Genomic DNA, 72,089 nt, shown 5'->3' with positions numbered 1-72,089 from the left:
GGACTTCCAAGAATTCAAGCATTAATAGTATAACTCTTTAAATGACTAATCACCAAAGGTTGAATCCAACAACTAAACATTAATTAAATAGATGTCATATCAAACCAAAATAAATAAAAGGTGTTTTGTGTTTGAATTTAACAATTTGAATCATTTCATACTGACTGTTTGCAATTCACTCAAAAAAAAAATGCACAAAGCTCAGTGAGAATAGTTTAAAAACTACAAGTTCAAGTGGAAAGTTCATGCTACAAAAGTAATAGGAGCACCTGTACATCTCAATTGCACAAAAGGAGTTTTAGGACTTTATTTGTTCTCAGATATGCTAGAGGACAATTTCACATCTATTTGTTTTAATAGGATAAAATAGTAATGATAAAAAGAAAGGTTTAGGTGAACCCTGGGTAGTAGAATTTGCAAATTTATCCTAGAAATTCAATTATTCAGTACTCACTAGTCTCTCTGACGAACATGACAAACATTGTGGTAATGTTTTGGAAATATTGCTGATAAGAAAATCTTGAAGTTACTGAGTAGCATCAGTGTGACAAAAGTGAGATGGTTACTCCCTTCTTCAGGAAACTGAAATAAGGTAATATGGTGCATAGGATAATAGAGACATATATCTTACTGAGGCAACTCTCTACATTTTCCATACTGATATGTTTTCAAATTCCCTGAAAAAGATCCATCTACTTCTCATGCTGTAACAGCTACATTTATTTCAAGGTCAGAAAGTTGTAAACTGTGGGGTGAAGTTTCTTTGAACTATTTTCTGTAAAAGCCTTTCCTGTGAAATTAATTAAAGAAATAATTCTTCTGCACAAATACTGTAAGATATAGCTGTGAAGGTATCTCTGTGGAATATCACAATGCTATATCTCATCAGTGTATTAAAGCAGATTATCCTCAAAATGTCAATGACAAATGGCAAAATATTTATTATTTCAATTTTTTTTTTCCTGATTTCCCAAAATGTTTAAAGCTAGGAGTTTAGGAAATTTTTTGTCATTGGTTTCAATGAATGCAGAATTTCATATATAAATCTGGAAAAGAATTTGGAACATTAAAAAAGAATGTCTTCCTTACATCTGGATAAAATGACCCTGCTAACAAGTTTACTGCCATTTTTCTTATAGGCCTCCTGTAAATATTGAAGGACTGCAATAATATTTCTCCAAAGTCTTCTCTTCTCCAGGCTGAACCCCAAACCTCTCAGACTGTCTTCTCAGGAAAAGTGTTCCATCCCTCTGATAATTTTTGGTCCTCTCCTCTGGATCTGCTCCAACAGATTTATTTTGTCCCTGTAGAGCCTGGATGCAGTCCTCTAGGTGGGGTCTCACCAGAGTGGAGTAGAGAGGCAGAAGCAGCTCTCTCGACCTCTTGGCCACTCTTGTTGCAGCCCAGGATACAGCTGGCTTTCTGGGCTGCAAGCACACTTTCAGATCATGTCCACTTTTACATCCATCCATAGCCCCAAATCCTTCTCAGTAGGGTTGCCCTCAATCCCTTCCTTCCCCAGACTGTATTGATACCAAGGATGAGTCCCACCAAGATGCAGGACCTTTTACTTGGCCTTGTTGTACCTCCTGAAATTCGCGTGGACTCACTTTTCAAGTTTGTTCAGGTCCATCTGGATGGTATCCCATTCCTTAGGTATGTCAGCTGCACCACTGAGCTTGCTGTCATCTGCAGACTTGCTCCTGAGTGTGCACTAATCCCTCCCTGCTTTGATGAAGACATTAAAATGTACTGGTCCTAGTAAATAGTCCTGAGGGACACCATTTGTCACTGATCTCCATCTGGACATTGAGCCTTTGACACCACTTACATATGTTCAGATTTTCCTCAGGTGATCATGAACACGATCATCTCCTGCAGTGGAAGGGAATTTGCTCTCCCATTCCCTACCTTGATGTCCATTCAAGCAAAGGGTGTGGGAAGGGTTGCAAGTGAAGACTGAGGCAGAAAAGTTATTGAGCACTTCAGTCTTCACCTCCATTGTTACCAGGTTGATGATGGTGTTTGTCAGAGTGTGCTTTCTCTGATCTTTGTTTTCAGTCTGACATACCTGTGGAAACTTTTTGTTGTATCCTTGTCAGGTTCAGCTCCTGTTGTACTTCGGCTTTCCTGACCCCATCTCTGCACAAGTGATCAGCATGTTATACTCTTCCCAGGAGACTTGTCCCTGTTTCCACTTCCTTCTTGCCATTTAGTCTGGCCAGTAGGTCTTGACTCAGCCATACCAGTCTCTTTATCAATTTCTTACACATGAACATCAAGAGCTCTTGCACTCGATTAAAAATATACTTAAGGTTATGTCTACTCTGCTCTGCTTCCTTGTCTCAGAGGGCAGTTACCTGGAGGGTCCTACTGTCTGGGTAGCTGGAATTATATTTTGTAAAATGTAGGATCTTTATTTTATTGTTCATCTGATCCATAAGCCTCAGGACTGAAAATTCCAACAGTGCATGGATACTGCAGCTGAGGCCACCTCTAGTTGTAACAACACTGATTAACTCACTTGTGTTGGAGACCATCAGGTCCAGTATTGTATCCCATCTGGTGGGGCTGTCTATTAGCTGGTTTAATAATTTACACTCAATGTTTTTCAGGAACCTCCTGGATTAGCTACAGCTCACCATGCTACTTTCCCAGCAGATTTTGGGGTGGTTGAAGTCCCCCTGGCAGACAAGGGCCAGTGAGTGCAATGCTTCCTGTAGCTGGAGCAAGACTAGGTTGTTGTTCAGGCAGCTTGCAGGAGACAGGAGCTATAGGATTCCCTTGGCTGCGGCTCTTTACACTGCCCATTTCTTAGTGTATAGGGCAACTCCTTCATCTCTTCTTCCCCTCCTGTCTCTTCTGAACAGCCTGTTTTTTCCAATGTATCTCCCTGCAACTGGAAGGATTGAGGAAAAAATAACCTGTGCTCCAGATTCCCTTACTAACCCTTCCAAGGCTCTGAAGTGTCTTTTGATTGTTCTTGGACTAGGGATTTAATATTGGACCATGGGTGGAATCTCCATCACCACCCACATGGAAAAGCAGTAACGATAGTAATCAAATCAACCAGATTGGGATGTTTTCTAGTCATGTCCATAACCTGAGTCCCAGTAAGTCATTCAACTTCCTTAAGAAGATGGTCTGTCAGGAATATTGGATCCTCTGTTCCCTTCTGAAGGGGGTTATCTTCATGCAGGTGGTTGTGATACTGGCAACATCTCTGGTGTAGATGCACAGTTATCCACATCAGCCATTGATGGGCCTTCCACATCCAAAGCTTCATACCTGTTGTATGGAGGTTCCTGGGAAGGTGAAAATGGTCTGCTAAAAGTCTGTCAGATGTGCCATTACATAGTTATACAAAGTGTATAATTAGGCAGAATATCTGACCTGCCACCCACAGAAATGGATGGACTGAGTGGATTCTTAACAAGAAAAAGCATAATTTCTGCTGTAATAATTGCTTGAGGAAAGGTAATATTGAATTATTTTTCTGGTGGAAATAATAGAAATAACTAAGTAAGTTGAAGATATGCCTTCAAGTTTTAATAAAAACAACAGAACATTACCTTATGTTTTATATGAATGTCATTCTGCATGGTTTTCCATACTTTTATAAAACTATATTTATCTTGATTTAAAGAAGAAATGCTATTATAGGCTAAATTCATAATATTTACTTTTAATTTCATCTGTCCCTCACAGCTCTTTTCTGCTGTACAAAATGGTTGCTATAAACAGAGTCCAGGACATGGGTCTGTTCTTTTAAGTCATTCAGTAGAAATAAATTGCACATCTAATGTCAGTTTTTAGCAAGTCAAATAAACCAGGCCACAGCTTCTATCAAGATAAGAGCAGTGAGTTACTATACATGCAGTAGCACACAAGAAGGCTATAATAAAATATGTTTTTGTAATGTATTTATTTGCATTATAATAGATGTCTTTGCTTGTAAGGGCTTCTCATCCATTTAAATGTAGATTTTTGTTGAATGATTAGTGTGCCTTCAAGATACTATTTCCTTCCGGAAAAGAATATTTACTTATGAATATTCACATTTTTATTATAATTGTCTTAAAAACACATTTCTCGGTGGTGCAATGCAGAAATATATAATAGGAACTGAATTGTTTATCAAGTTACAGGTTATCATTGTGGCTGAATAAAAAGTATATATGTGTGATCCTTCCTTCAATCTTTTTTCCTTGTGTTTTTACAGTATGGTACATAAAAGGAATTTGAATAATGAATATAATGAGGTTTTGCTATTATTTTCTTCCTATTAATATTCAAAAAAATTTTTAAAGGTTTTATTGAAAAAGTGAGAAAAATCTGCAATATTCATTTGGAGGTAGAGAAAAAAAACTCTCAAATTCTAATTAAGCAGTATAATGAAGTGTTTTTTCTATACTTATATTTGTTCTGGTGTTTAGCTTGCAGGAACATATCAGAGAGCAAGTTTTCCAATAGCCTACACATACCTTTGAAAGTCAAAAGTCAGATGATCAGTACATATATGCATATATGTATGTATGTGTGCATATACACATACCCTATTTCAGGGCTATTCCTTTAAATGCAACTCTAAGAGCAAATATATATGTGAAGATTTCCCCAGGATTTTTCTGTCCCAGAGAGAGTGTCTGTCTTCTGGGGACAAAAAGGAAAAAAAAAAAAAACCCAAGCAACAGAAAAAAGAAACAACTTCGACTTACTGGATTAATTATAATCAACAGGTCTATCTTGGAGATGTACAATGTATAAAGCAAAATTTTTAAAAAGACACTCATTGAAGACATTTGAATTTACAATACATTAGGGAAATATATGATCAGCTCAAAAATTATATAAAAAGAAAAACAAACATAATTATCTGTTATATAGCTTTCTATAGATTTTTCCTTACTTTATATTATCATCCAAGATTTTCTTCAGAATTATTTTTTATCTAATCATAATTGCTAGTCCCAAGATGTACACACTATATCGATTTTTTAAAGTGGTCTAAAATATTTGAGATATATATTTTTGCCTGTTATATTTTATCATCAAAATATTTTACTCTAAATAAAAAAACTGATCTTCCTTATTACAGATAGGTTCTACTCATATATATGCATTTATCATTTCATGCGCAGTCTTAGTACCTACTGAATGCACTTGAGTGGCACATGTTATTTTTTATCCAAAATCTGAGTCTTAGGTATATATTTTAAGTATGTTGGAAAATGTGTCTGTCTAAAAATTGAATATGTCACATTAAAAAAAAAGAAAGTGTAAAGAATCAGGCAAATAACTTTGGCTGTAATCACAGATCTTTCACAGCAAATGACAAATCAGAGTATAAAAGTTTGTGTTGGCCACTTACTGAGTAGATAGCTGGCACAAAATATTTGTATAACATCAATATTTATATAACAGTATCTTTGACCTCCTGTCATCAAATTTCAAAGGCCAAATAGATTGGATCCTGCAAAAATGATGCCCACCTCTTTTTGACAGATTAACACAGGTATTGTTCATGAAGTACAAATTAATTTTAAAATTAATTTTCGTAATGAGTCATTTTTAGGCTTCTATTTCCACTTTCAGATCTACATTGGATATGTTTTCCATTTCCTCCATGTTATGTCATCAAAATGCCATTTCTCATCATCTTTGTGACTTTTCTATTAATAAGAAGGATCCTTGAGGTCAGTTCAATTTGGAGGAGAAGGGAATATACTCTAATATAAAGAGATAATAAGCTGGCTACACAAATTTATTTCCCTGTGTAATAGCTCTAGAAATATTTACTGACCTAACTTACCTGCTGCAGAACATAATAAAGTTTCCAAAAATATTTATATTGTCTGAATCACCTAGAAAGCTTAATTAAAAGAAATCCACCAAGACCACTTTATTCTTCAAAAGTTGGTTAAACATGCTTGCAACTCTAGTAATCATGATATTTAGACATATTAACTGTTTAAAGCTCTTTCCAAAATAAATTATAATCAAGATATAGTACCCCTTGGGGGAAAAAAAGAAAACTTTCTGAAAACTGGAAAAAAATAGATTAGTTTCTATTAGTTTCTAAGTAAATGAGGTTTTGTTTTTTTTCCCCTCCAGCATTCAGGAGGATGCAAACCACAATGCTTTGCTTTAGATGTAATTTTGTGTTTAGTTTGTATCATTGCATCCCAATCTACTGTTTTTATGCATTTACCTCATATTCATGCTTAAGAGTTATAAGTAAGACCTCAAAAACCTGTTCACAAAAAAGATGACATAGAACCTGAGATTATGAATCCATTTTAGACTTTAATGAAGTCAATGAAAAGCACTTTAGTGACCACAGCACACTTTGAATCAGTCCCTAATGCAATTGTGATGTACTATCTAGGAAGCATAAAATTTTAAAATTAAAATAAAAAAGGGCACGGAACATTAAACATCAGGGTGACTTATGTCTGCCAAAAAAAAAGCCAAGGTTCACTGTGAAAAGTACCTTATTTGACATATCTGCTGACTTGTATTTAAACAGACTGTGAGAGCCTCTGTAAGTCAATAAAGGAAGGAAAATAACTGAGCTCCTGGCAGAAAGCATGTAATGAGAATGAGACTTTAACTACCAGACAGTCAAGGTCTGATCCAATTCTCATCAAAATCAATATGAAATGCAAGTGTTATCTTATAATTTCCTTCGTTGAATGATGAGGTCTGCAGAGCTACAACAATAAAATTTTGCTAATGATGTTGGAGACGAGACTGTCAGTTAATGTCTGCAAAACTGGGCACCACAGTCTGCAGCAACAGCTGACACACATTCAGAATTCCCTAGACAAGCTTACAGGGATCAAAAATTAATAGGTTAAATAGAACTTTTATACTTAATGGAAATAAATTTGAAGAAAACAAAACTTTAAATGCCAATTATTTGTTCTTTTTTTTGCTTATTAATCCCAGCTTGCCACAAGAATGCTATTTGGACGAACAGAGAAAATAGCTGTTGGTAAGAACAGTTTTTCCCACTGAAATTTGTTTTGGGCTCACAGATTACTGTTACTACCTGAATGCCATCTGAAGAAGAAAGATGATACTGCAATATGCCCAGGTGAAAAGAAACAACTTTCACAAACACTGAGATCCTGAAATGAAGGTATAATTTTTGCAAAATAAAATAATGACTTGTTGCAACTAGATGTTAAATTATTAGAAATAAGAGAAAATATGAATCTACATGGTGATCTAACTCATCACTATCACTGAATGTGTCTCAAGAAACTCCTTTATGAAATGTCTACAAATCTAAATTTACAGACCTTTGAGTATTGAGATGAAAAAATATTTTTCTATATAAAAAACTTCTGAATCTCTTTTATGTTCTCTTACTTGTAGAACAGTTCTCTGATCTACTCAAGATCTCTCAGAGCATTTGATAAAACTAAAACATTTCCACATCTGAATGTCATTTTTTAAAATATTGCATCTGAGACTCAGTTTTAGTTTACTTTTTATTTATTCTGAAAAGCTATAAATACAGATAAACCAAATAGTTACTTCCAGACCTCTGCAAAATTCAGCATTAATTTTATTTTGAACATAAAGTAATCTCCAGGTATCAACTTTTAGGACAGTGTGCAGATACTTCACCAAATCAGTTATAAGTTAAAGATGAGAAGAATAATCGTGGTTACCTTTTTTGCAGGGAGCCATATTTTTAAGAAGAATAGATATATTGAATGTAGTTTTCATTCTAGAATATCTAGTTTTGTGTGAAAACCAAGCTAATTTTATTCCCAGTGTATGAAAATATAGTTTTGGTTTTTTTTTTTAACCATTAGGTAACCATATTCTTGTCCTTGTTTCTCTTTAGTGGTAATTCTCTACTTAATTATCTATGAAAATAGATAAATAATCACAGTAACATAAAAATCTTTATTTAGTCAGAGTTGGACAATTTGAGTTATTTGGTATATTTATGTTTAAATCTGATTGTCTTTATAGTTTCAACCCTATGTGGGCACCTCATCCTTTTAGGCTTGTGTCAGTGATGACATAGCTCCTCAGAAGTCCTAATTAGAGAAGACTAATCTTGAATCCAACATAATTATTCCACTGCTTGAATGATCTGACAATTTTTGTGCAGCAATGAAATTTAACTGAAGCTGAGAAAGAGAAGGAAGTATGTTTTAGAAAATCAGATAACACTGGTTTCTGAACAAAAGAAGCAAGTAAGTGGATAAATACTAAAGCATACTTTGATATTTCTGAAGAGCTTTTTTCTGTAGTCAGGAAATTCATAGAGGATTATATTTCTACTGATTTCTACTGATCTACTAATACATTGTCGGCTTTGATATGGAGAACCTCTATTAGGTGGATCATGTATGTTGTGGTTTTGACTTCATATCACATTGAAGTAAAGAGATTGTGAAAAAATGTGGGTCACATTTGGTAGCATGCTGCCTGAATTTTCCTTAATTTTAATGGCAGTGTTGTAAAACAAAATGGCAAGGTCTCATTAAGCTTCAACAATAAAACAAACAAACAAGCAAAAAACAAAAACAAACTACTACCAGCAAAGAGTTTTCCTGGACAAAAATTAATTACAATCACCTTTTAAAGTCCTGAGGTCAGACAGACCCATTTCCAATGGCATTTCTTAAAGTTTGGGGGTTTCTGTAGTATTTATCCTGAAACTGACTTTTTTTAAAATTGATTTTTGAAGTATTTGAGATCAACTACTCATCTGTCTTTTGATTTTTTTATAGGTTGAAGGGATCATGTCTGCAATACTCTCACATTTGAATTGCATATGCAAGCGCATGAAAGTTCTCAAGGTGCTAGATTACAGTTTCTGAATATTTATTTGTCTTCAATTATCCCTCTTCTTGCTTCAGTGGTCTTCATGTTTAGAGATGCAGGCTGAGAAAAATACAGTGCCTGGATTGAATCACCAGTTACAAGAGTGTGTGGTTTTTGTGTATGTTCATCTGAATCTTGCTTGGGACAGTGTATGCACTTAGTGGGTGTGGTGGGTTGACCCTGGCTGGATGCCAGGTGACCACCAAAACCACTCTATCACATCCCTCCTCAGCTGGACAAGAAAGTGAAAATGTAACAAAAGGTTCATAGGTTGGGATAAGGGCTAGAAGGAATAATTCATTTATTGCAGTCATGGGCAAAAAAGGCAGTTTGGGAAAATTAGATTAATTTATTACCAGTTGGAATCAGACCAGCATAATGAGAAGTAAAGCAAATCTTAACATTGCCAATACCTCCACCCAGCCTCTCCCTCTTACCTCACCTGAACTTTATTCCTGATTCTGTACCCTCTCCAACTGCATGGTGCACGGAGACAGGGAGTAGGGGTTATGGTCAATCTATCACAGGTTGTTTCTACCTCTGCTTCCTCCTCAGGGAGAGGAGCCTTCACCTGCTTCACCTTGGGGTCCATCTAATGACAGACAGCCCTCCACAAACTTCTCCAATGTGAGTCCTTGCCATGGGCTGCAGTCCTTTAGTAACAACACTGTTGTGGGTCTCTTTCCGCGGGGTCTTTAAGGAACAGGCAGCTCCAGTGCTGGTCCTCAGAGGGGTCAACATTCCTACCAGGAAACGAGCTAGCTCCAGCATGGTCTTCTCTCTTCATGGTTCTGCAAGTCCTGCAAAGAGCAGTTCCAGGTTTTCCACAGTCACAGCTGTTTATTAGGCATCTAAATCCGTGCTCCAGATTGGGACTTCTCCGTGGGCTGCACATGCATCTCTGCACCACAGACTTCCATGGGCTGCAGAGGCACAGCTGCTTCACCATGGTCTTCACCACTGGCACAGGGAAATCTCAGCTCTGGCTCATGCAGCGCCTCCTCCCCCTCCTCTGCACTGACCTTGGAGTTGTTCTGAGTTGTTCTGCTCACATATTCTCACACCTTTCCTCTGGCTGCAGTTACATCTGCACAGTAACTTTCCTTCCTTCTTAAATATGTTATCCCAGAGGCTTAGCTATCATCATCTTGGCTTGGTTTTGGACATAAAAAAGGTCAGTTCCTGCAGGCATTGGCTCTGTTGGAGACAGATCAAGCTTCCAGAAATTTCTCAAAGAAGCCATCCCTGTAGCCTCCCCATCTTGCTATCAAAACCTGGCCATGCAAACCCAATATAGGGGAAAATTTTAATTTTGCAGCACAAAATCTTCCCTCCAAAGAAACAGATAATCCCTTAGCAAAGAGATGGGCATATTAGACTTTTATCTTAACTTACAGATACTAAAATATATGTTTTCTGGTACACACTGTGTACCAAGGGGCACTTGCAGAATACAAGTTGGAGAAAAGGAGGAGTGTAGAGTAGGCAGGAAAAAGGGATGAGGCATGACATTCCTTATTGTCTTTGCCTCTTCATATCTGGGCTACATTCCCTCTGCTCCTTTCTTGCTTACTGTGAGGTTCTGTGTTGATTAGTGTGGTATAGAAACCTGACACAGATATTGAGTACAATAATAGGACCAGAGATTCATAATGGCAGTAGTAGTCTTCGGTGGAAGCTGGGGACAGTAATGATGTTTTTCCAGGCTTGCTTTTGTCTGAATCATTGAGATTAGTATTGTTAACTACCAGCAGCACAATTTCAATGTAGATGATAGGGAAGTCTAATGGTCTAGAAGCACAGCCTAATGGTTGTAACATACTTTTGAAAGTGCAGAGAGGAGAGTTTCAGTTTTCCTTGGTAGTCGTCCCTGTTTTCTAAAAGGGCAGGAGATGCAGGAGAGAGACATAAAATATACTTGAAAGCAATTAAATATTTCATAAATGCTAGCAGCTAGGGGACATGACATTTGGCTTTCTAGCGCTTTCAAAATTGGCAAGATGCTCTAGCTATCAGAATCATATGCTTAAGAAACTTAGAAATATCTCCCACTGATTTAAAACATTGTCACGAATTACAGGCTTTAGTCATTCATCCCCGCCAAAACAACTCCTGCTGACAGATTTTTTTTGCCTTTGTACAGAAGACATCTTGCTTAAAATCCAGGCAAATGTGTGAGTTTCTTTAACCATATTGCTGAGCGTCAAGACTTTCATTAATGTCTTGAAAAGCCATGCTACAGAGAGTAAGTTAAACTTTTAGAAGAAACAAATCAAAAGTATAGCTGTTCTCAAATTAGTTTTTCTGCATTATGCCAGATAAAGTATATTGCTCAGCACTACATCTTGGAAGGAATTGCACATTTGTCTTTAAGCTGTTTTAAAGCATCAGTTTTTTTCCCTCTTCTCTTTCTGTCCTTTTCTGTACTTTTCCAAATATCTTTGCAATTTTCTTTGCTTTCTCAGTGCACACCAATGCAACATCAATTTGATGTTATTATCAAAGTCTTGGAAATAAAAGCTGCGGCAAGCTGTTCACTGGAGATTTGATCTTTGACAAATAAGCTTGTGTCAGTGCATCTAAAAAACCCCGAGTCCATACCTCTGTTTTCCTGCCAGTAAGGTCTTGGCAGGGATGCAATTAAAAAAAGAAAATCAATCTGTTCTTTGCTGTCTTATTTCTGAGGGATGGCATTGAGCTGCCAGGGTGTGAAGGTGTGGGATTGTAAACACAGAGACGTCCTCATGAATTCTACTTTCCTCACTGGTCTCTAAATGAGTCTGATTTATCAAAGCATTAGAATGAGAGGGAGAAAAGGCAGAGATAAAGGGCAGTGGATTCTTTTAGCTGACTTCTGATAATTTGAAGGATTCTGTATGTTGTTTCAAAATTATACCATAAAAAGGTTTACACCCACCAGGAATCACTTATTTTTTCAGAAGGGTTGAATATCTGTCACTAGGAAGAAATTCTTAGGAGTTACAGAATCTCTGACCATCACATATTTTTAATTTTTTTTTTCCTTATAAATGTGAGTTTTGGAACACAAGTGTATAAAGATGTAGGTTTGAAACTGATTTTGATGTTCATGGATTAGCTCAGTAGTGAGATTCCCAAACCTATGAAGTACTTTTGTTTCCACATCAGCAAACATTCTCATATCCACATCATATAACTTTTACCTTTTTGGTATTCTTTTTTGATGTTGCTGATACTCCTTGCCTTTGGAAATTTCAAAAACTGTTTAAGTTTCTGTAGAACTATGACTTTTGATTCCATAAGAGTCAGTTCCACATTCATCTACAAGTTTCAGTGCAGAAAACCGAAGCCAAATGTATTAAATATATATAGGTGAATTTCATACTGGACATATTTTGATTTAAAAATTGCTGTTTTCCAATTTTTTTAAAAAAATCCCAAACACACACAAGACAATTTTTAGCATCAGAAGTACACAAACAAGACAATTTTTAGCATCAGAAGCTAACAATCCATAACCCATTCTTGGGACTGTGTTTCTTCAACTCCATGAACATCTCTGGGTTCAGAATCAAGACTCTGCAGGCTGGCCCATGTGAAAGACCAAATTGCTAATGGTTAATGATTCAAACAACAGGCCATCGACCAAAAACAGCAAGTGGTCAGCTTTGCTGGGGCCAGGTTTGCACCCCCCAAACAAAGATGAGAGTTTCGGGTGTGTAGTGGCAAAAGCTCTGATATCCATAAGAACAGCCGAGGTGAAAATGCCATGCACATCCACCACTGGAGGATGACCAGGACAAATCAATCTTTATTTAGCAACAGTCAGGTTTTTTGAACCACATTGGGGAAAAGACTGGCAGATGTGAGGTGTGATAGTGCTTTTTATCATGCCAATGTTTTCCCTTCTGTTAATGCCCACCCCTCTTCCCCCAGGAGGTATTGAGACTTCACATGTAGGCCTGAGAATATTCATCTCTTCTGACAAGGCATAACTGGCTTAATTACATGAGCTTGAGGAACAGCTATCATATCTTACAAAGGGTTATAAACCATCAAAACACTCAAAGTACCCCCATACTTATATCTGTCACCTTAGAGCAAAAGACCCTGCATGATCAAGAGTGTCACATGAGACAGTGTAAAACTCCCCTCCCTCCCAGGGGAGATATCTGGAGTTTCCCACCTGAACCTGAATGTATATCAATCTACCAAACATTTTGTTTGTTGCTTCTCTCACTCTTATTCTTTCTCTCTCTTACTTTCTTTTCTTTATATATTGTCTTAAGTGTATGTATTAACAAGAACCTCACTCTGCCTCAATGGAGGTTGCAATACCCTATCACAAGTTTAAAGCAAAGCACCATTCCTCTTAAACATAGTTACTGCTTTTCAAGAGGATAATAATTTTGCTAAGTTTAGTGTTGAAAGAATCAAGAATCTGAACTAAAATTTACTATATTGTCCATGTGGTTTCTTTTCAACTGTATTGTCTATGTGGTTTCTTTTCAATCTCATTTTGTTTAACTGCCCTTTTAGTTTTTTTCTTTTATATTGCAGATCATTTGCACAGTGCTGCCTGAAAGTTGTTGAGTATCTTGGCACAGTCACTTCTGAATGAAATAACTGTAAAAGACTGAAGTTCTCCCTGAGTGTTACAGCTTGCCAAATGAGAAATGCTGTAGATCTAAATAACTTTTGTGTCCTCCCAACCTTGAGCAAACTCATGAGCTGTTACAGCTGAGGAAGCTCTTCTTCAGTATGCCGTAGGAATGCTGTGGTGGCCCAGATTTTGCATGCTGGTTCCCCATAGCATACACCTCCTTTCTGACTGTGTCCCCCACAGCAGACTGTGGCAGAGTACTATTGGCAGTGGCATGCAGCCCCTATGAGCCAGCACAGTACTTGATGCAAACATGCTGGTGCTGCAGAACTGGGTGCTAGTGGGGAAGTAGGAAGGGGGGCTGAAGGTGTTGTGAATCTCCCTACTCTTCTTGTCCCTTTTGAGAGGTGAGAAAAAACTGCTGTGGTAAAGGCATGGCTGGTCTCCCTCCTGTTTCCTTCATACCCTCACCTAGAAGCACCCACCTCACCTGCAGTGAGGATTTGAGATTCTTTCCTGCTTCACAAATACTCTGTCTGACATAAGAGGTCTCATGGGATATTTATCCTCTATATACACTGCCAACACAAGCCTTTTTAAATGTATTTCTTTATCCTTTTAGTTGTTTAGACTTTAAGTAAGTTTTTTCTATAATTTGAATTCTTATTCCAGAAAGCATTTACTAGACAGGTAGAATGAACAAAAATCTTCCCAAATTACACAAAGGTTAAGTTTGAATTTATTTATTTTTATTTTCATGACTTAGCTAGAATGCAACAGCCAGACTAAATTAAAGATATAAATAAGTAGATTATGCTAGGACAAAATTGCTTGATGTGTCTTGTTTTTTTCACTAAAACTGCAGTATCTCTGAAGCTTGTAACCTTGTCAGACATTGCCACTAATATCTAACTTATTATTGAAGGAGGCATCTGGATGTTTACTGGCAATTTTCCAAATGACATCTTCAAATATGAAATGTCCTCAGTGTATTTAGGATTGGTTATTTTTTTAAAACAGCATACTTATATATATTATATATATATTTACATAAAACTGTGTGTATAGATGGATATGTAAGTAAACATATATACAAGTATATGTTTATATGTTAGTGCTTATATATCCAAATATAGATGATCACTTATTTAAGAGGGAGTGATAAGCCTGAGAGCTCAGTTTTATTAATATTCATGAATTGTTGGCCAAAACTCTAGCTGTGCCAATTCCTAGTCTATTGCAGGAATTTGTTCCTTGAAATTAAAATGGTAAAGCCAGCCATATGCTGAAAATAATTCAAACCATGAATGAAATTACAAGGCAAATATTACCAAATTTCATTTAAATGCTGTAATTAATACAGAATAACATAACAGAATCTCCAAGGTAGACTGAAAATTAGGTAAAATAATTATGCTTACCTTTTGATACATATTAAGCGAAATTCTGCATAGCATAGAAAACAAACATTATTCTGCTCCTCAGGTGGGAAAATATATACAGACAAGGAGTATTCTGAATCATAGCCTTAGCCAGATCTTCTCATAACAATTACAGAAACTTAGAATCCTATAGCACAATCTTCAGGAAAATCATGACTTTTTAAAATGCAGGTGATCAAGGGACCTCTCAGAGCCTATAAGGCTGGACCTCATAATCTGGACAAGTGAATGTCACACTTCTCACAGACACCAAAGCTGCGCAGGTGTAGCTGCTCTGGGAGACAAGTCCACCCTCAAGAGCTGGAAACAACCATGATAAACTTTAACCAGTTTGGTGGCCTCCACATGCCACTGAGTATTTCTTCAGTGTCTGTCCCCCTAGCTGGAACATCAGCACAAGGCAAGGAGTCATTCATTCCCATATCAGTGACAGCTGTGTAATTGAGAACCTTTCATTAATGGTTTTGATATGTAAAAGGGAGCTGTAAGCTATCTGAAGAAAGTCTACAATAGTGTTTTATAGAGGCAGCTTGTACAGTGTATAATTAATCTCCTCTAGTAATATGAGCATTGGACATTTTTTTCAATAAAGATTAGCAGTCTTTTGGAGGACTTTAAATTAAATAATACTAAATAACTTTCAGGAATGTTTTTTTCTACCTACTTATCTATATTTCGTATTTCTGTTTCGGTCAGGGACTATCCTCTGCGTTTGTAGAGTGTCTACACGATAAGATACCATTCCACCAAGTTATCTAGATATATATCTTCCATTTTTGCAACAAACTGCGTGAGTTCAAGGTTGATTTTTTATACTCAAAGAGTTCTGAAGCTCAATGAAAAAAGTAGTAATCAGTTAGACTGGAGATGTCAACTAAAAGTTTCAGCCTCAGTGCCATTAATCATTATTGCTCTCTTTCCTCCATGGCAAAGTTATTGTAAATCCTGAAAATAAATATTTAATCTAAGTTCCTGTAAATAAAAATACAATGTATTTGCAAGTTAATGTTTGTAAAATTAGGCCCATAAAAATTGGCCTAATGGATCTGACCCGCAGCCAATATTCTGTCTGACAGTAGCTGGTAACAGAATAAAAAAAACCACTTAGGTAAACAGCTGTGAAATAATATGTGCACATTAAATCAGTTCCTCATACCTACCAGTTGGTAACTGACATAAGTGCAGTAGCATGATGTGTAAAATTAGTTCTGTTATTTGGGATACAATCATGCATAACAAGATATTCTAAGACTAGTGTCAATTGTTTTATGGTTTAATGACAACTTTCAATTGCTTTAATGGTTTTCTCTTCAACATTCTGACTATTGAACTACATTTCAAGGTTTCTTCAGGACATGCAGTTTTTATAGTGCTGCTGATTAGCTTCAACTAGGCCTTGAATCTATGTTACAGTTCAGGAAATATAGGCAAACACTTATCTGCCAGTGAGTTTTTGTTAAGCTGAACTTATGTTCTGTGTCTTAAGCAAGGTCTCTTTTTCTTTCCCCTCATCATGTTCACCTTCATCATGAACATGAAATGGATTAATGAACCAATGACCCTTTTGTCATTGCTAGCACAGGTACAAGGATGTGGAATGTGTGGCTTGTGAGTATGATGTAGAAGTTAAAATGGTGTATCTTGCTAACTATATCTGGAAGAAATAGTGAAAGTAAAACCAGAAATATTTGTTCTTATTTTTGCTAGCTTGCATAAGTTATTCAAGGGAATTAATGAAAACTCTTTCATATAAATCAATATTGTTCTTAAACATTTCCCTTTGGGGGGCTCCTGCTGTAACATCAGGCTTGCTTGCATCAAATTTGTACCACAAAAGACCAAATTCAATATGGAGGCATCAGAGAAGCCTACAGTAAAATAAAACTTTAAAAGGAAGGTTAATCAGAAATTTATTTGACTCAGCACAAGTCAGTGCTCCATGAAATTAGTTGGAGAAGTAAAACTTCCTCCAGAACTTTTTGTGCACAAGGAGGCTGCTAGGAAAACAGGGATTTCAGAAGACTCCTTCAGACCAACAAATGACAACTGGAAAACCAAAAGCAAAACGATGATACCTTGACCCAGTCAACCAGATAGGTAATATAAGATCCCAGATCAAAAGAGGTGAGCTAAGAGAGAGTTAATTTTGGCTCAACATATCACATCATCAAGAAGCCACTAATGAAGCCACACAGTTGAGAGTAACACTAGAATTATGACAGCCAGGAAATTATGACTCTGCACCTGAAATTCAGAGCTACCAAGAACATCTTTAACATTGAAATCAAGAATATGATTTACATTATATATGTTTAGCAGATGCACTCAGCCATATTTTGGGTTGTAAAAAATAATCCTGTGTGATATTTTATGGAGGCTGTACATCTTTTCAGCAGGTTTCATCAGCTCAGATATGGTGTGAGAAGTGATGTGATAATGCTGCCCTTTCTTCTGCTGTTCAGGACTTACTGCAGTTTGAAATAGAAATACATTTTGGAAGGTCTTTGAGCTCATGAGTTTGGGTGCTACAGATTGTTCTGAAGTGGTATGAAGTGAGCAAAGTATTAGGAATATGTCAGCAATTTAACTTGAAGGAGAAAAGTAATTATATTCAATCAATTCTTGGCAGCAGTCAGTGTGAAGCAATGGGTCATGGTGCCTTCCTAGCTACCTTCTGAGTCTGATCCAGTTGAATGGACAGGCACCTAAGGGGAAAAATTAACAATAAGGAAAATCAGGGGAAAAAAATTATATATTTACCTGCATTTGAAAATTGTGACTAAACTATTTGGAAAATAAAGAAAAGCTTTAGGATAGGTCAGGAAGATAAGATATCTAATGTAGAATTTTTTTAAATGGTCATAACATATTTTTTATTTTTGGGTAATATTTACTGAATGTCCTAACTGTGCATTTTCCCCCCTAGATACCTGTCACTGGACTAATTCTGTAAACTGGTTCAGTCTCTAAAGATGGATAGAAAGGCACCAAAAGACAGCAAGAGTCATCTCTTCAGGCCAACTGCTGCAATAATTGACTGAATATATATGCTATTATTTTTAATGTAAGTAATAATTTTACATAGTTCATAGAATTAGAGAATGCCAGGGATTGCAATGGACTTTAAAGATGACCTAGCCTCAACCTCCCCACTGTGGGCAGGGCCACTGAATCAGGTTGCTCAAGGTGTTCAACCTGGCTTTAAACTCTGACAGGGATGGGACATCTACAACCTCTTGGGCAACCTAATCCAGTGTCTCAATATCCCCACAGTAAAGATTTTTTTTTTTCTAATATCTAATATAATTTTCCCCTTTTTCTATTTATACCATTTCCTTTTCTTTTACTGTCTTGGCTTGAGCTATCTTCTCAAATGCATAGGTATCTGAAGGGAAAATCTTGTTCATACAGCCTGGCCTGCCTACTGTAGTTAAAGGAATTCTGCTTTCCAGATGAAAATAAGAACACTCTTTTGGTTTTGTAAGAAAAAAAATGTGCAATTGTACCTCCTGTTTTATTGATGGTAGTACTGTAGGTCCTCATAACTTTAAGAAAATTTCTTCACTAACAAAACAGTTTTGTGTTTTAGCTGAGTCTCTGCTAAAACAAAGCAAGCTATATAGAGCAGGACTGGAGGTATGGTGTAAGAATCACATTTTCTAATAACAAAGCAAAAAACTTAACAATAGAGTACATCAAAGAACTGGTAATATTCCCAATAAAAATGCTAAATACTGTGTTTATTCATCTGAACTTATTTCTTTGGTTACAGACAGAGAATAAAATTTTTAAGGTTAGAAGTCAGACTAGGAAGAAAGGAGATTATTTTGCCTTTAGAAATTCATGGATTCTCAAACTGTTTTAAAGTTACTGAATCTTATTAGTATCATTCATACTTCATATAATCCTTTGTAGTTACTTCAAAAGGGACCTCACTTGTTGGCTTTCCGTGCCTTTGAGAAAAGTCTGGCTGTTATGGAGAAGAGAAAACTCCTGTTTATATAAAAAGGAAAATATAAAAAGCAGGGAAGAGTATCAAAAAACAGCTTGAAGTCTGATGATGGTGATAAAATCAGAAATAAAGTTTAACTAATAAGCTGAAATAGGAAGGCAGTTGGAGAAGCAATAAAAAGCAAATGAATATTAGTTGTTGGTAGCTCTGTGTACAATGATTTCCCCCAAATAAGAAATGAACAAAAAATAAGAAATTTATAAAATTGTATATAAGATCTATTTTCTTCTTAACATCACAAAAACATTTTATTTCTTTTCTAAAGAGTTTAAAGCCACAATTTTCAAACTCAAGAAAATATGCTAACACATAGAGTTTTGCTGACTTATGAAAACATTATAATTTTTTTACTGCAGCACTGTTTGAGAACAGATCCTACTGCCCTGACACTGCAAAATCATTTGCTTTATCTCATTTGGTTGGAGAGCAGTCTGCTTTAATTTAGTTCAATGGCTGGTGGTGATATCATCATGTTTAAAATACAGTGTTAAAGTCTTTATCACATGTAGAGTTTGCATAAAGCAATACTTTTTATGATATCTGATTTTGGAAAAAAGCAGGACTACAACAATAGGAATTCTATAGAATAAAACAGTTTACGTCCAAAAATTAATCTTCCTAGAGCATTTTAACTTGAGCTTCTATCTCCCTGCTCAAAATGGTATCTTAAGAGAATTCAGAATTGCTCCAGGCTTCTCAGCCTGCATATGGAGATCCAAGTTTTCATAAAGAAATCTGTCAGATGATCTGCAACATATTCAGCAGATAAATATAAAATGCTAGCTCTCATCATTGATCTTTCTGAATGCCAGATGATGTGTAAACAGAATGATTCTTGTCTGATGGCTTATTACATATTAACATGAGGATGATCAAGAAGAAAGCTCCCTTTAATTAGATGGTGGGACCCTGTGGGGGGCTCCTGAACACCTGATTTCCCCCAGAGCAAGTAATTTAAATCCTATGAATCATTGAAGCTCAGTATGCCTGTTGGGTTTTGACAAGTGTCTCAGTGTCCCACAGAGGCTAAAGCAAATGCAGGTTGAATGTATATTTTCCCTTAAATGTGAGTACTGTGCAGCTTTTTATCTACATTTCTAAATCTTTTTCTAAAATATAAGGACCACAGATAAGTCATTCATAGAAAATAGCTAAAGTGAGGCAAATTAGGTGAAAAACAGCACTTTGATATCAATTATAGCTTCCTGACACGCTTTTTAAACATGCACTCAAAGAGCTGCACACAAAGAAATTTGAAATTCTGGAGCTTCAGGCCACAGTATTTTTTCATTTGTGGTTCTGTGAGTCATTATATCAGTTCCACCACCTCACAAGAAAGACATTGAGGTGCTGGAGCAAATCCAGAGAAGAGCAGTGAAGCTGCCCTGAAGGATGTGGAGAGCAAGTCTGATAATGAGTGTCTGAAGGAGCTGGGATTGTTTAGATTGGAGCAAAGGAGGCTCAGGAGAGATGCTATAAGTTTCTGGAAATACCTGAAAGAAGTTGTGGTGAGGTGGTAGTCAGATTCTACTGAGGTAACGAGTGACAGGACAAGAGGAAATGGTCTCAAGACATTTGGGGAGCAGCAGCAGGGGAGGTTTAGATTGGATGTTAGGGAAAAATTCTTCATGGAAGGGGTTGCATCATTGGAACAGACTGAGAAGAGAAATGGTGAAGTCACCATTACTGAAGGTGTTCAAAAATGTGGGGATATTGCACTTGAGGACATGATTTAATGGTTAACATCATGATGGTGCTAAGTTGACAGTTGGATTTGATAATCTTAAAGTTCTTTTCCAACCTTTAAAATTCCGTTATTGTATGATTGTAAACTTACAGGAGTTACTCAGGACTTTCAATGATATAACAGCTGACTCATTATTATTATTAACTTTAAAGGATACCTTTTTCCCCCAGCAGACATAATATATTCTGTAAAATCAGTAACTATGTTCTGATAAGCTAATAATTGAAATACAGAAATAGTAAGACTCTCCAACATACACCGTGCTATGTGGATGTTCACTTTAGAAAGCATTTCAGAAGTTATTCAGCATAGTTCATAAAAAGTGGAAAAGCAAGTTGTACAGTCTCTGCTGCTGAAGGTCTCTGAGAATAGATGAATTAAATTTCTCTGAGAATCATCACAGGTAAAATTAGGACAGAAAAATGAAGAAGACTTCATCTTGCTATCTCCTAAAAATATATTTTTTCATGATTTATGTAGTTAAGCATTACATCACTCATAGACCTTGTGTATGGATGGGGCTTTGAGCAACTTGGTCTTGTGGAAAGTGGCACTGCCCAGGATGGTTGGAACCACATGAACTTTAAAGTTCTTCCCAATCAAAAAAATTCTGTAATTCTGTCCTATGAGACAAAATCCATAAAGAATAATTTGTGAACCCAGGCAGAGGCCCAGACTGTGAGATTTGTTTGGAACAGCACAGGGATAATCAGTGCCATTCATCTTAAGGACAAATCACAACTCAATCGTTGTCACAGTTTCCCTTCTATTAACACAGGACTGTCTACACAAGAGCTTAATTATTAGCCTATAGCTCTCTAAAATGCCATTTTCTTAGAATCTCAAAGAGTATCTTCATTTGGAAATAATCCCAAACAGCATAAGAGACAGAAATGCCTGGAGGTGGTAAAAATTGAGAGAATGGAATGGGCAATGAAACATTAGAAAATCTAAATCTACTTCTTTCAAGGATAGTGGAACAACAAACCAATTAACATTTCAGTGGGCAAAAAGTCGAAATAAGCCAAATTTTGCATGAGCCTGTTTCTCAAAGTTGGTCTGTTATGCAGATTCTCCATTGTCAGTGATGGGTAAACTTGCACAGGGAGCTTTCCATAAAAGGGCGCACTTCTGGGACCTACTTCTCTAATAATTTATCTGTTTTCATTAAACTTGAAGGGATTTGCTTTTTCACTCAGATACTTTATTTGGCTGAAATGGGTATTATGCAACAGAAGACACACAAGATGATAATTTGATTGCTCCCTGATGATTTGATTATGAAATAAAAGAGAACAAACTAGGATTTATAGAGTGTATGATGGTACTATTAATTTAAATATGCCAGTGGCCATTTCCTGAGATGAACTGACACATTATGGCCCATGTTCCCCCCAAAACAGGTACTCATAGGTAAGAAATATCTACAAATAAAGTGTCTACAAGTATTTGATAATTCTCTAAACAGGTTTATGGAGTTTTTTGGGAGAGCTTAGGCCAAAACAATGCCAGGAACCATTTTAGCAACGTAGGTGACTGGGTTCTTGTGGATAGAAATAGCCTTTTCAGAATTTAATTCAATAATGTAAATATAGGCAATATTTAATACAATTCCAAATTTTTTTAAGTCTACAAATTTATTTGAAAAGCTTTACTTATTACATGACTATAATGTCAGGCAACTTATTTCACTGTTAGGTTTTTAGGATGCACACATGTCCACAGTTTTCCATCCTGTTTCATTAATTTTGTCAACTTGCTGATGCTGGAGCCAGAGGTGGATTCTGTATGAAGTTGTATTACATAATCTGTGATTCACTTTGTTGGTGTTCTGCCTTAGAAACATCCCTTTATATATAGGCAAACATCAGTTCAGCTGATTTTTTCCTCATTCTGGGATTACCTGGACATGGAATGGGTCATTAATAAGTGTCACATTTTAATCAGTTTTGTCAACATGATGATCATGACACAAGTGTGCTGCCATTAAAAAAAAAAAAAAAAAAAAGTGTTCAAGGAAAGTTGTGATGATTAAGAAAATTGAGGAAAAGTAAACTCAAAATTGTCCAAGCAAAAAAGGTAGAATAAACAGCTTGATCAACATTGCATCCAAAAAGCAATATATAGAAAATATAGAAAAAAAAATTAAAAATATTTTCCTGAAAGAGAGACTGGAAAAGTTGTTTTTTTTTCCTCTTTTAACATGAGCAAGCAATGGTTGTCACATTTCCTTTCCATTAGTTTTACCTAAAACCCTTTGTGAGTGGTAGTAATTATTTGAAACCAATTCAGAAGCTCTTGATAGAAACTTTTTTTCACCAATTAAGATATAGAAGGAAGTAACTTGTAACACACTGCACCAAGTTCCCAGGTAGTAGAAATTTCCACCACTCTACTGGTTTCCAGAAGCACAGATTAAACAAAACGTTATTAGTCCAGTGGCACTAAGGTTCTCAAAAAATTGTTAAAATTTGTTAATGCTGCTTTGGAGCATTATAAAAGTATTGTTTTTCCTTGTAATAACTAGAGAGAAACCAAATTCAATGAGAGTCAATGTATTTCCCTGAGACTACACAATTCAGATGACTTTTATTTTTTTTAACATTTTCTTTTTCCTGAAGGAAACAGAATTGATGGCATCTGGGCAACACTTATTTTATGCAATCATGTAGTCCAGCCCAGGTTTTTCAATAAACAACTCTGTATGCCTTAAAATGAGGGAAATTCAGATTTGAAGGCTGATTTGGGGAGGCTCTGGGAGGCAGTAAAGATGAATGGGGGAGATAGCTGAGCAGGACTCTCTGACTGTAAGTAGCTTTCTGACACATATAGGGCCCAAAGGAACAGTGATACATCATAGGAGAGTCCATGCTTTCTCTGAAATGTGCTGCTGTTGGAATGTCACTGCCCTGTTGAAAAGCCTAGAGTGTCCCAGGGACGCTAAAGGGAGATTTCAGTAAACACTTCGGTGCTCTGGTTCCTCTCTGTTACTTTCTGGTAGTCTTCAGAAAACAGGTTCGTTTGAAAACTGCCACACTACAGAGATTCTGTCCTTCTCAGATGCCCTGGGTGGAGCCTCAGCTCTTCTGGACCTAGCAGCTTCCCTGCAGGTGTCAGTGGAGTCAGAATTACATTCTCTGGTTTCTGTATCACCTGCTTTGTGTAGTGCTATTGCTCTCAATTCTTTCTATTCTTTCAATTTCTATTACAGTATAAAATGTGTTAACATACATGGATTGTCTGAAGTATAAGACACCAATAGCTTATTTTAATTTAATATGAACTTATATGAATTTTTAAATATTTATTTTTATTTTCTCCTCTATTATGGAAAAAATAACACAATTAAATGAGAATTTTAAAGTTAGTGTGCATTGCTAAGCTATGCAAGACTGGATTTTCTCTTAGTTTTGATAATGCAAATTATACATGAAATACATTTGTCTTTGAACTTAAATATTCTAAAGCTTAATCAATGCAACAGCCTTGTTCCTTGAGATAGGGTACATAAGAAGCTTTGTAAATGATATTTCATTTGACTAGGACAGGACATTCATCCTCCTAAATTATATTCTGGTGGAAAGAAAATGATTAATTTAATGGAATATATGCATATTTGCTACCTCTGTTATTAATGCATAGCAGGGATAGGCCATCATCTCCAATTTTTGTAGGCACTAAGAACGAGTGGAGACCCCCACAGCTTAATTCTGGGTTGCAAAGACAACTCAATAAGATTTTCTGACTCTTCTCTCTTACAAACCTGTTACTGAGTCAGTGCTATTGCTTATACAAGTATGTAATGAACAAGAGAAATACAGTCTAAAACATTTTGGCTGATTATTGAAGAAGACTAGCATATACATGCCCAAGTGCATTTCTCTATGAAATAAAATATATTTCACTGATTTAAAGTAAAGAGTATTTTCAGGTACTTTTACAGTATTTCTGTTTCTCCTACCAAGAGCAGATAAGGCTAATTGTAAAAAAAATAGTAGCTTTGTTAAACAGTGCTATAAAGACAAGCATCATGAGGAGTTCTAAAAAATGGCTATAGAATTACAAAGTGCATTACTCTGGGCTTTCCAAACCATGATTATAGACAAAACCCTATATTTTTAAAGTTCAAAAAGTGTTGCTATGTGATTTATGGTTAATCTTGATACAGAAAGGAGCACAGAGGCACAGTGACGAGGGAGTGGTCCCCAGTAAGAGACATATGCCCCAGCTCCTGTTAGGTTTGTCCTAGGAGAGCCTCAGCAGTAGTGTCCAGGTGTCACATTAGAAAGAATCATAGGCAAGAAAGGTACAAGCATGGGGCAAAAGGATAAGATTATGAAAGAGGCTGGTCACACATAAAGAGGGGGTTGGGCAGTATCTTGGTGCAATGTGCTCTATGCCTGATAAACACAGCCCATCCTGTTTTCTTATTAATTGCCATTTCTAGCTGTTTTCCTGAGTGAGGGAATCTCTATTGCTGTGTGTGCATGTGTATGGGTGTGTATGCCTGCTGGAAACTAGCGTGGACCAGGGATCAGAACCTTGGGGCCTGTCTGTGGTGTCAGTGGCTGGAGAGAACAGAGCACGTGTCCTTTGTGTGTGTATGTAGGACAGAGCATGACTGCCAGCCAGGATCAAACTGGGATGCTCAAAGAGAATTTATAAGAGCCTTGGGAGCCAGTTATTGGAGTGGTCATAAATCTGTGATGAATAGCAGGGAGACAGATGTGGTCTGCTGGAGGAAGCACCACTAGACAGGCTGAGTGGCTTGGGACAGCCACTGTTTTTACTAGGTAGGACATACTACATATATAATAGGGATACACCCCTGTTATATATGTATACATTTCTCACTAATGGATCTTCACATGAATTGCCATAGAAAGGGATAAGACTAGTCCATGTGTGCCATCTCTATTTGCATGAGTTTTTGGTTTTCCTCTGTCTTAATTTGTGATGAATCTGTGCATGTTTGTGCATATTTGGTACAGTGTGACTGTGTCTATCCAAGGCTGTGGTCTTCCTTACTTCTGACTTGACCTGAGGACATGAGGTACCTGAGTCCCCTCCCACCTCCTTAAGCACCCCTAGTCTACTTTCGGGTGCCATGGGGTGTGAAAAAGAAAGGTCCTTGACACTGTAAATAATCAAAATATCCCCGTGTTACCAGCAACATTTTGGTCACAAATCTAAAACACAGGCCCATACCAGCTACTAACTCTATATGAGTCAAAACCAGCACAGCAGATTGCAACTATTCTGTACTCTAACAACACTGTCCTTTGCACTCATCTAAATAATCTTCTTCCTTACTTTCATCAGGCATCTGTCTACCAGTCATGCTACAGTTTTGCCAGTGTACGTACTGTGTCTACACGTGAGGAGCATCTGCTCACCCAGACGTGTTGAACATGGATTGTATTACTGTGTACTCCTGATTGCAGAAACAAGGCTGGCAGGAGGCTCTAGACCTGGCCTGAATCTCTTCAGCCATCTGGTGCTTGCTGGCTTTGTAATCCCAGACCATGCCAAGATTTATAACAAAAGCATTGGTTTTACAGATAAAAACAATTGACAATAGCAGCTTTTTGCACAGGAATGCAAAAATCAGAGAGCATAGTTTCTTTCTGCTGACAGTTTCCACTAGTCCCATCTGGTATTCTGTGTGCTCTGATTGAACCCATATACCATTAGAGGCAGTGACACATGCTAACAGTTGCTATAGTTGGGATCCAAATGCAACTAACAACGTCTTTCCTGAATTGTAACTTTGTGCCACTTGGATGTCTTCTATTTTTATGCCTGAATCTGGAAGTTTCTTCCCCTTCTGTATTTGAAATACTTTTTTTTTACCCCCCCAAGATTTTATGATGAATTTAATTACATCACACAGATAAGTACAAGTTCCAGAAGGATTTCAATTTATAAACTTTATATGTGAGTTAATTTGAATATAGTTTAATTACATTATGGAAGGTTTTATTTCCAGTAACTACACAACTAAATTGATTGTCTTTTTAGGTAAAATAACAAAACAAAAAAACAACAAAACAAACAAAAAAAACAAACACAAACAAAACCCCCTTACCTTCTATTTTCCTTTTTTCATCCATTTAGACTACCATTCTACAGATTTTAAGAAAATGTTCTGATATTTTCACATATGCTTTTTCAGCTTAATCATTGCTGGGTACATGACCTGGGTAGCACACTAGTTTAATTTCTGTAACATTTATACAGTCCTAGATAAAAAGACAGATGTAATACAAATTCTTTGCAGAATAATCTATTATCCTGCCAACTTCCTGATATCAGTGAAAAGGATTTTTATATTGCTACTTGTATGCCACCTCCTGATGAGCCCCAGAGACACTGAAGATCCTTATGTGTAACTTCTACTTAAGATTAGCCCATTTGTTTCATATGAGAAAGAGCTGAAATTGCCTGACCTATTTTTATTAACTTTCTTTCTCACTTAGCTGTAAGAAACTTTTCTCCTTTTCTTTCTTTCCCTTACCCTTCCTATTCTCCCACATCTAGCTATCGATTTACAATCGCTGCAGGGCCAGCATTTCTCAGAATATATAACAATGGGTGATGTTTAATCAAAAAGCAAATAATATAGGGAACAAAGGCTTCAAAATCAAGCTTTTGTGTTAAAAGCCAGGTGAAAAATTCTGTCGTGGCACACTAGAAAATGCAGGTGTTTTACAGTGTGGCTGTTCAATCAACATTACATGATGTCTCTTGCAGAGAGGATGGCTTCTCCTGCAGTGGGATTGCTGACTCCAGGGCCTGGCAGCCTTGCATTCACACACCTGTTTTACCTGTCCTGCTGTGACCTATGGGAAGTCATTTGTCCATTCTGTCCCCTTGCTCTCTGTGAGTCTCCCTGAGGTTTTGTGGTCGGGCTTGGGTTTACTTTTTTATTTTTGTGGGGGTTTTTGTTTTGTTTATTTTTGGTTGGGTTTTTTTGGGTTTTTTTTTTTTTTTTTTTTTTTTTTTTTTTGGGTTTGTTTTGTTTTTTTTTTTTTTTGTTTTTTTGGGGTTTTTTTTTTTTTTTTTGGTTTTTTTTTGGTTGCTTTATTGTTTGCTTGTTTTAATGGAGAGGTACCTTGGCCCCACAGTGACAGCTATTGCTTTACTCTGCACTGTGCTGAACACAATCGTGAGGGCAAGAGATAACACTTTTCTTTGTCCTCTGACATTTTATTTCTTTAGCTAGGATGGACTTGATAGAAACCCTGCGTTTTCCAAACTCCTTTAAAGACAGCAAATTGCAGAAAATTAGGAAAACTTAGTCAAATCAAAATATTTTTAGCCAACAAAAGCAAGATATCACAGGCATATAAAAGGATTTAAACAAAAAATAGGTCTGTCTCACACTGCAATCTCTCCTGTCAAGCTTCTGTAAATGCACCTTTTCTCAATTATCTTTGTGTCTGAGTTGGAGAAGAGATTTTACCTCATACTCTTCCTTTAACATGGCCCCTCAGTGCCCCAAAAAAGAAAGGGTAAATTTTGGTGTTTTTCAGGAAACTTATTTTGGAAGAAATACAGTGAAGTGTGGCCTTGTAATATTGGCATGTGGGGGTTCTAAGTGCATGTTCATTGTCAATGAAAGTGAAATGTGTTAGCCTTTATTTCTGCAGGTGACATCTCAGGTGAATTTAATTACTTCAGCAGGGTTAGGGTTTTTTTCAGGTAAATGTCTGTACGGCCAGACAGTACCAGAATGACAAAAGTAAGTCATCTTGACATTTTATAAGGTCTCTAATGGGAAAACACAATGTGCACAAGTCTTTTAAATTATGTTTTTTTTAACCTCTACATTTATATTTGTATTTAATGCAATTGCATATTTTTCAGAACCAGTCACTGTATAACAGGCCACAACTGAAGGATATGATTGGTATTTTTAGCTAAATTTGCATCAGTTTTGAACATAAGTTGTAAAAATTCAAGTGCTAGAAGAATTGCTGTGTGATGTTCACTATTAATGCTCCAGGATATACAGGATGGATCATCTCACTCTGACCGAGAACGCTGCAGTGATAACATTATCCCTCTGTAAAGTAAGAACATATTTTAATTTATTGTCACTTGACAAAGCTGATATCACAGACTTTCTCCTCTGCAGTGTTTATAGGTAAATTATTTGACTTTTGTTCCCCATGGATAATTTCTGTGGAAAAATGTATATGTAGAGAAATAGATTGTTTTATCCTTCAGGCACAATGAATAGTTTTGCTCAACTGTCAATCTATGTGCAATAATACCACCTGTGAATGTGAAAAGGTGAAAATGCATAACTACACTGATTTCTATCTTTACATTATGAAAATGTGATATCTGATAACCACTCTCTATATTTCTATACATATATGTAGAAAGTATGTGAATTAATGTATTCTATTACCATACACGTATTTCTGTAGTGAAAAACATAACTGAACATTTTTTTGTCAAATGATCCTCTCTGCTGACTGTATTATTAGTAGCATACATTAATAATTACTTCTTAGACATCCAGAAATGAGGGAGACTTGGGAAGCATAGAAATACCCACACCTGTCCCAAGAACTTAAGCCATTGAAGTTCATTCATTAAACAACAGTCGCTACTAGATACGATAAATTGAGGAGTTAGTAATTTATTTTTAAATTTTTGATGACTTGTTACAGCCCTATCAGCCCTATCCAGGCATTGGATTTTAAAATAAGTTCAAGTTAAACTAATACTCTTCTGTGCTTAGAACAGAATGGTTCTTAACATTTTTTTGCCAAATGGCAGTTGGTCCAAGAAGAAGAAATGAAAACATGGTATATAATCTTTTTGTCTACCACACTCTACAGAATCAAAGATGAGCAGTTGTTTGGCAACAGATGAAACACAAAAATTTCTTCTTTTCAATTCTTTGCAGCATGTGTTATTTCAAAGGTGAAACACCATACCAAGTTTTAGAAATAGATTGTAAGGGTTAGGTGAAATAACTGTACAGGAAAAAACATAAATTATCCTGCAGAGGATCCCAGATATTAATAATAGCTGAGAGAGAGGAGGTCAAGGGTAAGATGTATCACTTCATATATGATATTTCTAACAGTACTGTTCTTTATTTGATCTTAAATTCTGATGTTTTCTACACAAAGTTTCATTTAGGGTTTTGTTATTCAAAGCAGGAGTACTAGACAGCTTTGATAAAATATAATAAAACCAAGCACCCCTTTGCAGTTTCTCAGAGGCAATGATCATGTTCACCTTGGAAGACCTACATTGAAACCTTACCTTTCCAAGCAATTCAATTTAAACCAATGGTAATATTCAGAACCAAAGTCCTCAAATTATTTAAAATCTGTGAGGCAAATTCCCTACTCTGACAAAGATGCACTCAAGCAATCTTTAACACAGAATGTGAACAAGTTAGAAAATATCACTTTTTAATTTGATCTTTATGAATTACTTATCTGTTTCAGACAACTAACATGAGCTAAGGTATTATAAGACATCTTTAAATTTGGATTTTTTTTTCTTTTCCTGAGGGAGAACCTAGAGATCTAAAAAACTGCACAGAACAGATATACCAGAGGAACAAGTACATAATCCAAGAATTTATTAATAAGGAATTTCAGTAAATCCACCAGCAGTCAAGTTAGAGAGAAGGGAAATTATGATCTGAGGATATTTTTTGCTTTTTGGCATTGATAATTCATACATGTAAAGTGATTTGGACTAAAATAAAACCAACATCAAATATTTGTGCTTTATTTTCCAGCATAACAGAATGGACTCAAAGATGATTGCATGCCTTTGGTGAAGTTAGAAATAGTCTTACAAGAGACATCTGAGGGTTTTTGACCAAACACAAACTAAAACTATTAGTGCTTATATTAAACATCTGCAGTAGGATAAAAACATAATCATATACCAATACCATCATAATCACAATAATATGGTATTTCAAAACCTTAAAAAATGAAAGCAAAAAGATTTTGAAAAATCATTATATTTTGGTCAAACTTTAAAATGGTATTTTTCCTATAATTTTTGTGAGGCATCTCTCATTGTTCCTTGACCTACAGTTTGTTGAGGATTTCAGGAAAAAATTAACCTATTTTCACACTGAGTCAGAATTTCAATATCTAAGATGTTTTCGCTGTTTTGGGTGGGTTTTTTTTGATGAGTTGTGTTTTGTTTTCCCTACTGCATAATTTAAATACCACTTTAATGACAGACTGAACTTTAAGTTAAATAATATAGGAATCCTCCATCTCTGTGTAAAGGGAAATTTTTGGAAAAACCTTAGCAAAAGGCATCCTAAGCTAAAGCTAGTGCAAACATAGAAATAACCTTTTATTTTAATCTGGCCTTTTATAAAATGTTTTCTACTTTATGACTCAGAATAACACACAATTAAAAGTAAAAAGTCAACAATATTTTGAACACAGGAGAAAACACAAATATGTGTATCTGTAAAATATCTTCCATTTGATATGTTTTTGCTTTTCAAGACCACAGTTTTTTCTATAGTGGGATGAGAAAGGAAATGAACTATTCACACTTAATTTGGAACCCATACCTTTGTCATTCTATTCAGTTGTAGAATCACTGAATTCACAGTTCAAAAAGTCTGTTTAATGCACACTGAGACGATTTCAGGTTCACAATGAGCATACTCACACAGAAGATAGACAAATGTCTGCCTTTCACACTATATGAAAATTATAAACTCATTTAGGATTTTATTTCATATATATTTTACATATATATTCACCTAATTATCTGAATCTGGTCCAATTGGGATTCATTCCAGGACAAAGAAAATTAAACAAAATGGCACTGTTGGATGACCCATCCAATGACCAGAAAAAGCCAAACATCTGCTCTTCTTCTCTGATCCTCTTTATTGTGTTTGATCTGACTGATTTGAATATCCTAGTACCACCCTTTAAAGAAAAAGTATGTTAAAAATGGCTTCAGTCCCCCCATGAAGGCCCATCCTCTGTGCTGTACCTGAAACCTGTATATCCCTTTCCTGGACTACTAGCAAGGAACAAATGCTGACATATTTCTAAAATTTACATGTAACCTTCAGGAGACTGGGCACGAGCCATATCAGCCTGCTTCCCTAATGCAAGGTGCAGAGACATGATTTACTTCAAGGCTGGCTCAGTGCTTGAATGAGATATACTCATGAATAAAAAGTCAGTGCAAGGTAAGACAGGAACACAGAGATCTAGAAAGTGGCTCTTACTATGTAGGTCTCTCGGAATTGAATTTATGGTCTTGCTTTTATCACCACCATAACGACATACAGGATAGTGAAAACACTGCCTCCAGGTCAGAGGTCGTAATTGGCACAACCTTCTTTTATTCAAGGAAGAAATAGTCATCTTGCAAAGCAGTTGAAACTTACTGTCCAAATGCCCTAGGAGATAAGAATCATTACATGTTTTAAGCACTTTCTCCACAGACAAGAATTATGACTCTGGGGTTTTCCTAACTTTGCCCATCTAACTAAACAACTGGATATCTACCTATGAATTTGAGTCAAGAATACAGAAGCTCAAATGAAAAAAAAACAAAAAACAAAAAAGACAAATAAACATAAAAAACCAAACAAACAATCAACCAACCAACCAACCAACCAATCAAAAAAAAAAAAAAATCAAGAAAATAAAACAAAAAAAGCCAAAAATATTTACCAAGAAACTACTTCAATAAATACACTGCATACCTTTTTATTTTTTGCCTGGGGAGCTAATTCATGTATGAAATTCATGTCTTAGCATATGCCTGCAAGAAACACAGTCACTGTGGATAGTAGGTAAAAATCTGGAATAAGGGAGAGGAATTAGAATTTTTCTCATATTTTTAGATGCACTTTTTATTTAATTGTACTTTTTAAAAAACAAATTAGCTTTCAATAAGCATATAACTTAATTTAATAACATGCAGTCAGACAGGACTGTTATGACAGTTCCAGCAAAAAGATACTACATAAGAAGGTTTCAAGGCCAAAAGAGATCTTTAGTTAATCTAATCTGACCTCCTCAGTATTGTAGGCCATGAAAATTGTTATCATTTTATATTAGGGCAAAAATACGGTCTGTTCAAAAGACAATATAAAGTTCTGTATTAATGAACTGTGAAAAAGGTTGGTAACTTAAACTGAAGAATGGTTGTAAAGATTAAAAATTAAAAAATAATATCCTGTCTAAAAATGAGAAGACTGAATACAGGCTAAGTCAACTTCTATTTATAGTGACATATATTCAGATTTCAAACACCTTCAAGGATGACTTTCAATAGTGCTTATTTCTTTAGCCTTTTTATACATTCCATAAATTAATTCCATGAGATATTGAACTATGCAAGTTTATGTTAAATGATTTCTGTGTCTAGTGCTTCTGTTGTATGAAAAAAACATTAATCTTCCATGAAAACTGATGTGCAAACTAATATCTACAAAATAAATTAATATCTACAAAATAAAAATATTTATCATTAAGTATACTATTTCTTATGTATGTTACAGCTGAAATTATCTTAACAACATGAATAAAGTCATAATAGAGTTTATTTTTTTTTACATCATCTTCCATCTCTAATTTTTTTTCAATTGTATCAATAAGATTGACTAAGAATGTTAATATACCTGGTTTACAGAGAAACAGCAGTCTGAATGCTTCAATTTATAACTTCCTCAGTGACTTATTAATGGAAAATGATCCAACTTAACTGCTGAAGTTACCAGAGAACAAGAAAAAAAATATTTTAGATATATCATTAATATCTACATATGTATATGTAATCTGTAAACACACTAATATCAGGTCATAGTTCAAAGATGCATAAGCTATTTCCTCCCTTTACCCCACAAAAAAAACCCAAAAAAACCCCCAACAGAATCACAGACAAGCTACCAAAATCGTGAATCTTGATATTATGCTGAATGTTGCCTTTTGTTCAGAAATTTACATTCAGTGGTTGTTTCATTGTTAAAAAGAACACTGTGAAAATTGCTAAATCAGGACCAGCTCATGAACAATACCTGATAGTGATATTCCCAGTACTAGCATTTTTCCTGTTTGTTAGTGCATAACTCACTTTTTCTGTAATTGCTTATCTCCCTGTGACTCTCCATCAGAAACTACATGGCCTCAGAGGCCAGAGGGCTTTTATCGTAGCTGAGTACAATATGAATGAGCATGAACAAAGCCACTCTTAGTTCAATCTCTGTAAGTTTGTATTTTAAGTCCCAAGGGAAAGAAAAACATTCTAGTCTGAGTGCAAGGAATACAAACAACCTCCCTTACAGTCAGGGCTTTTCGAGGTTCTCTGTGCTTGAAACGGTATGTGGATATAAAGCAACGAAGCACATGTTTTTTGTATTAAACAGGTTATGTTGTTGGTCACTGCTGTTGGAGCTCTGTGGCAGATATGTTCAAAGTGCTGTGCTGCTGAGATTGTGATTAATGGCAGTTATCAACTTGGACTCTCAAAGTGCCATAAAAATGAAGGCAATCAGAGTGTTTATCTAACCACTGATGTATGACATATAAAAAAATGGCAAAATGTGAATGCATGCTGAGATTCATTAGTAGAGCAAACTTTAAAAATATATTTGGTATATTATATTTTGTGATGGGTTAATTATAGTGCTTCAAGCTTCTTTAACAAGATATTTGAATATTTGACTCCATGTAAATAAGTGTCTGTTCATAGCTAAACCTGTTACTATGTCAGAGGTTGAAAGAGCACAGAGCTAACAGAAAAAAGAGCTGAAATTGCTAAATGTGAGAAACACTGAGGACATCATCACAGAATTTCTCTTTCGTTACTGTCAGCTCTGTTATTTGTCTCACTGCAGTCACAAATCTTGAGGCATTTATCTCTGGAACAATTTCACTTCTACTCAGGTGTCTGAGCTTGACTTTCTTCATGCTTCCAGGCAAACTTACCTGATTTCAAATTTAATCGAGGATAAGAAGGAACAGCAAACAAAGTAGATGACTTAACAAATAAAGCAAAGTGACTTTTCTCCTATTGGTTTACAAGAATAATTAAGAGCTTTGTTAAATAAAATGGGTCCCCACATAAATATGGTGAAACTATCATCTGTAACTTTTTGAATAACTGGTTGGAAGGCAAATTCACAAACCCAGATAAACAATTCTTTGCAATGTCTATCATCATTCAACTAAAATGATCAAATACGCTAAGTAGCAGATGTGCTCTTGATTTCCTCTGTTGAAGTAACAAAATGTGCATTCATTTTCTGGAAGCAGAAATGTCACATGCTTCACAGCCAAAAATGTGGTTATGTTAGTTCAAAGGCCAGCAAAATGGTTAACTCCTAATTCCAGATAGAATCTAAAGTCCAACAAAATCAGCAGCTAGTACAATAGATAGCCGAGGAAGCAGGCCAGATATCTCTATCTCTGACTACATACAATATACATGATATATGTAAAGACAAAATTCCTATATATTCAATTGCAAGATTCAGATCCAAGACAATCCTGCCAGGGAACAATTTTCAGAATAAATGGATATTTCCATATCTGAGGGATCAGTCTCATTGTTGCCATGGGAACAAAAAGAATAAATCCCGTGCAAGATTTTAAAATGCATGTTGGTGACAGCAGGGATAAAGGAAAAGTTAGAACAAACTGAAGTATTAAGTACAAAGGACTTGTGTGTTATATAAAAAATATCATTGAGCTTCTGTTCTTCTCACTCTTCAATTTAGTACAACTTAATTAGTAAATTATGACAACATTTATAATTTTTAGCTCAACAAATGCCCCAGCTTCTTTGCTTCATATATTTGCCATTTCACAAGAGCAAATATCAATGTTGGACAAGGATTAGATTTTCAGAGACACACCATGTAACAAAAATACAGGAGTATCTGTTAACATTTTAAGGCAGATAGCTATATTATTCATCCATGAAGTCTTGTCCCTAAGGAATAATTTCTTCCTTGTTTTCTATTAAAGCTACCTCTGGAGCAGAGTGGATCTATGTCACCAGTTGCATCAGCTGGATCAGGGTTCAAGACCACTTTACAGATTTTCCGTCTAGCTACAGTCTGTCTCTTCCCATTTGAGAGCAATTCCCCTTTTTTTCTGCACCAATAAGTTTCCTTTTCCAATGTTACCTGCTTTCCTTCTCTCTCCTTTATGTGACAGACCAAATGGAGGACCTATTACCTGTTGAAGCCATTAGCAGCAGACCTTGACTGCTCAGAGCCCTTGAAGGTCTGTGAGAAGCTCAGTGGGTTCGTTTTAGACACATGCAGCCATATGGGTTGCCTTCAAGCAGCGTAATTGGGTCAGAAAGGAGCAAGCTCAAAGTGCCTTCCCTGTGGAAAAGCCATCACTTCTACAGATGATGGAACCAATTCCCTGGCTCCTGAACAGGAAATATTTCAAAAGCAGGGCATAGGAGGGGGATGGGGTACTGCAGTCTGAACAGGAACATTCTAAGTTTCTCGTGTACATTAGCAGTTCTGTGGCATGTTACCTTCCTAAGGTGAATATTGACTGATCAATAGAACTGGGAGATGATTCATAGCTCCCTGATAGCTAATCAGTGCTCCTTGTGCCAAGCAGATCATGGGAGCTGGAGAGAAATTCTTTAGTGCTTTTGAGTATTCCTAAGGCAACACATCATCAGAACGAATAGTAGAGAAAGGGCACTTGAAACACCTTAGTGTTTTTGGAGTCACATTTTCTTCCCTGACTGCTCTCTTGTTCACTGATGCAAGAAACCAGTGACTACACATTGTGATAGCAAACTAAAACTTCCACTGTGGTAAAATGAAGATTCAGCCACAGTCCAACAAGTTGGTGCAGTTTGGTAAATGTAAGTGTAGAGAAGTTTCCCAAAAGAAAACCTGTTGCAGCAAACTACAGAGGTCCATGTAATTCAGTACTACTGAGCTGCTTGATTTACTTTGTGTGCAGGTATGATTTATTTTATCCTACACTAGGCTCTCTGGCTCAATAGTTCATTATATATTTCTATAATCAAAACTTTTTTTGCCACGTATCCCAAAACTACCTATGTATTTGGTTGCTTTTTATTCAGCTAAGCTATTTGGACTCTATTCATGTGGCTTCTAGATCTATAATTGTGATGCAATCATTTAGGAAAATAGTGGGATCTCGTTCAGAGAGATTTGTGAGCATTTTTTTCTGCTTTCTTATAACTCTTAAGATTTGATGTGTATAGAAATTGTCGGGTTTTTTAAATTTGAAACCTCTGTAGATCCATAAAGATTGCAGAAATACAGATCTGAGAATAACTTCAATGGTAACACTGTTGATGCCCTGCATCAGCTAAAACTAAATATATCTATGTCATTTGAAATATGTTCACCCGCATAGTCATGATATTTCCAGCGAATCCATAATGGTGGTCTACTTCTGTGACGATTTTGTCTGATCTAACCTGAATGACCTTTGCTGTGGTTGAATCCCAAGTCTCCTCAATCACAGATGTGGAACCACATGTTTATAGAAGACCACTCAGGAAGGTCACAGAGGATATCCTTGTTTGCAGGTTCCTATCATGTCTCTGAAAACTGTTATAATGGATTTTCCTCACAATCTTCAGTTTGCTATTACTAGATCTAATAGTTGTCGCTTTTCTTCCCTTTCTATATATGTCACACTATGTGTTTATTCTTATGTGTTTATTATTTATTTATTTACATTTATAAATATATATATATTTATATTTATTTATTATTAACTTATGTGTTTATTCTTAACTTCACTTTCTAATATAGACTGATATTTTCATTATGAGAATTTTCAGGTGAAAGAAGTTTTTACTTCCCTGAAAATTCTCACAATTACCTTTCCATGCAACAAATGAGAAAATGAAATTTATTGCAATATTTAAAAAAATATAAATTAGAAAAAGTAAAATATATTGCAATAAATTAACTCATAGTATTCCCTACCAAAAATATCTGGTTTGCACATACCACTGGAACATATAAGCATTCTGCAGGATTTCTGGACCTCACAAGACGAGTAGCACCATTCAATATCACTTATATTTGAAACATTAGAAAACCTTGGCTTAATAAAGCAAATTAAATTAAAATTAATTTTGTTACAAAATACCTCAGGCTTAAAAAATGTAATGGTCAAAGGGGGTAAATGAGTGAGCAGAACCAAAATGGATTGTTGAAAAATTAGCCTTGTTACATGTAATGAAATAAAATTAAATATAAAGGGCAGTAACACAGAAGAATAGTTGAAAGAGAATGACAGAATGTGACTTCAAGGGATTTTATTTTGTTTTACTTTCTTTCTGCCCTTTTATAGAAATTAGTGACTGAATCTTAAAACCTGGGTATAATTTTTGTACTGAATTTAATTTTTCTTAAGGTCAAGGTATTACTTAATAGTTAGAACTTTCATCAAAACAAATAGTAAAATCATGTGAATTTAATGTTAATTTGTGATTAATGTCTAAAATTGGCAAGTTTGGACAAATCAATTATTCCATGCATATATCCTATTTGAATGGTAAGCTGTTCTGTAATGACATTTTAAACAACCAGTTTCAAAGAAACCACTAATTATGAATTGTGAACTTTCTAAATGAGACTTAATGCTATTAAAGAGATTTAACTGAATAAATATACAGTAGTGGGGTGAAATTCTTTCCAGATTTATCTAAATGAAAGTGTGTCAGTGTTAGAAAGAACAGAAGTTGGTTCACTGCATTTTAAAATATATTTGCCCTCTCTGTTTATCATTCTGACTAAAAAACAGTATCCAAACCTGTGCACTTTAAGTAATATTTAAAATATATTGTAAATATAATTGTCTTTGAATATAATATTTTTATACATATAGTATCTATATGAGTGCCTACTCAAACATACACAATTTGATAGCTAAAACATATTTAATCTTTTAAATTAATTGATTAGTCTATACATAAATTTGTATTTCTTGTACTTGATATAAGTAGATTATATGTGCAATCACAGAAATAATAAGTATAAATGAACTATCTTTTTTTTCTTGCAATAATATGTATTTTTTTTTAAATTTTGTTATCACACTACAGTTTCATAGAATTATAGAGTTGCTCGGGCTGAGAAAACACTCTCCTTAAAGCTCCTTTTTCTCATGTCTGTTAAATATTTTATAAAATATAATTTGCCATGAAGTACCTGATGCTTCTTATTAAACCAGAAATTTACTTTAAAATTTGAGTTTTAATGTTCCCACCTGGTTATCTCCAGTACTGAAAGAGTTCATATAAGGATGCGTGTGTTTGTCAATTAGAAAGCAATGCTGCTAGAAAAAGCAAATCAGGAGAGCCCATGTTAGATATCTCTTGGTGCTTCCAGAACTAACCACAATTAATAAGTAGAATGAAGTTTTGTTTCCCTCTGTGTTCTGTTTCCGCTTACCTCTCAACTCTTTTCTTGCTACCACACTTGCATTCCTGTCTTTTCATCTTAGGATACTTTTTGTCCTTAACTGTTGAACATAAGATGTGAAACCTTAATATTTTTTAAATGCTTTTCCAAGAATTTTTAAATGAAATGTAGGTCTTTCAAGCCTGAATCTTTTATGAGGTACATTTTTTGACTGCTAGTGGCTGCAGGCATATAATTTTTAGGTACTTACTTGTCTTTGGTTTTACTCTTGTGCACCTTGAGACAACTGCTAAGTCAGCATTATTCCAAAGAAGAAAGATAAAGCAGCATAAATGTTAATAAGAAGTCTTCTATATTTTCATAGTTGTTCATTTTCTTCTGTTGCATATTTCATTAGAATAGAATAGAAATTTTGAATCTTATGACTATTCTTTTATTTGTTCTAGACTAAAATGGAACCTTGAATTGAACTCTGAAGGTTGAGAGGGAGAGAAAAGTTATAAACAACACGTCATGCAGACCTCTAAATATTACCTAAGATTGCTTTCCAGTGTCAAGATTTTATGAACCAATATCTTCCAGCCTGCCAGACCTAGGAAGGATTGCCATCTCTCATAGAAAGACTCTCCTCTTTCTAATGTGATAAAGCATCTATTTGAAGTCAGATGGCTCATGAATTACTAAAACTTAAACCTGTCACTAATACAGGATTAAACATTGATGGTCCTGTATATGATGTAGGTTTCTCTTACTCATTCCTTCTCTTATTGCTCTGAACTCCATCAGTATGGAAGGGAGAACGAAAGGGATATTCATATCTGGATAAAATGAGAATGCTACCTTATACTGGGCTATCCTGCATAACCAAATTTGTTATTGGGGGTCTATAAATAATCACACCCAGCCTGTTGGAAGAAAACGAGGGAATGATTTTTCTTGGTCTTTTACCTCCTTCTCCCCCTTCAGGTCTTACACATTGGCTTTTGAGAATGATCACTTCCCTCTGAATGTTCAAAACACCATATTTTTGTTGCTAATTCTGCTATGTCTCCTCTATATGGCCTACAACTCATTTAGAATCAGGCTGAGATTTCCAGAGCAGTTGCCTGGAGAGTTGGCAGAAAATCCTGAGTGGCGTGGAATGTGAGAAGATATTGGTCAGGTTCTGAAGGAATACTCTGCTCCAATAGTTTGGAAGCTCACCCCTCAACAAATACATAACCCAACATGGACCAATTAACTGAATCCATATCCTGGGCGAAAGTCAGTGGCTTCCAAAATAATACTTGTATTTGTATATAGCCACAGATATATATTGTGTACAGATGAAAGATATTCATTTGGGCATGACATTGAGTAAGGGGTGGAAAATACCCTGAGTAACCCAGAAATGTTATGGTATTCCATATCTATCTGCACAGCCAGCAATGGAACTGTCAAGGTTTGGTGCCAATTCTTTTTAAGGTCGAGGCACTCAAGAACAAGCCCTTTTGGCTCTTGCTTTTCCCTGGAGTTCTCCTGGGGAGACCTGAGGCAGCACAAGGCAGGAACCTTCTTTTGTTTCTCTCTGGGCTGCAGAGGGGGTCACTTCAAGCACATCCCCGAGTGGAAACCACGGAAGCTACATTTCACAAGTTCCAAAGTGTTTCATAGTTTTGCAGCACCTATCCCCAGCACAAAGCTGGAGCTGGTCGAGATCAGGCCACCATTCTTCAGGGCTCCAGGGGACATTTTCTTCCTTCCCTATCTGGACAGCCACCCAGGATAGCAGCACTGACACCTGACAAACCAGCGGCTGACACAGAAGGGCCAGAGGTCCCCAAGTAATGCCATCAATTCCCATCTACCACAGGAAAGGCTGAGCCAAGTAGGGTCCAACATTTTCCTTTTGTCTGTCTCCATAGGGTCATCGTGGAGGGAGCCATCTTCTCCACCCTTTTTGTTTATCTTTGCTCCCTGGAACTCTGTGAGATTTAGTGACTTTGTACCTAATGATCATTTCTTGATACTATTTGCCTGAAATATGTTGCTGTTTGGTTTTTTAGTAAGCTGTTATTTTTTCACTTATATCTCCGCTCATTAATCTCTCCTTATTGGTAAAAAAGGGAGTTGTTAAAACTTAAAGGAGAGATGATGCATGTTGGAGTGTCCACCCTCCTTAACTTATCTTAAACCAAGACATGGGCTCTGAAATTTCTTTTAGAAAATTTTGAAGTTCATTTTAGTCAGTGTCTCTGCATTCTTATTAGGAGGGATGAATAGAGTATAGCCTCTTTTAAAATGATCTTCAAAAGCAATACAAGATTTTTTCCCCTACGAAATATAGCTATCATTAAGAAAGGGAAGGATAAGAGAAGCTTAAAAGTCAGGAGTTCAGCTGAGAGATAGTTTGTGTATTTAACAGGTTTAAGTAAATCTCTAGAGCACCAGTTAGGGGCTTTTTTTTTTTTTTTTTTTTTTTTAATTGTTACAGTTAAATTAGGAGTAAAATATAAAATGCTGAAAGTAGCTCTGATAATTTATATATTGCAGTCTTAAAAGCTTTTCTGAAAAAAGGAAATAAAAGGTTCTCCATTCATGTCAGAATAATTATTTAACTGCATTCTAGAGTGATAGTAATCAAAAGGCTTAATCTCTACAGCTGGCTCTTTAGTGACCTTTGTAGAATGTTTTATGTCTATCTTGTTAACACTGAACTCATGTCCACATCATGAATTTAATCAAATAATCATTCTTTAGCACTGGCAGCCATTCACTGGGTAAACACACCAGAGTTTAATAGGTGCCACATCTACACTACACTTTAAGATGTAGGTAGATATGGCCACTTCATGGCAAAAAACTGGGAAAACAGGACAAAGAAATAATTTTCTTATCCAATTCTGAGGAACAACAGTCTATTTAATCCTGTAATTGTCCTACACAATTTCTAAATTGCAAGGAAAGAAGAAAAATTTGATCCTCATCCTAAAGGTACTTTCTTAGGAGCAATTTGCCTATGCAAATTCTCTGCTTTAAAAGAATGTGACTCTAAATTGCTTGTATATACACCTATATTTACCTTCTATTTACCTTCTATTCAACCATAATTTACTTTATTACAAGATCAGGAAGACATGGAGTAGAAAGATCCATAGCCACAGTACTGATAGAAAGAAATTTTGGAAGCCAACCATAGAATATGCCTGAGAAAGGATGGCTTGGTCAGCATATGGGGATGCAGGAAGTAGTTAAGATGAAATGGGGAATGGCAAAAGGTTGAACACCCAAATTAGCAGAAGAAGAGTGAACTTGTACTTCTCTCTGCAACATCTCAAACTTTGTTTACTCAGCTCTGGTAGGACAAGATTTCCCCAAAGACACTGACTATGGTCTGACTCTTTCAGGTGCTTTGAGCAGCTCTATAGCTGCCCTCCTTCCCCTCCATGGACAAAATCCTTTTCACTGTCATGTCAGCTAAAGCAGAGAAAAATTTATGTCAGCCATATTTTTCACTTTTTCAACTGCAAATCTGATACTTGTCTCAGGTATACCTAATTCTGCTGGCATGGGAAGAAAAGTAATGAAAGTATTTGGTTTGCAAGTGATGGTTCAGGTTATTTTCATTGCTGTGCCTTAGGTAGATTTAGCTTTATTGGAGCTTTTTTGTTTGTTTGTTTGTCATGACATGGGAATTCAACCATATTAGCATATCCTTAGCACACATATACCTCTGCATGGCTAAATAAATGTCCATAGATGCTCCTTGGCCCACTAGGTTTATGCTTTAGAACAGAGGCCTAATGTGTGGCAAAGGCACAATAATGATTTAGGAGGCAGCAGGAGACTAGTTAAAAGAAGACATGATTGTCATGTTGTGCTCAAACAAGCCATTGCTTAATGTTTTTCTTTTTCCGCTAAAGCGGGAACTGAATCAAACAGAAACCAATCCCAGCCAAACTAAAACACCCCGAAACTCAAAACCAAACCATAGCCATTTCACAATACTTTTAGTAAACCACCCACCTATTCTGTGAGGGTTGCATTGGGTTTGGGAATCCAATCCTGTTAAAACTTCACAGGTTTTGGGGTTGTGTATGTACTAGATTGCATTAATACAAAGCAGGGTGTTTCTATTTGTATGCATGGGGGGGGGGCAATCCACAGTCTCCTAAGCTGTTACTTCAGAGAATAAATGTATTTTTAATTCACTGCAGCTTTCTTCTGTTATTTAAAGCTCCAGGAAGTATCTGTCCACCGGGCATGTAAAAGGAGATGTCTTTTCAATGGCTAATAATATTTAGCAAGTCTAATTGACTGGTGTGCTAATGTATTAATTCACATTAATTTGATGTTTTCTAGAATTAATTTCTTCTCTCTATGCAGTACTTCTGTCCTAGTTGGGACAACTTCTGCAATGTATTTCAGGACTCCCCAATCCTGTAACTATGAATTCATGCAACAAACCATACCATGTCTCACCTTTAACCTGCTAAAAAATTACATTCCTTTCTGTTTCCTTGTTTTTCATCATACTTATCTCCCTTCTTTCCACTCATTTAACCTTTAACTAGCACAAATATACACTGCTTAATTATGATCACAGTAGTGAGTGACCTGAGGCTTTTCTCTGGTTAACAGGACTGACCTTTACTTGATTTGCCTTCACCTCACTGTTTTTGACTACTAGCGCTGGAGGGGAAGCAAGGCAACTTATTTTGCTAAAGCACAGAAGAAAACAACAATAGTAATAGCAATGTACCTGGCAAAAGGGTTTCTTCCTGCTTTCCAAGCCTTTGTCAGTTGTATTCACCCTTAATTACTCCCTGCAGGTGGACTGAGTGAACAGCAGTAGTGTGAGAAACAGCCCACTGAGTGGAGTGAGGCTGTTGTTCAGTGTTTACCAGCCTCCAACATGTTATGGCTTGGGAGCATTTTCAGCTTTGACAAGATGATGCTGCTTAGTAATGTCCAATTTGCTGCAAGTCTGGTGAGTACACTGGCAAACAGCATTTACAAAGATTAAGCAAAGAGTGTAAAAAGAAAAAGGGTATAGCAAATGGAAATAAAATAAATGGCTTTCCCAAGTAATTTGACTTTTGCTCATAAACAAAACTCTTGAAAAAGCAAGAAAAACAGAAATAGGACCATATTAGATTAGAGTTCCCTGTACCAGATTCCACAGTCTGTATATTGTATTTGAGAAAATGAAAAAGGAGATTTAGATTTTCACTGTAGCTGGGTTAGTGTCCTAATTTAAAAGTTTATTAGTATTTTTCATGGTACATATAATTATTAATATCTAATGGCATTATCTGAATAATTTCTGTGATTTGGATTATATTTCCTGATCTTAGAATATCTTGCCTGATTCTTGACAGGAAACATTTGCTTATACCTATGTGAAATGTTTAGCTGGCCTGTATTCCTATCTGAAGCCAGAGGGTATCTGCAGAAAACAAAAACAAAAACAAAAACAAACAAACAAACAAACAAACAAAAAAAAGCCAAAACAAACCAAACAAAGGAAAATAACAAATCAATAAAAAATAAAAAATAAAAAGAGAGAGAGAGAAAAAAAAAGAACCAAAACCAAACAGGTGTCTTAAACCCCCCTTGAAAACCTGAAAACTTAAGTGCTATCAACTGTACTTTCTTAGTTTGGAAAGCTTTATTAAAAAAAACAGTTGAATTAACATGAAAGTTTCTACATAAAACAGAAGATAAAGATGCAAAATTGCATGCAGCTTCAGAGGGCATCCTTTGAAGCATGTCTTTTGAAAATACTGAGTGCCACAAGGCTGTTTAGAGGGAAGCAGGAAGGCTGATTACCAAGGGATAGTGTTTTACATAAATGTTTTCTGCACCAGAACATATGGTATAATGGAGATTTTAGAGTGGTAGAAATGTAATTACATTAATAGAGTGATGTCTCTGTGATAATTGCACCTGTATGTTCAGGTTAGAAGAATAACCTTCCATTTAATATACTTGTGATCCCTTGGAAATCTGAACCAGAGCAAGGAACCTGCCAACAGGGTTTCTGAGACACTAGCACAAGATTGAATGATACCTAATCTTGACTCATAAATAGTACCTGCAGGAGTTATCTTTTGTTGAAAGCTATTTGCTCCTTTTGCAGTGGTTTTGATTCAGAATTATTTGATTCATTTATCTCTGTCTCCTACAAATGCTGTTTAACTTAAGAGAACAGAAATAGTGCCATTAACATCAATCACAGGTTATCCGAAAGGGAAACCTGAAGTAGTATTGGGAGACTTGAAATGAGTCAAAAATAATGACATTTTCAAAATAATTACTTTGAGATTTTATTTTTTTTTCCTGGCTGATTTTGGTTTTGATTTGTTCTGTCTTTTTCTTTTAAGGAAAACTTCTGAATCTAAATCCATATGAAATCTCTTAAAGGACAAATGCCATCCTAAACATGGATACAAAAACATCCCAACATTCCTTATTTTAGGAATTAGAATTTAGTAGTGCTTACTGTCCTTCATGTTTTGGACATCAGCTCTCCTACACACTCAACTGCAGCATCAGCAGTGTTTCTGTCTAACTCTTAGAGAACAAGTGCTCTAGTCTATTCTCCTCTCCCTCATGCCCTGCAAAGAGGAAGAGTCTTTTTGCATATGGTCATGAATTGTGTTAGTGCAAATGAAAATAAAAGCAGTAGTAGCATTTTTATTAATTAGAGTGAGATGGCATCCATTGTGAATAAAATTTAACAGCTTGTATCAGCCTTTCATAAAACTCCATAAACCACTCCAAAATGCTTATATTTATGATAGTAAGAGTAATATCAATTGGCAGCACTGCAGAAGCATAGGCTCAGATAAGTAAGGCAAGTACTCTGATAAGAATAAGGAAAAGGAAGGAACTCTAATAAAAGTATTTTGTCTACAGCAGTTAGAAATATTAACATAAAATTTTTTAAAAGTCCCAAAAATCAAAAACAAGCCAGAGGTCAGAAGAAAGGTCAGGTGTTAGGCTACAGAAACCCTTTCCAGTTCTTCCAACAGCATAAACACCTTGGTTTCACTAAAGTCCTTGAGAGAACCTGTCCAGGTGCCCCATGCAGTGACAAGTTTTCCAGAATAATCTATATAGAGGGAAGGTTGAGACAACAGGAAAAAAGAGAACAAGCTCTATTCATATATTAGCTATGCAGTTGTCAGAGCATGAATTAGTATTGCATACATTTAGCTGTTGCTTTAGCATTTCTTTTTTGCAAATAGCAAACTTGTTTGGTCTAGCTGATACCCCTTATACTTGGAACGATTTGGAACAGTCCTTAAACACGTGACTGCTGGGAAAAGAGGAGCCTCTAAATAATCCCAAAGCAATTCAATTTGACATTATCGATCTACATTTTTTAATTGATTTGAACAGCGTTACAGGAGAAGCATTTTGCATTCTGCCATTTGAATTATTGTCTTGTTACTGTGCTGAAGTCTAGACACTGTCTCGGTTTCCAAAGGGCATGAGTGTCTCTGATTATGTCTTCCCACAGAACAGTACCAATTGGTTCATGATAAGATATTTTTGCCTGGTTTTATTTGTTTTCTGGGTTTTTTTGTTTTGTTTTGTTTTGTTTTTTTTTTTTGTGTGTGTGTGCTTCTCTGGTAACTTGATCCACACAGAAACCAAATGGAATTTTCCCACGTTTATGGTGCTGTACACTTACTTCTGTTTTCATGCTGCTGTGTTCCTGGAGATGGTTCAGATGCATAAAAAACATGCCAGGAGAAGTGGAGAAGTGGCTCTGGAGCCTGGGTAGCCCTGGATTTGCTGGCTAGCCTAAATTCAGAGAAACCTCTCTGCAGCATCAGCAGGGTGGTTGCCTGCCCAAGGAGCTTCATCCCCATTAGTTTGTCCCGGGGCATGTTGTGACCTTGTGGCTGGCCTCAAAATCTGCCTCACCTGACCATCCCTTCAGGTCAGTCCTGCCTACAGCTTGCAGCCAGGAGCACCCACAGAAGGGAAAAAATCTCCAAACAAGTTTCTCTTTGCAAGCATGTGCACCATATGGAATCACACCTTGGGACCAAACACCTGCAGTTATTTGGACAGTTTGATGTTATTGACCTTCACTCCTTTTGTTAGTAAATTCCCTGTGGACTATGAAGCTGTGTGATAGTTTTTGGTAGTAGAAATATTACCTGCTGCAATGTTAATTCTTCCATAACATATCATTGTAAGGTAATAGGTAGAAATAATTAATATATAAATTTAAAGTTATATTATCAGTGTATTTAAGTTTAACAAAATGGGCAACTTGCTTCTAAAGGTGACTTTGTCATAAACAAAAGTTTAAAATCTGTGAATAATATTTAAAAAATAAAACTGTGACAAAAAGATACATTAAACATTAGTTTTGCCTCCCTCTGCCCCCTCCCCTTTTTTTCTTTTCAAAGTCCAAACTATTGTTCAGGATTCTAGAAACAAATGTTTATAACTAAATGTTATAAATAAAATTTTTTGTAATTTTCTTGTCAATATTTGATAATATACCTTTCATTTTTTCCAGACATTTTATTTTTTTTTTTTTTTTTTTTTTCTCTGGATACCATCCAAAGTTCCTTTAGATGAATGGAAAGAGTATACTTGCCTTCAGTGAGCTCTGTCAGTGATACTGTATCTGAATCACTTTATATTGACCTGTCGTTATCTTCCTACCATTCCTCATTGCCATCTTTTTATACATCTGTTTTGTTTGGCCAAGGTCATGTCTTCCTCATTTCTTCTAAGAAGGGTTTCACACTTGAGAAGCATAAGTGTTATGCATTGATGCAAAGGACTTATCTCAAGAAAAAAAATTGAAAGGAATCCCTATTTTTAGGAAGCCACTGAAATCCCTAAATTGAACTGAATTATATGTCAAATAATACTATTACTCTCACTTAGATTTCTAGTAGTAATAGGAAATGCAGGAATAAGGAATTTTTTGCTTGTCCTGACACATCACCTTTCCTGTTTACATTCACTTACCCTTTCCACTTTTCTTATCCAATTTGTCTTTCTGTCTTTCTCCTCTTCCCCATCCCTTTCTCTTATGTCTTTCTTAGCATATTTGTGTATTCAAATCATATTCTTGTTAGAAAAAAAAATAAAAAAAAAAAAAAAAAAGACAAAATTGCTTAAAGCCAAACAAATAAAATAAAACCACAACAAAATAAAACTGAAGACAACATGAGAAAGCATGGGAAGGAAAGCATCTGCCATAATAGTATAAGCAGGAGGAGTCAGTGCCTCATTTATTGTCAAAATACAGCTTATGGACAGTATGGTGTATTGCCATACAAACATGGTGCTAATGAAAGGAAATATAATCTATTTTTTAAAATGGTAATTTTTTTAAGAATTAACAAATTTGCAGTATAGTAACTCTTTTTTTCCCTTTTCATGTTGAGAATCAATGAGAAATTTAGGGCTCAGTGCTCTAGAGTCTTTAACAATATTTGTTAGTTTATAGCTTCATATTTGCCATTAATTACATTTTTTGATTCTTTATTGCCATATTTATCTGAAAAATATTTCATATATATTTGGCCTCACCCTGTAAGTTTCCCATTACATAAGCACTTAGTAAAAGAGTGATTTGTAAAACCACAAATAGTTGCATATACTTTTATAGGATTTTTTCTCATGCAGTTCATCAGGATCTCATCCCGATTAATGACATCAATAAATAAGACACAGCCAATATTTTTGGGATGATCTTGCCAAAATTAAGAAACAATTAACCAGTGCTACATTATAAAATGTATAGAGCAAATATATGTTCATTATATTTATGTGAATCTTATTGGACCTATCAAAAGGAAATTCAAGACTCAGTCTTTTTCCTTCAAAACACTACCAATATAACTTCCAGCAAATCTTCAACCCTAATAATCTCTGAGGGAGTGTTTGAAATAGTGAGGAATAGAATTACAGGCATAATTCAATAAATGCAATAAGAAATTCATTAAATTCAATAGGAATGCTAAATGTTGGTATAAGATGGTTAATTTCTACGGAAGAGAAATGGCAGAAAGACTTTATTAGTACATTATAGCTTTTGACCCATGAAAATTTTTACAGAATATTGTAGAAAAAGCAGCCCCTGTGGGTCCTCACTGTCCATAACCTTATTTTAAGAACTGCTGAGCTCAACAAAAAACTGAGTCTAGAAATCAACTTTTTATTATCCCAAGTTTTCAAGAGTCCCCTCACTTTCCTGTCATAGCAGTTTTCTTTATATTTTATTGTAGCACCTAGCTTTTCCAATGTACTATCATGTTTAGCTGGATGAACACTTATCATTGTTATCACATCAGGAAATGTATTTCCAGCATATGTGTGGAACATCCAGCTGGTGTCTTTCAGGCCTCTGACATTCTGTGTGACTAGGTTCTGCAGAGAGTTTTGCATTCAGCTGACACTATTGCTCAGGGAGTGGATCAACCCCTTTTTCATTTCCAGAATATTTGTTTGCTTTTTTTTTTTTTTCCTCTAAGAAGGAAACCAAGTACTATTTCTAAATAGATTACTGTGTATCTTTGTATAAGCCTTAAATCTGCTTTCCTGAGAACTCTGATATGCTCTGTAAAAGGTATATTTTGTGCCCTATTTACGCTTGTAACTTTAGCTCACACTGTACAAATTAGAGGACAGACTGTAAAAGACTGAGTTCAAACTTCAGAATATTTTTACCTCCTTTTCTTTTTTTTTTTTTCCCCCCAAAGCTGAGCTCATCTTTAAAGTGTCTTTTTTCATTTTTATCTTCGGGCAGTAGTGCTTATTAGAATATTAGGTCAATCTTCTTATAAACATGCTATGTCATTTAAACCTTTCTTTTTTCTTTTCCTTGCTGGAAACCTCAATGTTATAATTTTCTGTTGAGTAATTATTATAGATGGATTAGTAAAGACCAATCCTGAATTTTCCATTTAATGAAAGACCTGGTCAAACCAAAAGGAATGGTATTTGTGTTTTGCTTCCCCATCCCCCATTATAGGATGTAATCCCATGGACGTTTATCACATAAAATTGATTTAACAAAAATTTATAAACTTATTGAGATCATAATATTTTAGGTAATAACTTGGCTCTAAGATAAGTCATTTCTTTTAGCAGCCATCTCTTACTTTTTAATGTAGCTTTCATTACAATCATATTGTTTTCCAAATGTTGTCTGTCTATGACCATTTTCTTTAAACAATTGCTAAATCTTCTGACAAAGATCAGAAAAACACAGTACTTTGTTCTTGCCCCTGCAGTCTCCCAGCACCCTGTGTGGCTGAGATGTGTTTCTCTGTGATGGGCAAGCCTTTGTTTCTCTTTGCTTTTTCAGTGATCTTTACTCTGAGATATGAAAACTCTTGATCAGTCCTTTAATCTGAAATACCATCAAGAATATCTCAGAAAAAAGCAGACATCTTTATCCAATTGCACTGTCTGTATATGTCCATTATTTATTAAGGATTTGTACATATTCGGAAAAAGAAAGACCTGCCCTTGATTTGACTGTGCTTTCACAAAAGATTTTAAAAAAAATTGTATGAAGTTGCTTTTCTCAGAAAAATGAGGTTCATCTAACACTCTTAGTTGTTTACTCCAAATTTGCATGGCATAAGGGAATGTAATGACAGAGGAATGATCTAAATAAATATACCTCCTGCATTGGATGGCTCAACATCTGGTACATTTACATGAAGAAAACAGACTTTTTATAAGAAAGTCTCTATTTAGTGACTGTAACTAATATTTAGGATCTTAGCAGACTGACATCTTTAAGTTCAGCTATTACCCTACAACCTCCAAGGCATAGTGCTGCAAAGGGTCCATGAAAGCATGCTTAGTTTACCACTGCAAAGGAAACTTGATAACATGTATTTACTTGTCAGATATGCAAGTTCCACTGACATATTCCTTAGAGAAATTTATGTGTATTTTAGTACCCACTACTGTCAAATCAGTCTCACTGTGAAATAAAATCTTATTCTCTACATTAGATAACCAATTAAGAGAAAATAAAATGGGAGATGATCTGAAAAAACCTTCAACTTTATTCTGCACAGATTATGATTTCTTGAAAGTGCTGTGATAAGTTGTTAAACAATGTAATCTTACAAAATGAAAAGAATTAAAATGTTTAATCAGGTGCAGATGCAAATATTTATAATCCTATATAAATAATAGAAATATCTGCCCCTTCTAAAATGCATAAATGCATTTACAAACTACAGAAAATAACTGTTTCTTTTAGAGCACAGCTTTGTCTTCACATTTCTCTGATGCTCATGCCAGCAATTGCACACTCTCCCTTAACAAAATATCTCTTGTAGTCCATGTACAATACTAAATGCATCAGAGTCATTTAGAGAATTACAGAGCTGTTAAGGTCATAATTCACAAATGTATTTAATATAGATTCATCAAAGTTTAAAACATAAACACACCCCTGTGTGTCTAAAAGCATGGGCAAGTTTGTCTTGACAAAACTACTGATTTTGAAATATATCTTAAAAGATGCTTCTATAGATTATATAAAATTTATGTACAATACTTCCTGATTTTATTTTGCTCTAATAAAGTATAATTTAATCATATGAATGTGTTTCTCTATTATCCCTAGGATATTGCAGGTCTTATAATTCTGTAATGATATTAAGCTTTTCTTCATCGTTTAGTATATACCCATGTCATTTTTCTTAATTCCACTAATGTGATTTCTACTTTCTCATTCAATTACAAAAAGTGACTAAAATGATAAAACAAACACATAATTTTTTAAAAAAACTGTTGTGATAGGAAAATATTATGTATATTACCCCCCAAAATACAAAAAGCAAAATAATAAAACAAAACCCCCCAAACAAACAACAACAAAAAAAAAAAAAAACCCATGCACAAAAAAAAAGAAAACTAGACCCCTAAAACTATATTCAGCACTTAGAATCTAGTCCATTATCTGGTATTATCACCAAGTTAAAGAGATAACGGAATCTTAAAGTATAAAATTCTAAATGTATTCTTAAAGAAAAATCTTATATTTTCCTCAGAATCTGGAAAAATCAAAGATGGCTAATGGGAAAACTTGTATAGCAAGTTCTTCCAGCTCTCTATATGGGTGAAACCTTGACATGGATTGATAAGAAGCAACTTTTTTTTTTTTTTTCTGCCATTTTCCTTTACTCAACAAAATGTTTATAGGTGAGTGAAAAGAATATCCATTTTTTCATGGAAAATACAGTACATCCTTTGTCTTTCTTCCATCTTGGCAATTAACTGAGAATCTGTAATAAATTTGCTCATCATTCTTAATCTCTGGCAGAGGATTTGCAAGAAATTACATTACTGTATAATAATATCAGGAAATCTAAGTTTTTATTATATTAATTTTTTTCCCGACCTTGTAGAAACACCTGTGTTACAACCTTGTTATTTTGTTTAGAGTAAGCACCTACATTTCTACTTCACTTTGTTAAGTTACAGTGGGTTGCTATTCTGATAGGAAGTAATTAAAAAATTAAAGAGTAGTTTCTTTGAATTTCATGACCAGCAATGGGCCAAGTTATTTTATTTATGTGATAACATGCAAGAGTTATGAGCTTTCACAAAAGAAGAAATTACAGAATATTGTCATTTTTTTCTGTGTAAGTGTTGCTTTTATTTAAATAGTTTCAAATTTATAGAATATTTTAAGTTTTCTCTCTCAACTCCAAATGCATCCACAGAAAAAGTAAACAGACCCACAGAAATGCAAATCCAGCACAAGTAATAAGAAACTATCTAGAATATTAAATGAGATCATGTTATTCCAAATGTAGAAACAGGTCAAGTTAAATGTGCACAGACCTAGTGGAATTAATAGGCTTATGCTGATTTATATCATCCAATATTTCTAGCCATGAATCCATCTTAGCTTTTTCAGATTCCCTTTCTATACCAAAAAAATGTATGCAGTTCTCTTCTGAAAGAGAATGAATAAGGGACAGGGATGAAAATGAAAAATTAATCATAAAGTATTTTATATTAGAATCACAGAAATAGTGTAAAAATAATGAATACCCAGAAAATGTTTGAGAAAGTATGCCCAATAAGCTAAGGTATTTTTCAAGCAAGTTTACCTGAGAAGAAATTATGAAGAACAATGTTCCCAAAGTAATCAAGTACATCCTATTGATATAAAAGGAAGTGCTTCTGAAACATACACCCTTTTATATGCCTTTTACCACAGGAAAAATGCTAACCTTGTGAAAGGGCATTGGAGATTACCATCCTGCTGCTGTATCAATACAACTGTTAATACATTATTACTGGCCATTTCAGGAATAGAAATATTTCAAAAGTTAAAAAATCCTCTTCATTCTTTTGTCATAAGCTTTCTAAACTTCAAGAGAGGCTGAACATTAAGCTAGATCTAGCTTTATATGCCCCTGGATCTTGTGGGACATGTAAGAATGTAAATCTGTTTTGCACTGTACATTCCTCTTGCAGAACCCTTGTTTTGTAACCAACACTGGCAGATGGTGACTTGTCTCCCCATGGTCTTTGCAGAAAAGTTGTTGTAGGTTGGTGCCTCAACAGATATGAGCAAAATACCCATGAGCACAGTATGTTTGGGCTAATTTTCTAATGGGTTCCTCAATTGCATTTTAATTAAAAAAATTTTAAAAAAAGTTTCTCATGGGCCCACGGGCCACTCATGTGCAAAAAAGCATGGGCCCTAATTCTGCTTTTAATTATATTTTGTATAATCTTTGATCTCAAAACAGGTTCTTATATAAAGATCTAGGGTGCAATTTAACAATATCATCAACAAAATGAAGATTTAAATCACTAAGTAGTCACTAAGTGTGCCTGGAAAACTTTATGTGTTAAGATATTAAAAAAAAAAAAGAAGAAGTTAAAATAAAAATATTAATTTTAGAAACACTGGAATCTGTAACAACTTGGCCTCCTGTGATATTTTTAAACATAAGGAATAAAAATATTTTCATTAGTAACAAAAATCCTGTTGATCTCATAAGATCAACCCCTTATTGAGATGCATGGGAGAATAAAGTGCAGTGACATTTTTATAGTCAGTCATCAGATAATAACTTCTTGAAGCATAAGATTATGCCATGATCAAGAGCTTTCAGTCCAGTGAAAGTTCAGGAGGAGTGCATGAATATTAAAAAGGTAAAAGTAGGATATTGATGGAAGATGGAAGTGGAGAAAAGAGAAGCAGCAACCAGAGGAGGGAAGAGGATGACAGATTGTAAAGGTGATTGGAACAACCTCGTAAAAGAAAGATCAATATTAGCTGAGAAAGGGGGGAAAAAAGAGGATAAAGCAGTGAGTTTATAAGAATTACTACACTGAAGAGAAATAGGATTAGGAAATTTTTTACTAAAACAAAAAAAAGCTAGTACTGAATCTTGATCTTATGAGAACAACCCATCTGTCTGGCAATATTTATATGCATATTCCTTACACAAGACACTAAATAAAAAGATTTGAAAACACACAGTAAATTTGGTGACTTTTGAAAGGAGTTGGAGAGAAAATAATGCGGAGGAAAATATTTCCTTCAAAAAAGCATGGTACTTATTTTCATATCAGCAAGTTACATCTGTCTACTACAAGATCTAAGCATATTATTCATGATAGGTGACTTTTTCCTTACTGATTTTCAAGGTTATAACCTGGAAATATTTTGTGACCTCTTTTCAATATCCATTTGCTAATTTTCAATGTATGTTTTCTCAGAGAATTCTGGTCTCTCTGTGGGCAGGCGGTTCAAACTCTGGTCCCTCCAGCAACCTCAGTTTCTACTCATCGTCTTTGTAAACTTTATAAACTTCCCATTACAGTGTGTTGGTCAGCAAGAAAGGCACATAAGCGTTTATGTTTATTAGTAAATTTTATACAAGAGTAATAGCTAAAATGGTTTAAGCTTAAAACTCTCCAGTGCCAGCTGGAGAATCAGAAAATGTGTATGAGGCTTTAATTAACTGTAAAATCTGAAGTGAACTGCATTGCATGATACCTGGGGATTTCAGTGAAGAACATACATATGTTCTCTCTGCTAATTGAAGATGAGCTGCATTTTAAGGGATTACATCCCCTGAGGTCACAGAGCCAGAGAGAGTGGAAGATAGGAGAAGAATTTTAAAGGCCTAAAGTAAACTTTCTGTTAATGGTCTGCCCTTTGCAAGCAAAGTATATTAACAGTTTATCTTTAAGCTGATTTACTGCATACTGTGTAAATTTATATGGAAATGAGAATGCAGTATAAAAAATAACTTTATACTTTTTCTTCCTAGACATAAAATATAAAATTTGAAAGGCTTATAGTTCTGTGATAAAGCTCATACTTCATCTTTTTCATTAAGCACTGGAATCTTTTTTGTTCATTTTCTTTTTAAGAGATTATAGAAGCAGATTAAATGGAAAGTAAATTAATCCTGGCTGTAAACTCCTCTACAACATAATGGACAATTACAGCATTCCAGTGGCAGGATGGTACGGAACTGTCTCTTTGAAAGTTGCACAAAAATCAGAAGATTGATGGAGACTTCACCTTGCAAAAGGGGCAGATTACAATGCCTTGTCCCAAAAGGGTTCTTAAAGCTCTGTGCTGGTATTGGCTGGACTAGAGTTAATTTTCTTCACAGTGACTAATACAGGGCTGTGTTTTTGGTTTATGCTGCAAACAAGGTTAATAAAATGGAGATGATTTTGTTACTGATGAGCTTTGAATGGTTGTGATGATCAAGAGAGTTGCCCAAGGACTAGAAGAATGCCAGTGTCATCCCAGTCTTCAAAAAAAGATGAGGAGGGAACTACCAGCCAGCCAGCCTCACCTCAGTCCCTGGAAAGGTGACCGAGAACCTAATTCTGCATGCCATCTCTACCCACATGGATGATAAGAAGCAGATGATCAGAAGCAGTCAGCATGGATTCAATAAAAGTAAATCATACTTGGCCAACCTGGTTGCTTTCTACAATGAAATAATTTCCTGGATGCATGAGGGGAGAGCAGTGGATATTTTCTACTTTAACTTTAGCAAGGCTTTTGACAGTGCCTCAGAATGATCTTACAGGCAAACTCAAGAAGTGTGACCTGGATGAGTGAACAGGGGTGGATTGAGAACTGTCAGAGCAGCACATCCAACAACAGATTACAACAGGTTGTAATCACTGTCACAGGATCTTGTTGGAACCCTGCCACTGGTGGTGTCCCCCAAGGTTCAATACTGAGTCCAGTGCTGTTTAACTTACTCATCAATGAGTTGGATGAAGCAACAGATGCTTCCTCAGCAAGTTCCCTGATGGCACAAATCTGGGAGGAGTGGCTGATACTCCAGAGGGCTGTGCAGCCCTTCAGAGGGACCCCAGAAGGGTGGAGAGATACAGATGGGCAGAGTGGAACTTTCTGAAATTCAGCAAAGGAAAATTCAGGGTCCAGCATCTGGGGATTAATAACCCCATGGACAGGCTATGGTTTGACCTACTGGAAAGCAGAGAAGGACCTGGGGTTCTGGTGGACAATAAGCTGTCTATGAGCCAGCAGTGTCCTTGGGGCCAAGAAGGACAAAAGTGACCTGGGGTGCATTAGGAGCAGCATTGTTCCCAGCAGGTTGAGGGCGGTGATTCTGCCCCTCTGCTGAGCACTAGTGTGTCCAGTTCTGGGCTCCTCAGGACAAGAAAGGAAGCTCCTGGGGTAGCTCCAGAGGAAGGAGGCAAAGATGATTAGGGGTGTAGGGCATCTCTCTTATGAGGGAAAGCTGAGGGTGAGGCCTGTTCATTCTCTAGAAGAGAGGATTTAGAAGGGACAACATAAATGTCTAACAGTTTCTGAAGGGAGGGTGGATGGATCCAGGCTCTGGTCCGAGCTGCTGAGCAATAGAACAAGAAGAAATGGGCAGAAACCAATGCACAGGGAGTTCCACCTGAATGTGGGGAAGAATTTCTTTACTATGTGGGTGACCAAGCACCAAACAGACTGCCCAGGGAAGCTGTGGAGTCTCCCTCACTGGAGATACTCAAAAATCATCTCAGCGCAATCTTGTGTGACCCTGCTTGAGCACAGAGGTTGGAATTGCCCACTGCCATCCCTTCAAACCTTAATCCATTCTGTGATTCTGTGAATTCCACTGAGAAGCAAAGCCAGCATCGTGGATAACAAAGCACTAGCTGAGATTGAATTGAATCTTCTTTCTTGATTAAATGTATTGGAGAAGGGATATGAGGAAGAAATAATTAGATGGAACAAGCTAGAGAATATTTCCCCAGTGTTTCTTCAACTAGGAGGGTGGTGGTAGTTGGGTGGGTTGTTTGTCTCTATCCATCTCTTTTTCCCAAAATCTGATGTGCAACTAAAATGAATTATCACAGAATTTGGCTATGTGTGTGGTTCAACTGAGTCTGTTATACAAATATGTGTGTGGATATGCAGTGTTTTGCAAGCTGAAAGCATTTCTCATTCACAGTTGACCCAAGATGAGTGTGCATTTAGCAAAGTAAGTGGCTGCAGTAATCAGGGCATTGCTCAGTGTGCAGCATATTTTGGAACACCACAGTCAAATTACAGGCACCTTTAAGAAACAGCTACCATGTAGTTTCTAGGTGAAAATTGAACAGAATACAGACTAGTAACTGGGTAAGAAAAATGAGTAAATATCTTTATTCAAAATTCATTGTGCAAATAAGTAGCTAATAATTACTGCACCTTCATTTACGTCAGCAAAATAATTTAATTTTTCTTACAGCTGAAACAGAGTCTTGAAAATTACGTAGCAAATATTGCCTATATAATCTAAAGTAATATGAGGCTACTGGAAAAATAAGCAGCTTTTTAAGATACAGCCACTCCCCATATTACCTGCTATTTCAGATGGTGCTATAATAAAAAACAAAATATTGAGGATAAGTGAAGAAACTGAGTGTCTCTGTTCAGCACATAAAATATTCAATACAATCTGAAAAAGAAACTGCTTACATTTCTTTTGCATGAAGTATGTGAGATACAGAAGATGAACACATAAAGCAGCTGATATAATATTTAACACAAACCCCTGGAGACATTAATGAGCTGATTTCTATTAACTTTAGCAATGCTATACAAGCACAAGATCTGGTGCCTAATCTATAAACTCATATTTTTTGCATCTTAATTATAAGTCAGAAAGAAAAACAATATGTCATGGACATTTCATGTACAGTATATATTGCTGCTTTTATAAACATGGAAGAGTCGCAATTATTCCCATCCACCTTTCTTCCAGATTTCCTCATGGACATTGAAAATTTGATGTCACTTGGGTTTGTTCAAAATTATACTTTTTTGTTTATAGTGCTATTGATATAAGCCAAAAGTTTTTTTGCTTGTATAATTGTGGTTTGAAATAAAAACCCGTGATAAGTAAACCTTACTGTTAAAATTATGGTATCATTTATTTTAAAATTCTTTTTAAATACAAACACCTGACACCTGCAGACTAGCTGGCCGGGTAATTACTTATTTCTTTTAAGTCTTACCTCTGGAGAAGGATCAAGAGTGGTATGTAAGTTCAAGTGAGGCTTCTGTAGCTGGGGTGTACAGCATGCAGCACCTGGGCTTCTCCCTGATTGAAACCCCTGACTATGTAGAGACACGGAGCTCTTTTGAAGCTGAAATCAAAAGGTCGTTCAATGATCAAGGTGTGCGCCCATCCTCCCTCCAGTAATAGAACAGTGAGATCTCCTAGGGAGGTCTCCTCTGTCTTTTGTTTTCTTCTACCTTTGAACCATTCACAGGGACCTATTTGCCCTTCTTAGTTACAGAATAAATGTCTCGTGCTTTTCAGACATGCAGGGGTTTTGGTATGCAGCTTGCAGGGCCAGGAAAGCTAGACACTGCTGTAGTAGACATGGAGTTTGGCAGTTGCTGAACTTGAGAGAATTGTTCATTCTTTGCATCTCATTTGGGGAAGGCAGGATATCCTTGAGCATCAATGATTCTGTCAGAAAACAAGGGCATATTTATATATCATTTGCATACTGTAAATAGTTGTGCTCTCCTCACGAATCTTGCATTAAAAACGCATATTGTCTCACATAATGTGCCAAACTGAAAAAAGTCTGCTTAAGTTTCATTAAAAACTTGAATTTGGACAGTGTTCTATAATCACAAAGGTATTTCTCTAAGTATTTAGATTACAACACTTATAATAAGCAGTTAAAGTTTACAGACCCTGAGAAGTGATTGCTAACTTCTAAGTCCTAGAACGAGGTTAAAAATTTCAAAAATCTTACAAAGAATTTTATACAAAAAATGACATGAATAGAAATTATAATGCATACAATTGTTTTCCTGTACATATTCCAATTTAATGGATCTATGTGCATGTTCTCATATGCAAGAAATTGAGTCTTGAAGAATTCACTTCAAAGTAGCATATCCAGGCACCAACTGAAGTTTAAAGCTATGAGTTCCTGTATAATAATTCAGCAATTATAAAGGTGTGAAAAAAGAGATTTAGTGCTGGAGAAAACAAGAAGTGGGATCAGGACTGATAGTTTTAAAGGCAAAAGAGTTGTGAACAAGTATTTGGAAGAAAAATAGAAGGGGAATAGCTGTCCATATTTCAAAGCTGAACTCACAGTTCTGACAGGAACAGGCAAGAGAGCCATTGTTGGGAGGGGTAGGTAGATTCATACCGGGTAGGATACTGAAGGTGACTGTTCTAGGTAAGGTGAGCCTCTCTGTTAACTTGCAACTTGTCATCCTTAATTTCTTGACAGCCCCGGCTGCTTGACATCTTTGTCTTTCTCTTTTCTGCTCTCCTTTGGTAGCTAGCACACCTAAGACTGCTAAAGCTTCTCTGTGTATTTTTCTTTTCTTTCTTTTTTTTTTTTTTTTTCTTTTTAAACCCAGCAAAATCTCAAGTGTGGTTCTCTTCCTCTGAAAAGGATCTGTGCTCTTGATTCAGCCCCACCCCATCTTCCTGCTGAGATTAGTGACTTTTCTGTAAGGGCACCTCTTTCCTTACTTCTTTCATCTTCTTTCCACCTTTCACCCATTTTCTTTGCAACTCTTAAGAAAGAAAAAGAAGGGGCTGAGTAAAGAGGTTAGACAAAATGATTTTATGACACTACCTCTTCTTCAAAATACTGTGATTCGAATTCCGTGATTTTTGGAAAGTACAGAGCCATCTAGGTTTTTTTTTGATTTTTTGTTTTTTGTTTTTTGGTTTTTGTTTTTGTTTTTTTTTTAATGGCAATATTATTGTCCAAGTATCTGCATAAAATCAAGGAGAAACATCTCTGGTTATCTGAGACAGCAGAGTGAAAGGTAATTGGTTTTCAGACTAATATATATAATATACTACCCCATTCTGAGCTGCTGCTGACGACTTACCATGGCCATATCAAACAAAAGCAATTGCTAATTGCTTTTTTCTTCCATGTGTATGCACTTTTAATTCTACAGTCTTGTTCTATGCTTACTCGTTGAGCAGTAATAAACACAGGTAAAGTGTGTTTGTTCTAGAAAGGCGATGCTGTATTTTGGAATATATCTTGTACAGCTCCAATGCTGAGCCCTCTCTGGTACTGCCCTCAGCAAGGACAGAATGCTCATTTCTTACAGTATTCCTACTTCTGAGATTTGTCATCAGCTCTAATTTACATTCTTGCCTGAATATATCTTTGGAAAAGGTGACTTCTTTTTTTTTCCCTACTCATATTTTGTCAGATTACAGTGATTACTTATATTATAGAGATTGTGACAGCACACTTTGTTTCCTCTCCTTGTTTGGCTCTTAAGCATAGCCTATTCTCCACTAAGTAGTAAAAGGGCATTTTCACACAGTTGGAATTTGCTCACTAAAAAGCATTGAGATTTGATAATCATAAATCATGAATTTGAGGGAGAACAAAGCTTCTCCACTGTCATTACAAAACAGTTGATATTCTTCAAAATACTGCAGTGTATGTTGATGACAGGAAAAATTTTAATCTACTCTCTAAACAAAGAAGAAAACAGGATTATGAAAAAAAATGAGTATTGAATATTATCTGCTATGACTGTGAGGCCATTGCACTGAACAAGCAAAACACACACCCTTGATTACAGAGGTTGATTGAGACATTTTCCAGCTTTGTTTGCATGCAAAACACATCCTGTTTTTTGAAAGTGACTGAAAAAATATAAAAGACAGATTCAAAATTCAAAAATCTCTTGGGATATGTTTGAGAAAGCTTCTGTATATGACATGCAATGATCATAGCAGCAATATAAAAGATGGTTGTGAACAGAAAGGTTTTGTATTTATAATGTATGGATGATGATATGCATGTCTGAACAGCTGATTAGACTACATAATGTAGCTGTAGCACAAGCAGCTAGAATTTAAATGTATGATTATATAAATCTGAAAGTGAACAACTATAAAACCATCTCTGTGATTATTTCATTAAAATGAAATGTGTAGGTTTATTTATAACCAAACCAAGCCCAAAGTACCAGTATTTATACTCCATGAAGTTTCCTTTCCCTGCCCTTGAGACCTGGCTACTGGCCACTCACTGCCTTCTCTTTCATGTCTTCTGTGAGATGCTGATCTTTGTCTGCTTCATATCTCCTGCTCTTGACATCCCACAACCCCTGACAAGCTTGTCCTCATGAGCAGACCCATTTGCTTCCCAGGAAAATTACACATTACTTCCTTGAAAGCAGAGGTCATTCCACAGTAGCCACAGTCAGTGATAAAGTTGGCAGGGACTTCTGAAGTCTGTCTCATCCAGCTCAGGATGGGGTCCAGTTGACTTATGAATGTCTCCAAGCAAGGAAATTTCATAGACTCACAGGGTAACCCGTGGTTGACCCCTCTACAAAATAATTTTCTCATGTTTAAAGGAAATTCTTGTATTTCAGTTTGTGATTACTATCAGGCAGTACCACTATAAAGAGCCTGGCTGCTTATTCTTTAATCAGGTACTTTTAAGTGTTGATAAAGTCACCATGCAATAAAACTTCATTACTCTAAATAAAGTATAACATTAATGGGAACCACTAGTTCCCAGTGGGAACAACTGAGAATAAAATATAGAGAATATAAAACATTGGGTTTATTTATTGTTTGGGGAGTTTTGGTTTGGTTGGGTTTTTTTGCTTTTATGTTTCTTTCTTTGTTTGTTTGTTTTGTTTTGTTTTGTTTTTGTTTGTCTGGGCTTTTTTTTGGTTGTTGATTTTTGGTTTTTTTTTTTTTCTTTTTGTGTGTGTGCGTGTTTTTTAACCCAAGAACACCCTGATGGAAGACCTTATCTGAAAATTTCAAATATAAGTGATTAATTCTTCTCTAGCAGCCATGTGTCTGTCCTCTCAGAGAAATCCTTTCCATAAGCTTTTTATTTCCTGATAAAAAATCAGCTACAAAGTCAACCTGTGGTGTAACATCCAGCTGGAATTTCTAGAAAAAGCTCCTTCAGTCTCAGAAAGCACATACCTACTGCTTATACAAAATGAGATTATACACAGAACCCTGGTAGCATATACCATAATAGCCCATGTTTAAACCCACTGATTAATGCAGTATCAGCAATGAATTTTTCTGTAGGCCTCTCCTTCCCAAATTCAGACATATCCAAAGATCTTTGTTGTTGTGTCACACAGTGGGACATGTATGCTGATCTTCAGCTTCTACTTTTTCTGAACTTGTGACTAGACATAAACTGCAGCAAAATGACCATCAATACTGAGCATTCTCACAGAATGAAAAACTTGTTATTCCATTTGTCATTTGATATGTCAACAAGCAAAATAAACCAATAATTTCTCCATTTTATATGTACAACTCTTACCAAAACGTATTCAACGTGAGCATTTCTGTGGCTAAAGCATAAACATTTATATCAATATCACAAAGATTTGCAGTTATGGACAACATGGTAAAAGATAATTTAAAAAGTCCTGCAAGCAAAAGGTTGGCCTGATGACTGAAGCCTGTAAGAGGCTTTTTAAATTTGAATATAGAGACAGTAATCTTTGATTATTTTAATCTCTGAAATATCTTAATTTTGCTTCAGTCTGAGGAAACATTTTCTGGGAAAAAATTCTGTGGATGTCAAAGATGATGTGAATGCTTAATTTACAGAACTAGAAAAGAGTTTCACATATATGCACAGGTAAACTCAGCTATGCAAATTCAGCTGGAAGAAACCAATTTTGCAAAAGCTAATATTGAACAGAGATATGACGATATTATATCAATTCTTGAGGCCTACATAACTTTTCCAAATGCAATAAAAATGTGAATTTAAGATGGTTCCAGGTGCTTGGTTCTGTTTTCAGACATGATCAGCTGATTGCTCATCATCTGTTGCAAGCCAGCTGTCAGCTCACAGAGAGAGCATTGAAGTCAGTTTGGCTGAGCAAACAGAGTTATTTCTGAACTGAATGTCAATTGGTTTCCAAAGCAGTGAAAGTAATAAAAGTGGTGATGTCAGTACCAGCAATCAAGTTGCAGAGAGAAGCTTTATTTCCTTGACCTAAATCATATTAAACCACAGCTTTGATTAACAATGAGACAATTTCTGCTTCACAGGTTCAGGCTTCTACTTACATATTAGGACAAAACTCTAATACTGGTAGATCAGAGAGGGGAATTGGTTTCAAAAAGAAAAAAAAAAAAAAAGACTACAATGACTTCATTTGTCTACTTTTATTGAAAAGAGAAAAATGCATTACCACATTAAATTCAATATTTCTTTTACTTTATTTCCCCCCATGGTTTTCACAGTAAGGGCACAAGGGTGCTAAAATAAAAGTATTTTGGAATACCTCAGCAGCTAAAGGTGCATGGGTATAATGAAGTATATGTCCTGTAAATTCTAATTCATTTGGACACATATGCCTGGAGATCCTATTCAAGAATCACAGCTCTAGTGCTTTGTTCAGAAATGCTGATCAAACTGCAAATGTACAGAGCAACTGTATATTGCTTATATAATAGGTAATTCCATTCATCACATTCATATTTGTCATTTCCAGAGTAGTTGCAAGATGTCTGGAGTTGCTGTTAATTTATTAGCTGCACATTTGGAAATGCCATGCAGGAACAGAAAACTCTCAAAACCTGCCTGAACAGAGGAATGTGTAAGGAAACTTAAACAGACCTTTTGAGTTTTGAGTAACCATGAACAACATTGAATGAAATAGAAAAGCAGAAAGTCCACAGGTTAAGAGAGCAAAGAAGTATTGAAAACAGTACTGAAAGCTTGAATATATATGGGACTATTTAAGAATAAATTTCAGATTGAAAGCCATATGAAATTAATGCCTCTATAAAAAAAAAAAACCCTGAAAACCAAAGAAAAACAAAACAAAACAAACCCCAAACATACCAAATCAAAACAAAAAATCCTTGACAAGTACTTGAAAAAAATTTTTTAACTTCCTAATTTTGAAGCAAACGTCCTGACACAATCTGAGTAATGATTTTTTTCAACCCGTAGTAGGACTCCTAGGTGTACAAAGTTCATGTGAATAATATGACTCTCTGCCATTGATAAAGAAGAACATTTATTACTCTCACATGCTCAAGGAGATGAACTTTGTTCATTAGCTTTCTAAATAATGTATCAATACATTAATTTTCCTTAGAGCTGCTCTTTTCCACCACCATTTCAAAAGTAAAGATGAAGAAAAAGAAAAAAACATCAATATTAGACAGGATCTACTACAGATAAATTATTATTAATACTTTCCTGGTGCACTGAAAATCCACTGACATCAAGAGGATACTGGACAAATTTTGAAACAGCATAAAATTTAAAAACTATAAATGTTACTAAATGTACTTAAAAAAAAAAATCTCCTAACAGTATTCACTTTCATTAAACAACCATATGGCTGTATTTTTAATCACCTGACCTAATTGCAAGGTGGTCATTTAGCATATGTTACAAAATGATATTTAGCTCGACGAGGTCACCAAGAAAAGCATCTATTTCATATCACAAATAATAATTAAACAATTAAAGCAGTGAGGTACCTCTGGGATTTATGAGGAGTCCCTGGTTAAAATTCCACCAAGTAAATCAAGGTATGATTACACTTAATTTTCATGCCTCTGAAGAAGCTTAATTGCTTTCTGGCAATTGAATCATTCCTGTAGAATCCCTACAGACTGCTTAGCCAAAACAAATGTTTTTCACTGGTCTATTGCCATAGACACAAGTATCAATGGCTTTCTTTAAGGACTAGAAAGAAAAAAATGTTGCATGGATACCAAAATGCCCTAATTGGAAAAAAACACTTGAGAAGTTCTTTGCTTACTTCTGATAATTTCATCTATGGTGGTTATCCCGTGGTGCAGTTGAGTAAATATGCAGCAAGAAATGGCAACAAATACCTACTAAAAACATTTACCACGTTAAATACCATAATTGTTCTTATAATTTAAAAAGTATTGAGTCTGGGTTTTTTTGTTTCTGGCTTTTTTTTTAAGATTGGAGTGGACGTCTTTCATTTATGCCTCAAATAGTAAAATGAAATTAATACTGAAAAGCAAAGGATGGTGATTTTGATTTTATCTTCATTCTTGTTTTGTTCAAATGAATAACAGAGCAAGATATAGCTGATTTTATGTAGCATCTGTATGTCAAGAAAAAACATTTTTTAATTAAAATTATGTTTCAGTGAACATAATTTATCTATAAAAATAAATAAAAATAGTAGCAGTTGCTATTTGGAGCAATTGTTGGTTTTCATGGCTCTGTGTCTTTTTCTAGTCTGCAGGATTTGATTCTGGTAAAGGCATGGGAAAATTCGATTCTGGTAAAGGCATGGGAAAATTCAAAATAGGCATCTATAATTGAACTTATTTAAAGTTGTTTCTCTGACAATCAGAAGGCAAGGCACAACTTGAATCATAGGAATTAATGGAATTCAGATTTCACTCAGTGCTGTATAAATATGGACATTTTAGAATAGCATGTGTTTCAATGGTATAGGTATACTATTAAATTTTGTTGGTCAAATAATTTTTTGTAGTAGAAAAATTCCACTAAATAGTTACGTGCCACAAGAGCTAATTTTTTTGAAAAGTTCTGAAGGATGAACTTAACTGAGATGTTTTACTATAAATATTCTAGGAGACCAGGATTCCATTTATATTCTTGAAATTGTCTATTTCTTTGCTTCTTTCCTGTTTCAAATCAAACTATTCAGTCACTTTATTTGCTTTTTATATGGCAGTCGTTATCAAGACTCTGATACAATCATCTTATTTCTATTATTTGAATACATATATTTTAGTTCCACAAGAAAACTCAGTATTCTGAGTGGAAATATGGTATTGTTTTCTATGGTATACATTATGTAAACTGTATTCAGACCTATTTATTTATTTATTCTTCATTTTAGCTTTTATCTATTTTTCGTTAATCCTTCTGTGATTCATTTCCTCCACTGGAGAGTGAAATAATATTTTTGCTGAGCAATATAGACAGGAACACTGATTATTCTATGATATATATAAAATTTAATATATGAATGTCATTTTTTCCCCTCACTGAATGCTTTCTTGCATTTATGAACAGAAAAATTCACATGCCAGCCTTTTCCCATTACCCCAGCTTTACCAGATCCAGTAATATCTTCTTGTTTCTATTAAATGGAATCATAACAGCCAATTTTCACTAGAGAAATAAACTTCATAATAAATTTTGATGATGATGCTGAATTACAGCGTACATGTATTTTCATATTATGTCTGAATTCATTTGTACTCTTTCGTATCAGTGAAGGGACTCCAGTCAGCTACATCACTATAGGACTCTGGGAAAGCTCAAGGACTCAGTATATTTTCTCTGGTTCCTGGCATTTTGTTCTCTACTTTGGTAGAAGGCTTTGAAACTAGAGTTCTTTCTTATTATTATTTGCAGAAATAAATATGAGATAGAGAACAAAGAATTATTTTGAAATGATAAAAATAGATTCTTCCACCTTATGAATGGCCTTTCCAAGGATAAAATGGCATTTGTTTGTTTTCAGCTTTCCCACTGAGCTTGTGAATGCTTAAAAAGATAAATGTATAATTTTGGATACGATTGCCCAAGGAAGAAAAATTCAGGTGCCAACCATGTAACCAAAGCAATTTTTTTTTCTGTATGTTTCCTTTTTTGAGGAACCATATTAATATCACCAGTGAGTGAGTAATGTAAAAATTAGATACTATTGAAATGGTTACTGGGGACATAGGAAACTCTGTCATAAATTCAGAAATCAAGATGGTTTAGAATTTGTGTATTTTCTAAAAATGGGAAGAAATCTTTTTTTTTTTTAACACCAGTTATTTACAGCTTAGGTGGTAGGCATATCACAAAACTAACACACTGAAAAGATAACATATATCTTAAGAAGATTTGTGGTTTCAGGCTACGTAGAATAAAAAAGGTACATGGTATTTTCAGTCTTGAAAATCTTTACATTGCCAGGAAATAAATAGATTTTATCTTTTGGGAATAAAGTCAACATTCTATCTTATCTAGGTTTCCATTTCACATGTCATTTTTCAGACTCGTTGTATTTTTCTCAAGGAAAGGTACCCACCACTCCTTTGGGAGAGATGAGAAAAAGCAGAAGGTAAGTCATTGGTGTTCAGACAGTTTATCCCCCTGAGTCCAAAGGCATGTGTCTTCCCACTCCATGCTGGATGTGCAAGACACCAGACAATTGTTGCCATGGTTACAGTACTATTCTCTGGCTCCATTTTGCTGAATATTTTCTGCCCACGGTTGTTGCAATAAGTGGACCATTACTGTTGTTGGTGTTTATGCACAAAAACAAATAGCAGACAGTATGATGCTGCTATGTAGAGTATATTTCCGGCATGTCTACTACTTTAAAGAAGACATTTTAGTCATTTAGTGCAGTCATTTATTAATTTTGAGCTAATTTTTCCATCTTTGGAGATATTCCACTAAATGCAGCATAAAATTTCCACTCGCTGTCCATAACAAAACATAGAAGGTAGATCTCCATGAATCTTCTAGAGCAAAAAACTAATACAACTCTGGATTTGGATACAATATGATTTGAACATGGAAAACATTTGCTTTTTGGAACTTATTTAATTTTTATTGATGTTTATTTTGTCTGGGTAGAGATGGAACAGGCTTAACCTAGACCAAACAAATCAAGCAGAAAGGTTAGGTGGATATCATCAGACACTGTAACAATGTCAAAGACTGGAGAAATCAGTACTTGCTTATCCTAATTAGAGTGGGTAGACAGTTTTCCAAATTGAGACACACGGCCTTGATAGAACAGCTAACATGCCTGGAACCTATGAGTGAAGTATGCATGGACTGATTCCAGTCCTACATACCAAGAGAAGTCCCTGGATAATTTTTCCTGATATTATATCTCAGACTATGAGAATACATAAGTGTTAGCATCTTAGACACCATTCAGTGGAGGACGAAGTCTTAAAATGTCAGCATAAACCCAAAGAACAGAACTTCTGTATATGTAAATCTGTCAAATACAAATTAATTTGAGTGGAATTGTGGAAGTGAAAAGGTGCATTTGTTCTACAAGCTGTCATATAAACCTACATTTTCTAATGCAATTTATTTAACCTAGATGTAATCCTCTTAGTTTTCACTGTGGATGCTTCCCTTCTATTATTTTTGTTCTCAAGGCTGGAACAAACTAAATTCCTTTGTCTATTTCTTCTTTCCTTTGGACTGAGAAAAAGAACCACTTTCTTTCAGAGGCAGGCTATTACATTTTAAAATATATATTTCCTTCTCTGAGTGCTTTATGCAGAAAAGCTGAGCCTGCGGGATAAGAACCAGATGGAAGAAAAGTTTGGTAAGCTGTTCCTCCCTTAGCATTCAGTAGATATTCAGACAATTTTGATGAATTTGCACAGCTATAGGGAACAACATATATTATGATGTAAATGCCATCAATATGACATATGCTTAAAGTTCTGTGTATAAATAAATAAAACATATTGAAAAGCCTGCTGCTTACCCCAGCTGTTTATTTCTCACAGTGTATAAATGCCAGAGGAAAAAAGCTAAAAACCCAAAACCAAACCAAGCCAAACAAATTGCAACTTGTTTTTGCAGTGTTTTCATATTGAGTTTTGAGTCATAAAGCAATTAGTAATCTTAAATCAAGATTCCTAGCTGCATTCAGGTCAAGTCCTGTGACTGAACTTCTGCATTTTGTTAAAAAAATGTGGAATATTTTATATTAAAGTGACAGAAAATTGCATCTTCTTTGAAGAGTGAATCCTGACTGGGAGATAAAATATTTTTACAGGATCTTTTAAGGAACTCTTGGTAATTCATGGGTCAATCCATCTAGGTAATCAATACCTTATTTGGGCCAATGCAAAAAACTTAAGGTGACTGCTATGAGTTCTCCATCAGTTCTCAAACATCAATTTACTTTACCAAAAAAAAAAAAAAAAAAAAAAAAAAAAAAGACCAACTGAAGTAGAAAGTCTTGCCTTGACATTCAGCTTGTATTTCACTGCCAGTGACCAGAGAAAAGTACATAAGCTGTTCTGTGATCAATGTACTATTGTGAACCATTCAATGTGATTGTGTGTTTTCATAAGTGCAACTGTTTGCTGGAAGAGAAAGGTGCTAAAATCATAAAACAGTGGAAAAACTAGATCTCTAGGAAAAAAGTTCTACTTTACCATAGAATTCCAACTTACTATGCTGCATGTTATACAGTTCTATTTACTTCTAAAAAAAAAAATAAAATAAAATAAAAAAAAAAGTACATTTATTTTCACAAGGATTTAAAGAACCAGATTTTTTTTTGAGTGCTGAGTTGATCCCTGAATTAATTCTGCAAGCAAAACTCCTCTTGCACTGAACCAGTGTCTTTCTGGATGAAAATATGCAGGGCCTAGCTTTTATAATTTTTGACAATGCATCCAAATCACGCAAATAATAAAAGAGATAAATGAACTGTACACTATTTATACTATTTTCCAAAGAGTTTGATATTTAGTTTTCTCTGTTTCACTGCCAGAGATGTCCAATGTATGTCCTATTCACACAAATAGGAGGAGACCTAAGTTTGCAATAGACTGTAAAAATCCCAATAAGTTCTTAATCTTCAATCTATGATTATTAGTTTTACTCTCTGTATAACCAGGATGGACAAATTTAGATCCCACTTCTGTGAAAATATGTAGCTTAAAATGTTTTGACTATGTTTTGAAACTTTTGCTTCTATGGAAGCTCCTAATCACAACCACTCCCCTGGAAAATTGCCTTTAAAATTAAACTATAAAAGGATAGGACAAAAATATGGCCAAGACAATAAGTTCTGATGCTAAAACTCTTATCAGAGTGGTGTTTCTTATTGCCTTTTAATAATACATTCATCATAGGGAATAATGCAGCAGAGTTGAAGGATAAGTCACGGCTTACCCCTTCTTGGGTCTATGCACATTCACTTACAATTAGTAAGCATCAACCTTTGCATTTCAAAAAAATTGAATATAAAGTGAAGATAATACTTTCATTATTGCTAGCTTTCTTTGAAGAATTAATATCCTTTTCCATATTTCATGCATTTCAGAAAACATTAAATGGAGAATTTAAAATTTCCATTTTATAAACAGGCTACAGTTTTCATTGCTGTCCTGATAGATTTTGTTATTCATTGGCTCACTATCATCTGATCTCAAAACAGAGCCATAGGTCTGTGTGCATAATGCAAAGAAATAATTAATTTTCATTAAAAATTTAATTTGCATTTACATCTCTAGAGCAAACATTAATCTAGGCAATAGGCCAGTTATTATGTGGAAGGTACATTTCATATATTTCAGGAGACATGACATTGGGAGGACTGGTTTGGGTTTTCCTTTTTGCTATTGAAGTCAGAATGCACAGTGAAAATAAGCTATTTTTATCTTGTAAACCACCAATATTGAAAGAGTTTACTTTCATCCTCATCAGTTGCTTATTTTTCTGTCACTGCTTCTTTCCTGCAAACTGTGTATTTGAAACTTAAGAAGCAGATTAAAAAATTGTAGTTCTTCTATTTTGAAATGCAGTTACCGTAATTTATAACCCCACCACAATTAGGAAGATCCTTATTCTAATTTTTTAATCTTTCAAGAAATTTGGGGTCCATGTAGATTTCCTGGAGAAGATAGTGAGTTCTTTATATCAAAATTGTGGGTTCAATGTTTTTCATTGAAGGGGAGAGAGCATGCTGCCCAGAATCTGGGAGTTAATGCCAAATTTCTTCATGGCTGATTGCCTTCAGAAAAATGTTTGAAGTGACTGACTTTTTTTCCCCAGAAAAATACTACATTAATAGTTCTTCTTTGCAACCAAAAATGCTACATTAATAGTTCTTCATTGCAACCGGATACATGTGCCTGGCGCTACCTTGATCACTTTGTTTATTTTTAAGTTTTCCCTTTCTTCTTTGATCATCTTACAGTGATATACTCATTAGTACTGTACTGCTGAGGTGGTTAGGCAAATGGAGCATGTGATAGATGAGAAGAGGAAAAGGGAAATGGATTTGTTTAGTGCAGAGGTGATGTGACTAGGCAGGAGAGCAGCGGCTTGCTGCAATCAGCTACAGTAATGAGCTGCCATGAAGAAGAAAGCAACAGACTTCAGATATTATTTATAAATGGCAAATTGCAAAGAGATACAGGGATTGTATTTGCATGGTGGGTTTTGGCGGTGCGGGGAAAACAGGGGTGTCTTCTGCTGCTTGAGGCTGCCCTTGCATACAGTCAGTGCCAGTGACTCCTGGTTGGACCCACTGCTGGCCAGGGTTGAATCGGTCTTTGTCACTGCTGGTGCCTCTGTGATGGCACATGTAAGGAAGGAAAACAAATCTGTGCAAAAACTCCATCTGGAGAGACAGCTATGTGAGAGAAAAAGCCCTCAGACACCAAAGTAAGTGCAGAAGGAGGGGGAGGATGTGCTCCAGGCACTGGAGCAGAGATTCCCCTGCAGCCCCTGATGCAGACCATGGTGAAGCAGCTGTGTCCCTGCAGCCCTTGGAG

Source organism: Erithacus rubecula, assembly GCF_903797595.1.
Source record: "Erithacus rubecula genome assembly, chromosome: 3".
Classification (NCBI taxonomy): Eukaryota; Metazoa; Chordata; class Aves; order Passeriformes; family Muscicapidae; genus Erithacus; species Erithacus rubecula.
The sequence above is the reverse complement of the archived record's forward strand: the minus strand, read 5'-3'. Positions refer to the sequence as shown.